Source organism: Myotis nattereri (genome assembly GCF_964212035.1).
Source record: "Myotis nattereri genome assembly, chromosome: 12".
Classification (NCBI taxonomy): domain Eukaryota; kingdom Metazoa; phylum Chordata; class Mammalia; order Chiroptera; family Vespertilionidae; genus Myotis; species Myotis nattereri.
In genome coordinates, this window is record NC_138087.1 from 64,535,169 (window position 1) to 64,589,469 (window position 54,301).

At 43.5% G+C, this 54,301-nt stretch overlaps 1 protein-coding gene across 1 annotated transcript; it reads right to left on the reverse strand.

The window, feature by feature from the left end:
- Nucleotides 1-22,132: 22,132 nt before the first annotated feature.
- TXNDC8 (thioredoxin domain containing 8) lies at nucleotides 22,133-34,889 on the reverse strand (the record flags this gene model as incomplete). The annotated part of the gene is made up of 4 exons (XM_081103148.1): nucleotides 22,133-22,232; nucleotides 23,156-23,221; nucleotides 32,813-32,878; nucleotides 34,833-34,889. The coding sequence occupies 4 exons, from the start codon at nucleotides 34,887-34,889 to the stop codon at nucleotides 22,170-22,172; spliced, it is 252 nt and encodes an 83-aa protein (XP_080959274.1). The 3' UTR covers nucleotides 22,133-22,169.
- Between the last annotated feature and the right edge of the window lie 19,412 nt (nucleotides 34,890-54,301).

The window sequence follows — 54,301 nt, forward strand, 5'->3', positions numbered from 1 at the left end:
GCATGGGTGATGAATGAGCTTGCTCCAGGTTTCTGAGGCTCCAAGGGGGAGGGGGGGTGGGGAAGGGGCTAGAAAACTAGGTTTGTTGACTTTGTCCAGGTCTGAATTTGAAGAAAATGCAGCTCTAGGGCTTCTGAAGCAAGGTTTTCTCAGATCATAGGCTTCTCCAAGTGTGGCCCTTGGCACAGGCCTCATTTGGCATAGCTGGGGGTCCTTGAGGACACTGCGGATTCCCCGGGCCACACCCAGACAGATATATGGAATCACAGTCTTTGGAGGTAGACCCCCGGCATCTGCGTTTTAAAGAAGCATCCAGGTAACGAGGCACACTGTGTTGGGACTGTTAAGCTCGAAGACTGTCTAGCTAGAGAGTTGAGGTGAGGACAAAAAAGAAACCATGGTACATGATATAAAATTGGGAGCTCAAAATACTATGACAAAGAGGCAGTCAAAGGAAAAGAAACAAATACACATGTATAATAAGTGTCAGGCCTAGAGCTGGGTGTATTACATCATTCCTCTCAACATCTGCTAGGAGATAGATACTATTCTTCCTGTTTTACAGGAGGGAAATCAAGGCTCAGGAGGCTACCTGGTCACACCAATTGGGCACTGACTCTTAGACTCTGTTCAAGACAAGGAGAAAGTGCTGGCACAGTTTTCAAGACAGCTCATCCACACATGGTAACCACCTTTCACTTCCTAATTTCAAAATTTCCTACAAAACTACAATTTCAAAAACAGTACAGTATAGTTCAATGGGATGGCATTGAGAGTCCAGAAATAAACCCATAAATCTATGGCCAACTGATTTTCAAAAGGGTGCAAGCCAATTCCATAGGGAAAGGATGGTATCTTCAACCAATGGTGCTGGGACAACTGGATATCCTATCTAATAAAAGAGAAACAAGGTAATTAGCCATACATCCACTACCCTTCCCATTGGCTAATCAGGGTGATATGCAAATTAACTGCCAGCCAAGATGGCGGCCGGCAGCCAGGCAGCTTGAAGTGAATATGAGGCTTGCTTGCTTCAGTGACGGAGGACTCCAACGTTCCCCGCCTGCCGCTGCCAGCCTCTGAGCTTGCAGTTTGAAACATTGTAACAAATATAGAAGCTAAACAAAACCCCAGAAACCTGCTTTCAGCCAGCTGGGATCTCAGAGCTGGAGTTGAAACAGTGTTTCAATTATAGAACCCAAACAAACCAGATACCTGCTTTCAGCAGCAGAGGCCTAAGAGCTGGAGCCAAGCCTCAGAGCTAAAGCTGGCCCAGAATAAAAAAGAAAAAAAGGAGCGGTTGGGAGCTTCAGTCACCTGCCAGCCTGAAAACAGCCCTCAGCCCCTCACCCAGACTGGCCAGGCACCCCAGTGAGGACCCCCACCCTGAAGGGTGTGTGACCAGCTGCAAACAGCCATCATCCCCTCATCCAGGCTGGCCAGGCACCCCAGTGGGGACCCCCACCCTGATCCAGGACACCCTTCAGGGCAAACCAGCCAGCCCCCACCCGTGTACCAGGCTTCTATCCAATATAGTAAAAGGGTAATATGCCTCCCAGCACTGGGATCAGCGGAGCCGTGAGGCCTCCTGGCACTGGGATCAGCGTGACAGGGGGCAGCGCCCAAACCCCCTGATCGCCCTGCGGCTCTGTGTTGACAGGCTGCAGTGCCCCAACCTCCTGATCGGCACTGCTCTGTGTGTGACAGGGTGCAGTGCCCCAACTCCCCCCCCCCTCCCCCCACGGGCCCTGCTCTGTGTGTGACGGGGTAGAGCCATAACCTCCCCATTGGCCCTGCCTTGAGTGTGACAGGGTGCGGTGCCCCAACTCCCCTATTGGCCCTACTCTGTGCATGACAGGGGGGAGCTCCCCAACCTCCTGATTGACCCTGCTCTGTGCGTGACAGGGTACGGAGCCCCAACCCCCCTGATGGGCCCTGCTTTGTGCGTGACAGGGGGCAGCGCCCCAACCCCCTGATTGGCCCTGCTCTGTGCATGACAGGGGGCGGTGCCCCAACCCCCCAATCGGCCCTACCCTGAGTGTGACTGAGGGTGGCATCACAACCTCCCGATCCGCCCTCCTCTGTGCATGACAGGGGGCAGCGCCCCAACTCCCCAATCAGCCCTGCTCTGAGCCCCACCAGGGGCTGCACCTAGGGATTGGGCCTGCCCTCTGCCACCCGGGACCAGGCCTAAGCCAGCAGGTCTTTATTTCCCGAGGGGTCCCAGACTGTGAGAGGGCACAGGCCGGGCTGAGGGACCCCCCTCCCCCCCGAGTGCACAAATTTTCGTGCACCGGGCCTCTAGTTCACTTATAAAAGAAGGAGGTTGGATCCTTACCTCACACCATTTATAGAAATGAACTTGAAATAGATTAAAGACCTAAATCCAAGAGCTTAAATGTTAAAACTCTTAGAAGGAAACACAATGTCAATTTCTGTGAATTGAATTAGGCAATGATTTCTTAAGATACACCAAAGGAACAACAACCAAATAAAAAACACAAATATTGGACATCTTCAAAAGTAAAAAGTTTTGTGCTTCAAAGGATGCTATGAAGAAAGTGAAAAGACAACCCATAGAGTAGGAGGAAATACTTGGAAATCATATATTTGACAAGGAACTTGTATCTAGAATATATAAAGAACTCTTATAACTCAACAGTAATAAGACAACTCATTAAAAAATGGGCAAAGCATTTCAATGGGCAAAGGATTTCAATAGACATTTCTCCAAAGAAGATATACAAATGGCCAATAAGTACATGGAAAATATGTTCAACATTATTAATCATTAGGGAAATATAAATCGAAACTTCAATGAGATTATCTGCTCCTTACCTACATGGGTATTGGTGTGCCAAACCATTCATTGGCACTCTATTAACAACTCAGGTAGTAGCAGTGGAAGTAGAAATGAAGAAATTCCAGGTGCTCTATTGAAGTAAAGATATGCACAATTATTCTTACAGACAGGTAACCTATAAGGAAGGAGACTGATCCCATAAAAGTTGGACGTGATTGGATCCTTAGGACATAAGAGTTCAGTTGAAATACATGGCTGTCCATGATCTAATCCTAGAACTATTTAGAAGTCACTTGACTACAGATAAGTAATTAAATGGTCAAGAAGTACATTCGACACTATTCCTGATGTTGGCATTGAGGGTGCGGTCAAGGTAAAGCAAGCCCAGCTGGATTTTTATGTTACAGTGGCCTTTACCTTTTGTTTATCATTGCAACCTGGCACATTTTCCTTCCAGGGAAACAGGGTTAGTCCTTGAATTAGAGTCTTTATCAGCAAAGATAGAATTAAAGAGGTAACATTTTAAAAACTTATCATTGTAAGTAACTTTTACGAAATGTGAGGTCATTTGTTTGCTGATAAACTATCTTTACTTCAATAAAGCACCTGGAACGTCTACATTTCTACTTCCATAGCTACTACCCTGGTTCAGACCACTTCATCTCTTTTTTAAAAAATATATTTTAATTGATTTCAGAGAGGAAGGGAGAGGGAGAGATAGATAGAAACATCAATGATGAGAGAGAATCATGCCCTCCTGCATGCCCTCCACTGGGGATTGAGCCCACAACCAGGGCACGTGCTCTTGGCTGGAATCGAACCTGGGAGCCTTCAGTCTGCAGGCCGACCCTGTATCCACTGAGCCAAACCGGCTAGGGCGACCACTTCATCTCTTATCTGCACCACTGTCATATTCTCAGAATTCATCTCCCTTCTACCATGGTTGGATTTTTCACATACCAACATGTAAACCTGAGCATGTCACTCCTCTACTTCTTTAGTGACCCTTTCACTGCTCCATGAATACAAATGCAAATACTGATCATGGCCACAAGATCACGTGTACTCTGGTCCTCACCTGCTCTACAACCTCATCTCATGCCACTTTTGCTATCATTCACCATCCCTCCAGGCACACCACAGTTCCCTCTGCTCCTCTCTCTAAGCATCTTAAGTTAGGGGCTTTAGAGGAGGTAATTAGTCACACTTCAGTCCCCTTTCATGAGTATGGAATCAACTGGGAAAAAGATACAGGGGTCAAACCACAAAGATCAAAATATCAGCATTATTCCTAAAAACACTAGGTTGAAAAACAGACTTAGAGGTGTAGCTATAATCAGATCTTCTTAGGAACCAAAATTTCCTTGTAGAACTACAAGGACTAGGGCAGAAGGATTTCATCTCTATTTCAGGCCCCTTTCTGGTTTATTCCTTGGTGATTGCAGAAACTAGTAAGTACTTCATCTAATAATAAATAGCATGCTTTATGGTACCAGTTACCATGTTAACACAATTCCGAAATAATTGTAGAAATACTGAACTTTTTCTCCCCTTCGATTTATCACTTTTGCAATTTACAGGAAACTTATCGTATGTGACTAACACTTAGTCATTTTCTCAGGAAACACATTTTGAAAATAATTGTTTTTTTTTTTTCTGGAGAAATCTGATAACTGAAAAATGTATATAACCTGCCATCCCCTCCCCAACAAACCAAACAAATAGTTTCATTCCATTTAATCCTGAGTTGGAGCTGAGTTCTGTTTCATAGGTCTCAAACAGATAATTATATTTAACTTTTCACCATTCTCACCTGAAAACAGCCATGAGCTCTTAATGGAAACTATGGTTTGACCATCAAACACTTAAATATGAAGCAAAACAAATTAACTGCAAGGTAGCTGAATTGAAGTGCAATTTGTCCTTGGCCAGTGTGGGTCAGTTGGTTAGGCATCGCCCCATGCATCACAAGATTGCTGGTTTGCTTCCCAGTCAAGGCACATGGCCGGGTTGTGTGCGCCATCCCTGGTTGGGGGTGTGCAGGAGGCAGCCAGTCCAGGTTTCGCTCTCACATTGATGTTTCTCTCTCTCCTTCTCTCTCTCTCTCTCTCTCTCTCTCTCTCTCTCTCTCTCTCTCTCATAAATAAATAAATAAATAAATAAATAAATAAATAAATAAATAAATAAAAAAAATGCAATTTGTCTTGTAAACTCTCTGATTTGGGAAGAAATTCTGCCCTCTTCAGGCCAAACAGAAACAAACAAAAAAAAAGTGTGGTTCCAGAGTTGCTCCTTTTGGTAAAGCTTCCCAGGATACTTGCAAATGGAATGACAGTGTAGCACATGCTTTTTGTTATCAGTTCCTTCCATATTGCGATCCCTACGACGACCATGCAGTTCTCTAGGCAAGTAGGGACATTTCTTTGATGGGAAGAGACAGAGACACCCAAGTGCGGTGATTTGCCTGGAGCTGCTTGGTATGTAGCAGGAAACCCCGGGTAAGACTCTGCCTAATGGGGATCTAGAGGTCAAAGGCGTTGGTCCTAGCTAGGCTCAGCTGTCACCATTCTTGATTCTGGACAGTCTCACACTTGCAGGGGAAGGAGGAAGACAAACGGTAACAGTTAGAATTCAGTTGTTCCAAGTGACAGGAACCAAACGGATCCAGAAAAGGGAAGGTGGCAATTCCAGGGGGAGGTCAGGCATGGATGGATGAAGGAGGGCAGGTGTGGCTTGTCTTTTGGTTCTCCGTCCTCTGAGCCGCACTATTCTCAGGCAGGCCTTTTCGCTGTGGTAAGGGCTTGGTTGCTGCAGTTTTAAACCTTCCCATCATTTCAAATCCAGTGAAAAAGAGCAAAAATGTTTTTCCCCAGGAGTCCCAGCCTGGGTTCTATTGTGTCTCATTGGCTCTTATTGAGTGGACTAGTCACCATGTCCACGTATTGGACCAGGCCTAGGCCCCATGCTCTACCACTTTGATTAGGCCGGGACAACGAGAAGTAGGATCCTGGAGGAGCCTTTAGGGACCTCCCCCCTCCCCCAACACACACACACCTTGGCTTCTTTAGTAGGATGACAGGCGTTGCTTTACTCTCCCCTCTTAAATTTCACACAGTGTAGGAGCAATACTTTTCTGTGTGGAAATCAGTGTATGTGAGAAAAGAGGAATGGATACCATGTCAGAAAAAAAAAAAATCCACTACCTGTATGTTTTAGTAGCCTGTTCATGCTTGAAAATGTCAATTGTTAAGAGAACTTTCCTTCAGATTTGGCTTCCAGAGCCGTGCCAGCCATTCCAGCTGTGAGGGAATGAGCTGGAAAAGGCTGCAGAGGCTGTGTCCCGCTCATAAACTCCAGGCTCAACCTCAGCAAACCACCTTCATCATCACTCAATGAGCCAGTTAGCCCAAGAGACCCACTAATTCCCTGGCATGTGTGCAGGTTAGCCAGAGTGGCTCAGTGGTTGAGCTTTGACCTATGAACCAGGAGGTCACAGTTGGATTCCCCACTCAGGTTCTATTGTGTCTCGTGCCTGGGTTGTGGACTCGATCCCCAGTGTGGGGCATGCAGGAGGCAGCTGATCAATGATTCTCTCTCATCATTGATGTTTCTATCTCTCCCTCTCCTGTCCTCTCTGAAATCAATGGAAAAATGAAAAAAAAAAAAAAAAGAATTTCATGATCTAGATTCTAGAACCAAAATGCTTCTTTCACAATCCAAAGCAGAAACAGTGCCGTGTTTCTAGTCTATAACCATTAGCTTAATTAGATCGCTTCATTAGACTACCCAATGACAAATGGCAAATTAGCATCAATTAATTATTTCCCTTTGAATAATAATTTCCTTTGAATGCCAAAGGGAATTCAAATCATGAAGATATATTATTCTGGGAAAATGAGGTGAATAGGAGTACAGCATAATTTAGGAGCCCAAAAGTATTTATGATGTTTTTCACGCTATAGGTTTTCATTATAGTCATATTATCAAACTTTATAATAGTGAGATTATTATATATGAGAAGAATTTCGTTTTATCAGTGAGAATAGGCCAAAGGAAAGGAAAATTCTTAGGAAGGAAAATGTTTTGGCTATGCCAGAATTTTATAACCCTTAATTTTTAAGTCATCTAACATTCCAGAATTGTTTCCACGTTACACTTAAGTTAGTTAAAGCAGGCGGCATTGTGGTGAAATTCCTTAAGCCATAAACAAAGCAGGAGCTTGCAAAGAACCCTGTTCTTCTAAGGCCCAGCTAGACAGGCGTGAGCAGAGGAGGAATGAGAGGCCAGGTATGGAATGTGACCAGGTAGAAAGCCTCCGGTGCCCAGCAACAGACACAACTGGGAAATCAGGACTTGCCCCGAGGGTGGCTTTTCCTCCTAGTTTATCTTGTCCTGTGGTTTAGATTCCCTGAATTTTCACGCGATGGTCTTGTGGCTTAGACCCTCCCCTGACCTTTCCTCCCCCAGCATGCTGCTGGTCTGTGGTAGACACCCCCTTAGAGGAGGAACAAGGGGGCCAGAGAACAGCCTCACAGGAGTCCCGTACAAGCCTTTGCATGGCCACTCCCTTAAGCATTAAGCCCTCAAGACAATGAGGTCTGACCTGCATCAAATAATCTTAGGAACACAGGCTCTGATCTATTGACCGCAGAGATGGAGTTTGGGTCAAAATAGAGATAACATCTAGGCCCCAGTTGTGTTTCAGCTCCAGGCCCAGAAAAGCAGCAAGGCCAGGTGGGGAGACCCCATGGCTGACATCAGGACCAGATGCAATGACTAATGACTGGCTGCCCCGGCACCAACCAGTTAGTAGAGACCACGACCCCCTCCCCCCCCACCCCTTCGAAAGGAAGCAGCTGGAAAGCTGATAAAGTTACTATTGAGGCCCTTCTGTAGCGCCTCCTGTAAGAGCCCTGCCTTTAGAGAGTGCAGAAGTGGTCCTCAGGGAGGAGGACCCAGGTGCCCTTTCTCTCTCTTGGGTACATCAGTGCCTTTCCCCCTCTCCTGCCTTCCCCCCAGGTGTGTTCTCTCTGCCTCTTTCTCCCCTAAGCTCCAAGGGCCTACACAACCCAGATGACTTACGTCTATCTACCTCTGTGACTTTCTAAATAAACTTTCTCCTTCAATTTAAATTCCTTGGCTCTGAATTCTTTCTTTGCTGAACTCAAGTACTGAGGTTGCTGAACTGAGGTCCAGTACCATTCTGGTGCATTTCACTGACAGCACCATGCTACTTCTGCTTTAAAAAGGTGCCTTTCCTCCTGCCCTGGCTGGGTGGCTCAGCTGGTTGGAGTGTTGTCCCCCACACCAAAAGGCTGCCGGTTTGATTCCTAGTCAGGGGACATACCTAGGTTGCAGGTTCGATCCCCAGTCAGGGCACATACGGGAGGCAATCAATTAATGTTTCTCTCTCTCTCTCTCCCTTCCTTTCTCTAAAAATCAAAAACATATCTTTGGGTGAAGATTTTTAAAAAGTGCCTTTCCCTCTTTGTGTTTCATGCTGATATCAGTGCTAACGGAGAGGTTCAAACTTTTGTAGTGATGTTGAGATTTACATGATTAGGGTTCATAGTTGCAACAGCCAGAGCTTACACTGTATGATTTATTCTCACAGAATTCCTGGTAATGATGTAGAACTAGGCTTGGAAACCGAGCAGGAGCCAGGAAGGGTGGTAGCAGGATGGACCACAACCATAAACACGCCTCAAGCTCAGTCTAGTGAGGACCCTTTTGCCATTGCAACTGAGCATTCTGCTGCCACTGGAAGCTGGTTGCCGTTGGATGAGGATTGTCGGATAAAATACTTAATTGATTAATAAACAATGTATAATTTTTTAGTGCAATATGTCCCATGCAATCAATGTTTGGGACATATATTAAAAAAATACTAAACAATTACTTGTTTTTTTAATATGAAATTTGAACTTACCACAATTGGGTCTTTTGTATTTTCATTTGCAATCCTACATTGAATGTACCATTGCCACTGCCATTGCTATCCCTGGAAACAAGCCACCACAGCCACCCACGTGGATTTTCCAGGAGGTTCCTGGCTTTTTGCATCGTGGGTTCTCAAAGGAACCTGACTGAGACAGTACGTGTGACCCGTGGAGTTCCTGTTACACGCCCCTGCTCCAGCGGCAACAGAGGCCAGAAGGCTGATGGTGTCTCTGTTGTCTATGTTATCAATGGAAGGTGGTCTCTGTCTTCTATGTCTTAAATTTCTCAGACATAGGGATGGGGCAGTAGTGTGTTTCAGTGATTGAAGGGGAAAAAAGCTAACTACCCTGACTAACTACCCTAAGCTGACTACCCTGTTTTCTCTTTAACACATGCTTCTTCCTATTGGCTAGGGGTCAGGCACGGTAATATAATTCTCTTTGCCAGTGACTGGTTCAAGAACCCAGGTCTCAGCCAGTTCGCACATGGCATCTCCGTGGCCACAAGGGGTTGTTTCAGGATTGGGCACGTGACTTAATCTGGGCCAAGGGGATGAGGGGAAAGTTCGCTAGAGGAGTCTAGAGGAACTTACCTTATCCTGAGGTCTGTAGTAAAAAAGGATCTCACCTTCCTCCAGATGCTGTTTTGTGCAGTCGTGAGGCTGAATATTCTGCAGCCTCTGGCTTCCAGCCTGAGATGAAGAACAGAGGGAGAAAATGAGGTCAGAAAGAGTTGAGGTAACTGCAGAGAAGTAGAGCTGGAACCACTGGATTAAGGCCTCAGTGCCTCGCACATCTGGATGCCCAGGTACCTGCATCCGTTTGTGGTTCGGCAACAGGGTTGGGTGTTCTTATACTTGGAGCCAAAACAACCCAATTGAAAACAGAATTCATGAATGTGGAGCCACCCTTGTAAGCTTACTGTTTGTGCAGTTCTGAAAGTTCAGCATAATGTGTTCTGATCGAACTAGAAATTATGGCTGTTATGAAATTTGTGAGGCGAAGATTAGCATTTAAATGAAAGCAACACAAGTAACTGGCGATTCGCTTCACTGGGCCAGGGAAGAAGCAGTTCACCATTATTGCCAGATTGCTGTTCTTTCTGCATGAGTGCTGGGGTGAGCCAGCCTCTCAGAGAACCCTCTGAGGAGAGAAACGTATGTAAATTCCTGGAAAGGCCTACGGCACAAACATAAATAGGATTTTAGAAACTACCTTCCCTCCTTCATTCTTCATTGTGGGAGGGGGGATAGCTACGGCGTTGACCTGCCTAGCAACCCTCCTCCTTCTTTGGTTAGTAACACCCTGCTTGTCCTTTGGAGAATTCTCTCTCCTCCATTCCCTGTAATCCTGTCGGACTAGCCATCTAGCCACCACAGCTGCTCCTTATCCCTAAGCCCAACAGTAGGCATGTGACTTCAGGCTAAATTCAGAAGAACTCAGCGCTCCAGGGCAATGAAGCAAGAGGGAAACAGGGGGCCTGGTTTTGCCTTTTTGAGGCTTGATTCTGCGCCCACCCCTGCCCCTAGTCCAGTGATGGCGAACCTATGACACGTGTGTCAGAGGTGACACGTGAACTCATTTTTTTGGTTGATTTTTCTTTGTTAAATGGCATTTAAATATATAAAATAAACATCAAAAATATAAGTCTTTGTTTTACTATGGTTGCAAATATCAAAACATTTCTATATGTGACATGGCACCAGAATTAAGTTAGGGTTTTTCAAAATGCTGGCATGCCGAGCTCAAAAGGTTCGCCATCACTGCCCTAGTGGCTTTGGGCGAATTTCTCTTGCATGTTGCCAAAAACCTTAGCTGATACTCTCGACCTAACAATCCTCAAACACAACCTAGCCTCTATTCAGGAGTTGCATTTTCGATTTTTAGTAGGCATGTGTGACTATAAGCCTGATATAAACCTGTTTGTAACATCTATCGTGTGCCTAAATTATTGCATAATCAATAACTAACAAAACCTTTACAGGGAACTAAAGTATGGAAAATTAGAGTGTGTTTTTAAGGTTAAGAACCCACTTGTATAGCACTTACTGTGTCTTAGACATTGTTTCTTTGTTTAATCATTATAATCCAGTAATTATAATCATCATTAAATACCATCATTATAATCATCATCAAATACCATCATTATCCTCATTTACAGATTTTGAAACTGGAGCACAGAAAGGTTAAGTAACATTCTCAAGGTCACACAGCTAGACAATGGTGAACTTGCGATTCAAACCATGGCAGTCTGACTCCAGTCCATGCTCTTCTCTGCTGTGTAAAATCTGGCATCATTAGAATGCTGAGACTTAAACAACAAAATTGACTTCCCGTGAATAAGATCAGTTGTAACAGGTCTTAGTGATAGGAGGCCTCCTAGCCCAGAAGCAAGAAAGATCAACAGAGGTGGCTGAAGCTCCTGGATTTCAACTTTCAACTTTGAGCCAAACGCAAACTGCTTAGGCTTTCCAAGCACAAAAACCCTCATCTAATTAGTTAGCAAACACGAACTAAGTCCAAACACCTGCTACTGTTTTTCTTTCACTGTTGCCAGGTGCTCCATGAGCAGCCTTGGATCAATAAGTAATTACAATGGAAGCTAAATGATAAAATTAATTATATGCCTTTCACGTATTGATTTCCATTAAAACACCCCATCAGACTGCGGTATTTTAAAGGCAAAGGGAAGAGCAGGGGACCAAAGCCTTTCTTTCAGTTGACTCAGCGACGAGTCCTATCCCCTCCACAGGGAGAATGCTCCCATCTCACCATCAGAAACGCTGGTCAATATCCCTGGAGGGACCCACTCATCCATTCGCTGAAGTGTACGGAGTCCCTGCCAAGCGCCAAGCACTGCCCTGGCCACTGGGGTTATGGCGGAGAACAGGCAGACGACAATCCTCGCCCTCACGGAGCTGGCGTTCTAGTGGGAGCTGTGGTTCCACAGCCACATAATAACTGAGAAAGCCTGCCTTCCTCCCGATTGTTTCCATGACTCTGATGAATGGAAGAACGAGTTCACCTGGGGGCTGTGCTGAGCTGTGCATCTGTGCAGCGCCAGCTGGCCGGGTCCTGCCGGAGGTGCCCCAGGCAAGGACCCTGAGGCTAAAGACTGCCGGGCAGAGGCAACCACGTCTGCTGGGAGATCGTGAGAATGCATGGTGTGCCCAGGGTTTTCCACGAATAAACCAACGCACTTGTTTATTCTAACACACACATATTCTAACGCGCTTAATTCTCACGACCGCCTGACTTCTGAAGGCAGGAGCACTGCATGCCCGAGCCTGCTGCCTTGGACTCGTCTTTCTTCTTTCATCCCCCTTCCCAAAGGGGTACCTTCCCTTCACCCCACACCCTGGATGGGAGCCCCTTGCCTGAGGACTAGAAACAGACTCGGCCAAGCATCCACGGATTCTTCTCAAAATACCAAACAGCCTGTGATTTCAGAGGAGTTAATTTCAGGAGGAAAATGGCTCCGGCTTGTGAAAAACAACTTACATGGATCCCATTGGTAAGACCAGAACTTGGGAAACTGTGAGGCGTACAAGCACCGTCGTCTGATGATGTGGCCGTTATCACCTCGGGGACAAGCCCGCAGCCCCGTGCATGCATCCCTCCGGCGAAGCGCCTCTGACCGCCGCGGGAGGCTGCCGTCTAGATGCCCCGCAGCTGTGACAGGGGGGAACCAGCACCCAGAAACAGCTGCTCCTCGGAAGGTGAAGGGAGAAAGCAGCCATCGAGGTGATGTTGCTGAATCTCCAGCTGCAGGTGCGGATCCGGGTTTGTCAAACTGTACCACACACATCGTGACGGGAACTGTCAGTGGAGATAAGACTGAAAACGGCAGACCTAAGCCAAAGCCAGGGGCTGGAGGATTTGGGAAAGTCGTTTCTTGACCAGAGAACCACCTGCTGCAGAGGCTGGTGCTCCGGGGGCTGAAGACCATCTGACAGCGGGGGTGAGAGCCTATTCCATGCCCTGGTGCAGAAACATACAGACACGAAGCTCTTTTAAGGGCCCTTCCTGATTTTGTTTTTGTTTTTATTGTTTAAAGTATTACATATGCCTTCCTGAAAATGTGAGGCCAAAGGCCAGAGGTCCTCTGTCTCACAAACAAGACCTGCAGGCCGCCTTCACTAAACTTCGTATTCAGCTCAGTTTAATGTAGATGTGAAATAGGTTGTTTCTTAAAATAAAAGCAACACATAATGCAATCAATTAGGCAATGAAATTTGCCAATGCACCTGTTTTGACTCAAGTCCTGTGGAGCTGAGGGGTGTCTCAGACGCCATTGCTTCTCTTAAGCGCTGTCTGCAGGGTGGCGGTAGTGACGGGGGCACTGCCTACCATGTCACACTTAGGCGGGGTATTGAAAACACCAGCACGTTGCAGCATTTCCGTTGAATTTCAAGCATTGCTGACCCTGCATGTGTCCAGTTATTTGTTCTTCCTAATGTCTTCCTGGTTCTGGTCTGAAACCTTCTGTTGGCACCTGCCAGTGAGGTCATCTTGCAGAGTGGATGCCAGTGGCGTGGAAGACAGCCCCCCAGGCTGGGCTGGGAGCAGCTGAGGCATCTGCCACTGAGTGCTTCTCTCAGAAATGCTGCCTGGCTAATCCTAATGATGGGACGGAGGCCAGTTTTGTACAAAAAAAAAAAAAAAGCCTTCGTGATAAGAAAACACTGTGTTCTAGTTCGCTGGTAGGCTTGTTTTTCCTTAATGGCACATGGTGTGTCTTATAATCGAGGGCATCTTGGAGTCAGTAAAACAGAATTGTTATGCTCATTTCACAGATGAGAAAGCAGAGACACAATAATGTGGATAAACTTGCTCCAAATCCCAGAGCTAGTAAGTGGCAGAGCCAGAATTTCATCCTGGCTGACTTAGAGTCTAAATACTCAGTTAACCATTGCACAATACTATTCCTCAGCATTCATGCAGCCGCTTGAGGAAGGTGATTGTAGCCTGACTTACTCAATTGGTCAACCAACTGATTCATCGGGTGCCTGCTACGTGCCAGGTAGTGTCATATATTGGAGATAGGTCCAGTGGTGAGCAAAAGCCTGGAGCTATGCTCAAGGAGCGTATAGCTTACTAAGGGAATAGGTCTTAATTACACAACAACAGGAATAATGTACAGTTGCAACTGTGCAGTAACAGGAAGGAGAACTGTTAAAATGTAAAATGTAAAATGGGGGCCCTTTTTATGATCTGGGAAATCAGAGAAGGCTTCCTGGAAGAAGAGTCCTTTGAGTTCAAGGTAAAGCGGCAAAGAAGGTGGAAGGAGGAGCATCCAAGAAAGAGGAAACAGCATGTAAAAAAAGGCCTGGTGGTAGGAAAGAGGTTAGCGCTTTCCCAAACTGGAAAGAAGCCAGAGTGGCGAGAGAGAGAGAGAGAGAGAGAGAGAGAGAGAGAGAGAGAGAGAGAGTGTGTTGGGGGATTAGCCGAGAGAAACCATAAAATAAGTGGAGTCTATCTTCTCTGTCCCCTGTCCCACCTTTCTAGAATCTTGCCCCCCTCTTAGCCTCCTTTTCTCCATCCACTTCACCACCACCCTTCCTCTACCTGATCTCTAACTTTGAATGGTTCTCAGGATGTTTCTTTCTTTCTCCCCCCTCCCTTTCCTAGGAATGTACCTTAAAAAAAAGAGTATTGGGAATTTGATGTGTTACCATCTGGTACAACTTGCATTTTAATAAAGACCAGTTGGGAGAGGATAGACACTGTTTACCATAGGAAATGAGTAACTATCGGTGTAATTTAAGGAGCCTGCAATGCACAAGTTTCTCATAAAACTATAAACTCAGGTGACTCGATAAGGAAACAGCAGAGGAAAGTCAGGAAGATCTAATCCTCACCTTGGCATACAGGCTGTTCCTTGTAGCTAGTTCTGCTTCTCCTTTCCTCCTGTATCTTGGCTTTCTCTGTACAAAAGAGTGACTGGGCGGATGGCATTCCCAGGCCCAATGAAAGGAATAGACAAAGATGGAATAATTTCAGTGTATTAATTTCCCCCATTGCAGTGCTAACAACAGTAACAATAATGGCACGACCAACAATGACTGAGTGTTTTCTATCCTTTCCACCCCCAAGCTTTGTAAAAGAAGTTATCAGGAAACTTTCTGGTTAACATAAGCTAGACCTCAATCATTGGATTCTTTTTACCTGGACTATCTTGAATACACATTTGAGCTGACTTAGAAATGAATGCTAAAATTCTAAGAAAAAATAATTTGATTAATGTATTTCATAGACTTAGACTTGGCAATGAGGAAACTGGCTCAATTAAAAGAGATGCAGAGCCCTAGTCGGTTTGGCTCAGTGGATAGAGTGTCAGACCTCAGACTGAACGGTCCTGTGTTCGATTCTTGTCAAGGACAGGTACCTTGGTTGTAGGTTCCACAGCCCTGGTTGGGGTGCGTGCAGGGAGGCAACCAATCGATGTGTCTCTCTCACATCGATGTTTCTGCCTCTTCCTCTCCCACTCTCTCTAAAAATCAATGGAAAAATATCCTTGAGTGAGGATTAACACACACACACACACACACAACAAATAAACAAAAAAAGAGAATAAATCTCATTTAAAGAAAACCAGAGAGATGCAGAGATAAAATAGATGGGATCCCGAGGGTACAGAGCTGAAAGGGAGCTTAAAGACCATGGATTCCAACTTTCTCATTGTACAGGGAAAAAATTACATCCCAGGTAAAGTAAATTGTCCAAAGACATAGAATCCAAGAAAAAGATTTGGGAGGTTGAGGGTGACGTGTTTACAATGAAGAATTTGCTAGATTTAAGTCACATACTAATATGAAATTGCAAGTTTAATGATAGCTATTGTTAAACTAGGAAAGACGAAGGTTGGAGAATGGTGTGTATATGGTTGGTGTTCCTCTGCTGAGAGCAGGTGACCCCTCACCCTGAGCTCTTCCCTTGAGCAGCTGGTGAGAAGGGCAACCCCCAGCTCACTGAGGTGTGTTCCCCGTGGTGTGTGCTGTGATTAGACACACATGTGATAGAACATCCTGATGGGAAATGTGGGACGAATGGTTTTTTCCATCAAAATGGTTCTTTACTATTTTAAGAAAGAAGAAACTATGTCTTGATTTCTCTGGTGTTTCTTAGTGCCCAAACGTAGTCTATCAATTATTTGTGAAAGACAGTGTGCAATCTACCAGTCGCTTACAAAGGTTAATTTCTGGTCTTACCCTACTCTACTGTGGTTAAATATTGTCAGCTTCATGAAAGGCAATAAAACACTGAACATTTTCAAGACTTCAGTCTCTTTGGATGTCTAGCTGATGAATACACTTTACTGCACATTATACGAGAGGCTATTGGAGGCTACAAACGATGTAAAAATAAATAAATAATGATGAATAAATGAATGAATGAAATAGTTCATAGGCTCAAAGAGATTATAATCTGGCTGGAATAGTAGAAATGAAAACATAATCATTATTGTCACTATCATTGTTTCTACCCTTGGTCACTGGCTATGAACAGGTACCATACAAAACATGTCATGTGCATTATTCCATTTAATACTCACATCGGCCTTTCGGAGTAGCCATGAGAACCTGGCTCACAGATGAGAAGATGGAGCCCCAGCGAGGGCTCCCTCCTGGCAGACGCTGAGTCATAACCACACACCCAGGTCTCTCTGACTTTTGAGCCTGTGATTCTTCCATCGCGCACACTCCCCTCACAGGAACGCTGTGAAGCAAAACACGATGATTAATTGCGTACCTGACTCATCGGGACAGAACTGGCCCCAACATGGCGTAGATCTGTTCTTGGCTGCTGCTGCTATTTATTCTGCCTGCCTCTGGGTTCAGTGTAGCAAGTTCTCACCCTCATGTGTGATTCATGTCGGAGCTGATCGTAAAGTATATGGAAGCCATGCGGTGTGTGACTTGTTATGTGTGCTAAAGACAAGATGGAGAATAATGTAGACACCTTTGCTCCTTCCTAGAGATCTAGTTTAGGAATTATAAATGTATTACATTTGAGCACATTATCTTTCCCCCTTCCAAACCTGCATTTCTAGATAGAAATAGAAATGTATTCCTGATATTAGTTGAAATCTCAGGGTTTCCTGGGCGAGTTGGACAGCAGTCATTCAATAGTTACCAAGACTCTACTCAGTGCCTGGTAGTGTCCTCAGTACTGCATACACACGGATGCAGAGCCACAGCTTTTATAAGTAGGACGCCGAGTCTCATTGGAGACAGACATAGGATCGCCAAACTTAGCACATAAAACATAAATATTGAATGAAGCATTCGCTAAAAATTACCCTTTGTCTGGAATTCAAATTTAACTAGGTGCCATGTACTTTATCTAACCCAGGGCAGACGTAAACATCCACTGTACCCCGCAAAAGATGGTGACTCCAATGGTTGGGCCCACACAGCACCCTAGACCTACCTGAGGAGGAATGCTTCCCCTGTCTGCCATAGCCGAGGTAGGCTTCACATGGCTGGTTGGGCTGACTTGAAGGAATGATGCCTTTGCTGGGTGATCCTGAATAAGACTTGACAGGCAGAGCTGGGGGGAGGAAATTCCAGATACAGGGGTGAGTTTGAGATATGGCTGGGGTGCACAGGCGGTGGGAGAAAGGCATAAATGCTATTCGGGTCAGACCATAAAGGGCTTTGGCAGAAAGGTGAGTGAGTCACGGCTTCATTCTGCCATCAACAGGAAACCATCCAATCTATACTTTTTCTTCTTATTTTTCCATGTTATTAGACTTTGGCTTAGTAGTGCTTCACAAAATGTGGGCCATGGACCAATGTTACGGTGAAAGGTAATTTCAGGGAATAATTCTGATGATTGGGGGTTGCATGGGGAATGCACCATTAAACAACTTTGACTCATGTAGGGAGAAGGTTAATTCTCCCCCCCCCCCCGCCCCCACCCCCAATTATAAACTCAATTTTATTTCTTATGTGCACACTTTAAAAAAATTAAGACTTTTAAAGAGCAGTTTTAGATTTAGAAAACATTGAGCAGAGATACAGAGAGTTCTCATATACCCCCTCCTGATTCCTTTTTAATTTTCTTTCAATACTGGTTACTCAAGAAGAAAGTCTTAATTTGATGCTATTCTAACTTTAAAATTTCTATACTAGTAGTAGTTCATTTTGTTGGAGGTGGGGAGAGGGAGGGAGGGAATGAGGGGAGAGAGATAGAAATAGATAGAGATAGAGATAGAGATAGAGATAGAGATAGAGATAGAGATAGAGATAGAGATAGAGATATAGAGATAGAGAGAGATTATTAGGGGGCGAGAGGGGAGAAGAGGGGGAGGGAAGGACAGAGGAGAGAGAACCCTGCCTCTGAGTCTTGGACCGGCCACATACCAAGTTGGGCTTCAAAACAAAAATCATTTTGATTTCAATGCATTTTGTTTATTTCAAGTTTTGTTCTGAGAACAAAACTCATCTTCCCTTTAACTTGTGGTGATAAAAAGATTTGTTGCCAAAAGATTTGTTCATATTCAAAAGGTGAATAGAGTAAGTCCATGATAGCAGAAGTGACGTGGCCCTGAGGCCCTGGCTGAGGTTGCTTTCTCACCTGGTGGCAAGTTCCGTCCTGGCCTTTTCCGTGTTGAAGAGTTTCTGGAGAACAGCCCATCTCTTTTGGGAGAATGAATAAGGGTCACCTACCTGGGCAGCAGTGCCTTTTTGGAAATCCGGTATGTTGCTTAAACTCTTCCTTCACGGCTTTTCTTTGACCTCTTATTCTCATCGTTACATATTCCTTTTTTTAAAACACTTTTTTAAAACACATTTTAACATTTTTATTGATTGCAGAGAGGAAGGGAAAGGGAGAGATAGAAACATCAATGATGAGATAATCATTTGATCGGTTGCCTCCTGCACGACCCCTCCCCTCCCCCCCCACCGGCCCACCTCCAGCGTCCATCATTCCTCTGATTTCCTCTAGCACACCTGGGGTCACATTTGGCCCCAGTCATTTTCTAGCTGTGTGACCTTGGGCAAGGCACTTCATCTCTCTGAACTTGCTTGTAAAATGAGAACAGTATGACCACGGAGTTGCTTGAGGATTAAGTGCTATAGAGTGTGGGATTCTTGAGCCTCAGTATTTATCAAGACCTGCATTGGTACGTTACTGTGGGCTACACTCCAGATCTTATTTGCATTTCACCACTCTTTCCACTCATGTACTTTTTCTGCTCCAGGCTCCAGGTCAGGGCACCACACTGCAGTTAGTGGTCATGTCTCCTTGGTCTCCTCTGGTCTGTGCACGGGCTGGATACCAGGGGGTTAGAGGTGAGTGAGAACATGCTCCCATCCTCTGGGAGTGACCCAGTCTAAACATCCTGGAGGTAAAGATAAGCAAGTCAAGGTTAAACAGAGATTAACCTCACCCCTGCCCACCCTCTAGGAGCACCACTCACTCTCTCACCTGTTTTTCTATATCACTTTGCATTTGCATAAAAATTGGTTATTGCCTCTCTCACTGAAATTCCTTCAGCTTCATTCGCAGATGGCTTTCCCCTGCTGAAGTAGTATTTGTACTCTACCCGTCTCTAGGATAGACCTGGTGCTAGCATAAAAAACCCTTCAATGAATGATTGGGGGATGAATGAGTGAAGAAACAATTATAACTGAGAGCAAGAAAGGCTCTGAGGAAATCAATGTAAAATGTGTGCTGGGTGGTGACAGTTAGGAGTGGGAGGGAGGAAGTAGAAAAGCTGGGTGAGGAAGAGGTCCTGGAACTGAGAGTGGAGAAGGCCTCAACTTGGCCTATCTCCTAATTTTGCCAGAACTATCTTTGATTGTGCCCCATAGAAAATGGGTGTGTGTGGGGGGGGGGGGGGGAAGAGGATTTTGAATTTAGACTGTAATTTGTGACTCCAGGAGAGTAAAATGTGGACAATAAGCCAGAACTTTCTAAGCTTGTTAAAGATGCGTTCATTGCAGATGAAAGAACTAGGTGAAGTATTTTGTTATGGTTAAATAGCGTTATTATCGTCACAGGAAGGAAACGATACAGTGAGTCTGAATGTATTTTTTTTTTTTTTTATTCTTTAATGCAGACTTTGAGAGATGAGAGAACTGTGCTTGGGAGCCAGGAGGCCGGGTGGACGTGTTCCGTTGCACCAGGAAGGAGGAAGGGGCGCTCAGGAAGGACTGTGGACTGGAAGCCGACTGCATTTTGGCTGCTGAGCTGCAGTAGTCCTGTGGAGGCCGAAACGGGCTCCAAGGAACGGCAGCCTTTCTTTGTGGGCCTTGGAGACGGATGGGCCTGGGTGGGAATCCTGACTGTCCGCCTCCTTGGTGGTCTTGGACAGCTCAAACGCCGAGTCTGTTTCCTGTGCACACTGACAATGCTAAGAACCTATTAGGGATGTGGTGAGTGTAGGAGGGGATGCAAATAGCATATGGCACGAAGAATGGGGTAAATTGTAGTTATGGTTTAGAGTCCTGGAAGTGCAAATTGAGACGTTTTGCTCTAAACCTCTCCAATGGGCTCTTATGTGAGATGAGGGCACCAGGTAAGATGACTGAAAATTTTTGACACTATATTTTGTTAAGTAGTGAGAGTGACTGCTAAAATTTAAGATAAAGATGGCATTGTTATAAGCCCAGCTGTATTATCTTTCTTCAATCCTTGGTCTCAGTTTTGAAGCCAGACAGCTTGGGGTCTAATATAGATTCACCTGGGAAAACCTGGGCAAGTCATTTAACTATGCTGTGTCTGTCCTCGCCTGTGTAAGAAAACAGGGGTAAAAGTAGCACCTCATGTATATGTAGCGATGTCCTGGAGCCAAATCTTAACCAGCACATAAGAGCCTTTTACGTACATCTTTTCCATACTCTGCAAGTTCAGGTTAGTAGCTTGAAATCTACCAAGTATTTACACTATAGTAATTGGCAATCACTACAAACCAGGACTACCCTCCCCCCCCCTTTCCCCCCCCCTCCCCCCCCCACACACAGCCAGTTGTTAAGTATTTACCAGTACACAGCTACTTACAGGATTGTTGCAGTGGTCAAATGAAGGATAAATGCAAAGGGCTTAGGGTATTGCCTAGCACTTAAGTACATAAATATTTATATACATAAGCATAGCTGGATATATGTCCTCTTGTCCAATACTTTTTGCTTTAAATTGTTACTTTGTTTTAAAATTTTATGTTTAGTATGGGACACAATATTTTGAGTCTTTCGAACCTCTTGCCTGTCTGGGATCCTTGCCATCCTCACCCCTATCCTTATAGCATGAGCAAAACTGTTTTATCCTGTGATCCTACCCACTGGCTAGAGTCTTCTTGAGGCGCAGTCTGGCTGGTCTCTTGAATGGAGGGATAACTTGGGGGTTATTCTCAGGGGATACTTTCCCACATGAGGACTGGGAAGTAAAGAACACCTATCCAAAACGACAGGAATGGTGATTCAGATGAGAAGAGAAAGAAGAGGACAGACACACTCAGAACCATCCTGGGCCCCCCACATCCCTTCTCTCCTCATTTCTATTCTCATAAAAGGCTGGATATATCTCTGTCTTTGGATTCTATCAACCAAGTTTTATTTTAAGGGACCATAACAGTGCTTGGCACAGAGTAAGTGCTCAATAAATATTTGTTGCATGGTAAATCAGTGCTGCTTTTTGCTTAAGCTAGCATGGGTTGGTTTCCGCTACTCTACACTCCAAAGAATTCTAACAAGGCACATGGATCCTAGGCGTCGTCAAAATCTCAGTCATTGATGGCTTGGGAGAGCTGGCTCCACGACTTACAGGCCCTGGTGTTCATCTGATGGCAGCCCCAGGGTGGGCGCAGTTAATAGGAGAAGCAGCCAACTTCTCTGAGCTCTAACTGTCTGAGCGATCTCAGTTTGAAAAATATGTATAGCTAGGAAAATTACTTTCTGGCTTTTGTTTTTGAGAGATTTAAAAAAAAATTATAGAATAATTTTAGAAAGGCAATGAGGGAGAGAAAAATGACACAATTCTAGCTAATACACTGGAAAAGAATTTTGTACCGCGAACAATGGCTTCATTGGGAGAAGCGCTATATATTTGGAGTGCCCCAGGGCAATGAGGCATTTATTGGTTTCTAGATCACCGAGAAGAATTCCATCTTGGTGATCTCTGGAAACCGTCCCAATGACCTGATATTATGATATTATATTGTGAAGGTCATAACAATATTGCCTAAGGGATGTGCTCAGAATAAGTGGAAAGGACATCTTAGAGAATGGGAATGACCGCAATCTCTGAGAGCTCTGGGCTATTAAGCGATTTCTCCGCGAGTTGCAAGAAGAAATTCAACCTGCAGCGCATTAGGGGAGAGCACAGTAGAACATTACAGTATTTGCTGGAAATGAAAACACGAACACTTGGCTGTGGGCTTTAAAATGCTGCCAGTGTATTTTGTCTTGGCGATCAGGTTACATTAGTTCTTGAATCTTCGCTTCTAATTTGCTAGCATCAGCTCCACAAAATTCAAAAATCTGTTCACAAATACACAAAGGTGAAATGTTCATCGGTTCAAGTAGTGCAAAGACGTTGAAGCTTTGAGGAGTTCTGTTCCTGCTTGTAAAAATTATCCTCTACTCATTTTTATCATCTACACAATAAATAGAAACACGCATTAAACACATTAAATTCATGATGCTTTAGTTGTTTGGCACCTTTTCAAAATCGTTTTACGGTAGTGTTTTGCCAGATTTTCAGAATTCTCCATGATATTCCTCTACACTAAGGTCTAAACCATAGAATGTTGTTGGCAGTGAGGAAACCCAGTCACCGAAATGTCTGAGCTGTAACCCATTGGTATGGAGGGCTTGTTAACTCACATAGAGGATTTTCTGAAGTCAAAGGACTTGGACTTCCCATCCACTGACGTTTGCCCAGGTAATGGTATTGCAATCATTGCTTCTAAGGAGCACGTTTTCTTCCCAAATGCTCGGGTCTCTGAATCAGGGTGCATTTCACAGCGGATGGGATGTTTTATTTGCAAGACTTTTCAGTAGCATATAAAGTAAGGGTGTACCTGTCCATGAGCATCTTATATATGATGAAATAGGAAAGCGAAAGATCTTTCTATTCATGGCTATTTCAGTACCAATCGTCTGAGGTAGTTGGAGAGAAGGAACAGTGTGGGTAAACTGAGGCTGGAACTTGCGTTTCCAGTGAGAGAGACTTTAGCAACCAAAAAAAATCAACAAAGGTGTTTGGACTTTGGGGTAGGGGCTGGAAAAGGTTAGAACTGACTTCAAAGCCTAGTGTGCGGCAGAGAAGAAACCATCCCCACATCGAATGATTCCGCTTCCCCAGCGTGAGTCTGGGGGCTGCCTGTGGGCACCATGGCTCATGCTATTCCTTAAAAGTAAACCCCTGTCTTGTCACTCTGTCTGGATCCCATTTCACTTACCGGCTTTCTCTCGACTCCACTTCTATAGCAGCAAATTGCTCTTTTGATTCTCGTGAATAGGGTTACCTAAGTGTGGGTGCAGAATTTCACGATTTATCTGGGTTGTCTGGTTTGTAGCCATCTCCTCTAAAAAAGTTCTCTTAGCCTTGGCCACCTGGGGAGGAGGGTGTCAGGAAGGGTCTGTACGAGTCTCTCTTTCCTAAGAGTCAGGTGGCAGCTGGGTGGTGGCTCTAGGAATGAAGAGAGTCCCATCGTCCTCGGAGGCAGAGCAGGTGTCCTGGCAAGAACATAGGCAGGGCGTGGCCACCTGAATGACCGACCTCGTCAGGGAGCAGGAAAAAGATACTACGCTGAGCCAAGTGACCAGCGCGCTAAGTGCATTGCCAGGAAGCCAGCGGCCCGTGAGGCAAGATGTTGCGAGAGAGGGGAAGGCTTTTCACATGTCTTTTCACTTGGAGGCAAGAGGACATCCTGGACGGCTCAGCTGGGGCTTAAAAGAGCGTCATCCGCTGCCTCTCAGCGACGCTGGGGCGGAATGCAGGGTGTGAGAGGTTTCGGGGTTCCACCACGGTCTCATTCCATCTTTCCCCAGGGGAGCTGGAAGCAGACATCCTGGGTCTGCAGCCCTCCTGTCGTGGCTTCTGCCGTAGATTCCTGTCCCTACCCCTTCTGCTGCAGGAGTAGTTTGACTCCAGTGAAGGCTATGTAACAGCTGAGCAGAAGAGAGACACAGGCAAGGAAGGGAGGGGACCTTCCCAAGGTGTGTCTGTTGCCCATGACCACCTCCATGTAATGCTAGACAGCCCCCCGGGCCTCCCGCAGTCCAAAAGAAGCTAGTTTTGGTGTCTTTATGGAAATATCTTCAGTGGATCTGATTATGCCTGCTTATCTTAGGACCTCGCCTACCGCCAAAGGGCATCATGAAGACCAAGAGAGTTTAGGGTGGATAAAGAAGGCTTCTTTTCTTAGAGGAGACTGCCCTCCTGCAGGGATGGCACCAGCTCAGGAGGAGGGGGAGGGGGGTGATAAGAATCCCTGAAGGGAAGTTCCAGGGAGGGGTGTTTTCCATGACCATGGAGTTATGACAGGCCTGCGCTGTGACACCAGGACAGCCACCAAGGGCAGCCACAAGTGCAATAAGAGCCGTGGTCACTGTGGAATTTGACCCCTTTCTTCTAGATACACTGAACCTAGTACAGGCACCATCACCCCGCCACGCCCTCCCCCCCCCCCAAATGTTACCTGAGCCCAGAAACCAAGGTCACGTTTAAAAAATTCATATCCACTCAGACAACTACACAAATTGTCAGCATACAGCTTGGAGAATTATTACAGAAGAGAATGCATCTGCACAACCAGGTCCAGATGGAGACACAGAGCTTTACCAGCCCAGACACTTCCCTCTTAGGTCCCTTCATCCCCCTTGAAACTCATAAAACACAATTCCAGTCATGCTATCCTTCTTTGTAAAATTCTTCAGTGTTTCTCTATCATCATCAAATCCCAGCTTCTTACCACGGATTCCTTGATTTTATCATGTCTACATTGAATGCTGCTCCCTACCATCAGCTCTGAACTCTGGCAACACTTCCTAGATGAATTCATTTAACAAATACTTAATCGGTTGCAACTGCTAGCCAGACAAAACAGACAAAATTCCCTCATGGAGCTCATATTCTAGGGATAATTTAGTAATTCTTTACCATCATTATACTATCATCAAACAATTCCCGACACATACTCATGCTATTTCATAACTGTTTCTTCCTGTTTTTCTCACTTGCTAATCTTTTTTAAAAAATATGTTTTTTATTGATTTTTTAGAGAGAGAGGAAGGGAGTGGGATACAGAGAGAGAAACATTGATCGGCTGCCTCCTGTACGCCCCCCTTCTGGGGATCAAGTCCCCAACACCGGCCTGTGCCCTGACTGGGAATCTACTGGGTGACCTCTTGGTTCATGGGTCAATGCTCAACCACTGAGCCACACCAGCCGGACTCATTTGCTAATCTTAACCATCCTTCAAGATTTAACTCATGAAGCCTGCCCTGAAGTCTTTCTCTGTGAGCTCAGAGTACCCTGCATTCCACTGGTGAAAAAATGATTTTGTTATCTTCCTTCCCCATGAGTCCAAGGATGGGAACTGTGCCTTATTTTTTCCTCCATAGGTTCAGTATCTAGCCCAGACCCTTACACCTCGGCACTCTGTGAACGGTTTTAGGCCTGAAGCGAGTGGAGCAAAGCTGATTTCTGGGCACTAAAGTACAGGTCTGAGACTCTGGGCAGTGCTAAGTTTCAGGCACTAGAAGGCTCACACTTCTCACACTGTGACCTAGTTGATTCTTCCTCGGCCCAGTATGCCAAAGGCAAATGTTGCATTTGTGGCTCTTTGTCTAGCACGGACTTTGCATACAGGAGCTTAATGAATGCAGTTCATGAAGGAGGAGCAGATTACTGAGAAGAGCTTATTTCATAGGTAGCTCTATTTTTTTTTTTTAAAGAGATAATATATACATGGCAACTAGCATATTCTTTCTGCCCAAATGTTTTCTCATTTTAACCTGACTATTTGGCTGTGTCTCTCAGAGGCACCCTCCACTCTGAAGCACTAGGGAGCACGTTTGCTTCTCTCTTCTCCATGCCTACGTTTTCCTTGTGCTGCTGGCACCCTCATGGTGACTGCTAACCACGTTTATAAGCTCAGTTCGCAGAGACCATTGGGACATGGGGTGGCTGTCCATGCACAACAGAAACACCTATGTGCAGTTAAAAAAAAACTTTCACTTGGTCATTTTCAAATATACATAAAAATAGACTAATGAAACAAACTCCCCGACCAGAGGCAGGTTTTTGTTTTTCCCCCCCAAAACATCAAATCTTCTACAAAACAGCTATTACTGTTACTAGGAGAATGCAAAGAGGCTAGAGTCAGTGGTCCCTTCCTAACAGATGGACAAATGAAGGAGTCTGACTACTGATGCCCTCATAGAATAATTATAATAAAATGCCATGGCCCATTGATATGCAGCGTGGTTGAGTGAATACTCAAGTTATATCTGGACTAGTTGTATGACAATTCGAGTATTTTTCAGCCATCTGTACTGAGTTCAAAACAATGACGACAACAACAGAATCCTCAAAGCAACAGCAACAATAACAACACAAACAAAAAAGCCCAACCAACCGGCCCACACAAGACATTGTGCGGGGAGAGCTGTAGAAATGTTTGTATGTACTATACAAGTTTGTAAGCTGTAATGACACGATGCGCTTTTTTTTAAACAAATGGTTTATGTACTAAGGCAGCAAGTCTTATTAACAAGCTGGGAAGGATATGTCTAACCGGAGAACTTTTAAGAGGCCCTTCACCTTGTATTGCAAGGTGGACAGTACTAATTACTGTTTGTTCCTACCTTGGCCATTTCTCTGACTCCACCCAGACCCCTTCCTCCCCTAGGTGTTTGTACACTTCCCCTTTGACTTTCACAACAGCCAGCCAGACCTTGCACATGGAAGCAGCTTAGTTAAGGTTTTTGGAGTTGAGCAAAAGCAAACCAAGAAGCCAGGGCCTCCTTGGAACAGTCTGTTTCAAACAGCTGGAATTTCTATGGATGTGAATTTAAGAGCAGAGCATGTAAAAGTGATCTATTATCTTTTTTTCTTCTAATCTACACTGTACCTTTTCTCAATAGTGAGATTTTAGTTAAATATGAACTTATTTCATTTTGTTGTAGCTAATCTCGAAACTCCGCCTATAAATATCTCTTAGAGCCTTGGTGGCATAAATAACGACTGAAGTGCTTTTCTCCTTCTATGTCAGAGATGGACAAACTTTTTTGGTAAAGGGGCTGATAATACCTCTTTTAGGCTTTGCAGGCCATAAATAGTCTCTGTCGAAACTATTCAAATCTGCTATGTGGTTCGAAAGTAGCCACAGACAATGTTTAAACAAATGGGCATGGTTGTGTTCCTGTAACATGTTATTTACAAAAACTGGTGGAGGGTTAGAGTTGGCTTTCGGGCCATAGCTGGCCCACCCATATTCTCCCCCATCAGCGGAAGCTGTTGAGGACACACAGGAAGCTCCCTTGAAACTCATAAAACACAGTACAGTGTGGCTCAGTACAGTGACTCAGTGCAGTGTGGCTTTCTCTTAAAGGGGAAGGGGGACATGAGTCTAAGGTGGGAATTCATTTCAAGCCACACTAGAATAGGAAAAGCAAATTTTGGACTCTGGCCGGAGGAGATGCCATGCTGCCCATCGCTGGAAGTATGGGGTGGGACGTAAGCAGGGTTTGGGAGCCATTTCCTTCAACGGCATATACTCCGTTTTCATGTTTCCACTGGAAAATCTGCACAACTCTGAAGTGCTGGGAAAATGTGCTTGTTTTTCCCTTTCCTGACTTTCCTCCAAATTGTATATCCCCTTCCTGAGTTCTCCCCAAGTTCAAGGCGAGCTTATCGATTAAACCCTGACAAAGGAAGGAGCTTGTGTCTAACTCCTTCCTTTTGGGGGTGTTCTGCCTAAGGGCTAGGGCTGCTCTCCCCCCACTGTTCTTCTGGAAAGCACATCTAAAGGGGGTCTAAGGTCTGTTTTCCACAGATAGGTCTGGAAGGCTAACGCCCTCGGGCCTCACTTTTGAGGATCAATAGTTGTGAAAAGCAGCAATATCTTCTTCCCCTGGCGGGTAAGTTTCTCTTCTGCTCCCCCAATTCTCCCACAGGTGGCTCACCTCAAGGTCTAGTTTTCAAGGGCTAGTAGGAAATCTGTTGATTTGGGTCCAAGCCATGCCCTTCAATTAGTGCAGTTTGGCACTATTGCTACTTATAACAGAGGTGATATTTGACGTTCCACATGACTCCGTGAAAGAAAAGAGTTAATGCAGCAGATCTGGGGGCTTAATCCTTGCATGTCTCCGAGAGAACAGTGATAGGACTCTCACCCCTCCTCTCCCTCCAACTGGCCCTCTGAGTGTTCCTTGTGTTAGTGATTGATGACTTTATTATAAACTAGAGGCCTGATGCACCAAGCTTTGTGCAAGAATGGGCCTTCCTTCCCCTGGCTGCCGGTACCGCCTTCGCTCCAGCCGGAGCCACCTTTCTGCCTTCGCTCTGGCCCGGAGCCGCCTTTCTGCCTTCCCACACTGCCCAGAGGCCCGGAGTGGCTGTGGTGGTGTGGGCTGCCTGTGTTGTCACCATGGTGATGATGCAAGCTTCCCGCCCCACCCCTGGCTACTAGGCGTCTGCATATGCAAGTTAACCCGCCATCTTTGTTGGGTTAATTTGCATACTCCCTCCAGATTGGCTGGTGGGCGTCACAAAAGTATGGTCAATTTGCATCTTTCTCTTTTATTAGTGTAGATACCTGGAGCGAAGGACTGGGACATGCTAGCTTATCAAGTTGCTTTGTGTAAACATCAATATTGATGATGTGTGCCTGGTTTTGTTTTTGGGGTCCCAAGTTTCCACTGTCATGGCTAGTTGTGTAGCAATGGTTGCTTAGCATGATATATCCATGTGACTAGTCCCCACATAAAGTCCTCAGACCCTGAGATTCCAAAGGGCACCCCTAAAGTAGCAACATTCCGCACATGTCCCTAAAGTCCATTGCTGGAGAGATTACCCCTGTATATGCCCTTGGACAAGAAAGAACATCAGAAGTCTGTGCTGAATCTTTCTGGACTCCACCAATGCATGTCTTTTTCATGCTGCTTTTTCTCTGTATTCTTTGCTGTGATAAATCTCAGCTATGAGTACAACCTGCTATTGAGTCTTGTAAGTCTTTCTGGAGAATCACCCAGTGGAATACTCCCATTTTTCAACAATTTAAAATTCAGAGAAGAATGGGACTGAGACTAGGGTATAAAATTCAAGGGGTGCCAGAAACTCAGGATTCAAGGGAAGGAATAGTTTAACACATCTATAATAATAAAAGCATAATATGCTAATTAGACAAGACATCCTTCCGGACAAAGCCAGGGCTGCGAGGGAAGCCTGGGTCCCGGGTGCCAGAGGGAAGCTGGTGCCAGCAGCTGGGGGAAGGAAGGCCTACTCTTGCACAAATTTTGTGCACCGAGCCTCTAGTATTTTAATAATATTAAAAGTTAATGCAAAAATCTATGATAAACAATACATCAAAAATTCAAATGAAGACAGGATTCTCCCCTACACTTGCAATATCCTGCCTCACTGGCCTCAGCCTAATAATCCCTGCCCTGGAGAAAAGAGGTACAAAGTCATTACTGCCTTTCAGTTGCTAAAGCAGAGAGCAGCACCTTTGGCAATGGCACCAAAGGTTGCTAAACGGTGAAGAATGGTTGCTGCACTTCTGTGACTTTCCCTCCGTCTCACTCAGTTCTTGCCTCCTCCAGCCAATTAACCTTTGCCCGTGGATCAGCTGCTTATGGGGCTGATATGCAACCCCTTTTAGGGATCTGCACCCTTCGGGACCTTGAAGACCACGTGAGAGTTCTCTTTTCCCTTCTCATGCAGAACCCGTCCGTGTCTAAAACAATCCTTAACAACTTGGATGCCATTGGGTTGGTAACTCCGCAATGCTAAGAACACTTAGCTTATTATAGGTATTCAAAGAGCTTTAGAGATTTCTCATAACAGTTATTTCCAAATTTCTATTTATTTCTATATTTTTCAGGAAGACAGGTGCACAGGGAGATCCTGGGGATCTACTAGCAGCTATGTTTTGTACCAAGTCCAGTGCTGGGGCACCTTCTGTACATTTTCATGACAATCATTCAAAGACACATGATACAGTCCTATTTTCCAGAGCAGGACACTGAACCTCAAGGTGGTTAAAGCATCATCCCAAGGTCACACACTAATAAGAGGCAGATCTGGGGGTCTAACCTACAGCTGTCTGACTCCAGAGATGGCAGAAATGAGTATCTGCAGATACTCTTTTTAGAGGGCGGGTCAAGCTCAACTTTCTATGAACTTGAACAGTAAGAGCAGCATTTGGGAGGTGATTTTCCAGGGACCACCATACTCCTCACTTCCTACTGCCTCCCCTATGGTCCCTGCCTGACGCTTGAGGACACCGAGTGTGTGACCCCTGCTTCCAATGCTGTCCTCTTTTTAGCACACAGTGTTGCTGCCTCCTTGGAATTCTTTTCACCTCTCTCCCTGCTTCAAGGAGGGTATTTGCTAGAAGTGACTTCCACCACCTCGCAAGGGCCCTGTGCTTCAGAAGCATAAAGGCAAACATTTCCTCCCACTTACTACAGAGCTCAATTCTTCTGAATTATTCTTTTGCGAATAATTCATTTACTAGCATCTACCTCTCCATATCTCATCATTCTCAAGAGAGGACTGAAGTGCATTTCGTTCTATCAAAGAATGAGAGGAGGAACCGACCCCAGACAGTGGCCCATATTCACGCAGTTGGCCAAGACTTGCTAAGACTTTGTTATTCTACCTTCCCCTACTCCGTGGACATTCACCAACTTTGGTCTGGACCCGAAGCCATTAACCAAGGGGGTCTATTGATCAGCTTCAGAGGCTCATCGAATACCCTAGAATTCTATGCACATTCTAGTTTATGTGCATTTTGCTAGAGAGAGTTTATAGGCTTTTAAAGAGGGTTTATAAACCGAATTTATGAACTACTTATAATAAAATACAGTATAAAGTTCCGGTTACAAACACCAGCCAAGGTTTTGGATGCCCCACCTGGAGGACACCACAGGAACGGACTTCTTTAAAACCACAGTTACTCTTACTGGACCACCAAGGAGCACACCAGGCGGGAACACACCCCCCCCCGCCCCCCCCGGTTTATTACCTGCGGGCGGCCTTGGCTGTCCTGTGCCCTAACACTGAGAGACAATGACAGCTGTTGTTTATGGGGCATCCCCGCCAGGCATTTGTTCAACCTCTGGATGGAAACTTCCAGCACCAAGAAATGCCCATTGTACACCATGGCCCTAGGTCATTGTTACATAGCTGAATTTGCTTTAGCTTTCTAACGTTTTATTTTGTTTATATTCTATATACCTTGAAGGTATTTGAAATGAGCTAGAATCAAGAGCAAGACAGAAGAACGAAACCTTGAAAGGATGATGCTGTGTAGAGAATGCCAGAAAACTGGCTAAGGGAGGCCATGGTATTTGAGTATCGGAGGTAATGCGGAGGGCCTTGGCAGCAATGGAAAAACAGAAACCCAAGGGATTCCCTAAGTCTTCTGATGGAATGCAAGGGAGCAGATTACATTTTTTAAGGGAGGCAGATATTCTCCAAAGTCTGTGATCTCAGAGGAATTGCCATAAGGCTGTTGGTACAATCTACATCAAAAATACAAGGGCGAATGGACAGTGGCTCTTTGCCAGTGAATGGAGGCCTGGAGCAGAATAGAAAGAATTCAGTCAAGATGTGGTGGATGAATGGATTGAGGAAGTAGAAAGCACCCTCATTTTTGAGATAAAAGAGGGGAAGACACAAATAATATGAGATGTAGGCGGGGGTGGTTACGAATGCATATATCAAATAGCTTCAATTTTCAAGTGAAAGCTCAAGAGAGGGAATAGGCAGTCTTATTTTTTTTGGAAATATTATTTAAATCTACTGGACTGATTATGTACAGTAAATACATACAAACAAATAGAAGCTGAGTATAAAATTCTACAGCTAGTTTAGCATATCAAGTGCTTTTATTCTTCATATTGCATTTATAATCTTTATAAAGTTTAAGCATGATTTTTTACTGTACATATATTCTTCATAACACTTTTTAATTGATACCATTTCATAGAGTAGATATATCATAAATTACTTAGCCATTCTACTAAAAAAAGGCATTTAGCTTCCTTCCATATTTTATTAGCAACAATGTTACAATTACTATACACACAGCTGTTTATCTTTCCTTGCAGTATATCTGAAGCAAAAGTTCCCAACAATGGAATGATGGTGTGAAAGGCAATTAAATGTTTGCTTCTCCGAACAGTGTTGCATAAGGTATGCACAATTATCAGTGCTCTCTGCCATATGTTTCTATTGAAAATTACCAGGGTTATCACACACCAAGTATTTCAGACATTTCATTCAATTAATATCTTCATGAGATAATGGACCGAGCGCTTAAAGTGTGTCAGGATGGGTCTAAAAACTTTACTCATGTTAATGCATTCAATTCTCATAACCACTCCATGAGGGGGAAAACTTAGGATGGTTCATGTTTTTACAGCCAGGGAAACGAAGATACAAAGAGGTTGTTAAGTGAGCTGCTAGAAAGTAGCAGCTCTGGTGTTTGGACCATGGAAATCTGAATCCAGAACCTGCCTGGTCCACCAATGGACTTTATAGCCTTGTGATTATTTTTGCTTAACATTTCCCCAACTGTTGGTAAAAACTTGTATACATTTGCATGACAATTTCATCATGTCTTTTTTTGTGAGATTCCTTTTGAAGGGTTCTGCCTCATATAGAGACAATAGTGGGTATTTCTTATGAATTTGGACATGTCAGAGGGTCTGAATAGGGAGATCTACTATAATTCATGCATTTTTTAACTCATTGCCAATATGTTCAGACACTGAACTTATACATTGCTAAGTGTTAAAAATAAATGCAGCTGTTTCATCCATTTTAGACTCTGATAGTTCTATAACCTCTTGCAACTTTGTCCGTTACCATGGAAACATACCTTTTTGGTTTGCTTGAACAACTGAAATGTGGGTATTACTCTGACGTTACAAGTTTGGGCCAAGTCCTGGGAAAGAAAAGAAGGGCACGGAGTCACAACTGTGGTGTCCTCTGTCTTTCCCAAGCATGGAACTTGGTGACTTCTCAGGAGACCGGTCTGAAAGCTCAGGGACAGCCGACATTTATAGATTCTCCTACCAACAACTTTTCTAACATATCACAGCTTCCAGGAACGTTACAATAGAAAATGACTGTGCCCAGCATTCCTGAGCTTTCTCACCCAGAGGGCTAGAGAGGTGAGAGATGGAAGCCAAGACAGAATGGATTGAATGACCAAATGAGCTCTGTTCCGAGAGTATACAGAAGACTGCAGAGAGTCCCAGTGGAACCCAGGGTAGAGGGAGAATATTGCAAACACAAAAACTAAAAGGAAGAAAGGAAGAGTAAAGGCATCTGTAACTCACACTTGAGACATGTGGTGATGTGATGGTCTACCATTTTAAGTATGACTTACATGTTTCCTTTACTTTTTTTAAACCTTCACTGACCATCTATGTGAAACTTCTGGAGCAAAAACCCAAGACAAATGCAAAAATTTCAGTTGTGTTAAACTATTATAATCTGCTTTCAATGCCAGTTTTTATTTATCTTGTTTAGAGTTGAAAGAAAATTGGCCACCCACAGGATCAACAGAATTTGGCTTTTCTCTATAAAATTCTTAGCACTTCATGTCACTAAATCTCTCCACAGCCACCTACAACACACACACACACACACACACACACACACACACACATTAAATTATAATTTCCATGACAACAACTAATAAGTAAATTGCTATTTGGAATGAAAATTGTGCATTTTGATTAACCTTAGAAGACAAATAGCTACAATAAAAAAAAGGCAAGCAATAATGCATTAGTGAGGATGTGGAGAAATCAGAATGCTAAGATGGTGCTGGTGGGGCTGTAAAATGGTTTATCAATTCCTTAAAAAGTTCAACATAGAGTAACCATGCGACCCAGCAATTCCACTCCTAGATATTTACCCACAAGAATAGAATACATATTAAAGGGCAGAATGGGTGAATAACAGATTTTTCGTTATTCTGAAGCTCAAATTCAACCTAAGGTATGCATAGGTCACTAGTGACTGTTACTTTTCCTCATTATAAATGAACAAATGTTAGGAAGAATAATTCTGTAGGCACACTGTGTGCATTATTAAGAAGGCACATTTTGATTGAAGACCCATGGCTCATTATTTTGGAAGGGAGTGGGTTGAGAAAGGAAGGCTCTGAGGACATAAGGGAAGGATTTCCTGGAATTTCTTGGGATGTTTAAAAACACTCCCCACAAAAAAAAAGATACAAAAAGATAAAAGTAAAATATATTAAAATGTGTGTAATGCTGCCCAGCTGGCATGGCTCAGTGACTGAGCGTGGACCTATGAACCACGTGGTCAGGGCACATGCCCAGGTTGCAGGTCAATCCCCAGTAGGGGGCGTGCAGGAGGCAGCCAATCGATGATTCTCTCTCATTGATGTTTCTATTTCTCTCTCCCTTTCCTCTCCTCAACTGAAATCAATAAAAAAAAATAAAATAAATGAAATGTGTATAATGCATTGAGTTAGAAATTGATGAATAATAATCTATTACAGGGGCGAAATCACTTTTTGCCTTGAGCCCAACTCCAGCCACCCGGTGTTGCCTGCCTCCAGCCACTCCGCTGAGCAGGTTTCCAGCAGAGTCCAGAGAATGTTGGGACTCATTAGTGGCGTCTGCTATAGTATGAGAGGGGGGAGGGGCGGCAGGACAGCCACATTTTTGCTGGCTTTTTGTTTGTTTTTTAAGCTATACAAAACATACAAGAGCATTACGAGGGAGTTTTCAAGAGTTTTCAATAGTTTATCAGAAAGAATTGTGAAATTCTACTTGACTTTAAATTGACTATAATCACTGAACCAGTGCTCTTAAGGACATTACAATTGGACGTTATGCGAAAGGATTTCAGACTCTTACCCGAGAATCGTCGACATCCACATTCGCAAACACTACATTTTGGTAATGCATAGACATTGCCTTGAAAAGTAAAAGAATAAAAATTTCCTGTTAGCTTAGTGTTAATATTAAACTACACATTAGAGGTATCTTTTGGCAAAACCAAGAAATGAACAAAAAGGTTGTTTAAGACAGCTAAGCATCATTCTGGCCTTACACTGCTGCCTAGAATTTGAAGCACCAAAGTCAAAAGTCAGGTGATGCCAAAAGCAAAGGTCCATGGTAGAACCAGAGTCTAAAAAACCAAACTGAAGACCAGAATTTCAAAGTTGGAAAAGTTCACAAAGCAAATAAATAATGAAGTGTATGTGGTCGACCCAGATACCCTGTGGGATGGAGGGAGAGCTGGTAGCTTTTTCCTAGGGGTGTGGGGGTGGGGATGGGAGAGATTCTATCTTCTGTGATCTGAAAACTACAGATCTCTGAACCAAATACTCAGACTCTGCCTTTACTTTCTCTTCTTGCCAGGCTTTTTCTTTTTTCTTTCTTTCTTTGTAAATATATTTTTATTGATTTTGGAGAGGAAGGGAGAGATAGAAACATCAGTGATGAGAGAGAATCATTGATTGGCTGTCTCCTGCATGCCCCCCTACTGGGGTTCGAGCCTGCCACTGGGGCATGTGCCCTGACTGGGAATTGAACCGTGACCTCCTGGCTCATAGGCCGATGCTCAACCTCTGAGCCACATCAGCCGGGCCTGGAAGGTGAGAGGCAGGAAGAAACAATGCTCTTCTGCTTCTGTTGTGTTCTGGAAGCATTTTTGGCAGTGGCGGTAACAATGGCATCAGTGATGGGTCTGCGGGATAGTGGACGCAGCAGCAGCAGCAACAGCCTGTAAATGTCAACTCCGGTGTGGTTTCTCCAGCTGGCTGTGTTCATACACTAAGGACACCTAATTGCACATTGATTTGTTTGCTTTAATATCATATTTCAAGCATATTTAGTGACCTATTTCAGATGGGACTTGTCTCTGATGGTGGTGTAAGGTATGCTGAGCTTGGCCAAGTGGAGTCAGTCAGAGATGGGGCTGCCGCTGAGGGCTGTGCCCATGGGGAAGAAGGAAGAAGCATGGCGTGGGGTGAGTATTGGATTTGTGCACAGTTCTGTTGAAGGATTCTTTCCAATTTTTTATCCATGGATTTTGCCCAAAGTAGGAGTTCCTTCTTCTGAGGCTCATTAAAAGATGGTGAAATTGAGGGAAAACATTTAGATAATACACATAAAGGCCTTTGGAGTTTTAGAGTACATTTCAGATTTTTTTTAAAAAGAGAGAGATGTTGACTTAGATTGGCAGCATCTCCATACCTGGCGGGAAAATGGTGTCACCCAAGAATTCCAGGGCAATTGACTTGCACTTGTCAAGTTTGGTGATATATGGATGTTCCCTCATAGGAGTCATGGGAATGGGTTTGACCTATGTGGTCACCTAATTCCCAGGATCAATTCTATTTATGAAGTTTTCAGAGCCTCCCAAATCTGTCAGGAAATGTACAAGGACTGGCAGCTATCATTTTTGTATCAAGTAGCAGCCAGAAGACATGGTACAGATATGGTCCCTTGCTAGGCTGGAGTTCCCTTATGGGCACTGTCTTCCTTCCTATCCCCACTCCATCCACCAAGGACCACTCCCGCCCTGCCTCCAACAACAACTCTTCCTTCTGCTCTGTTCTTCCTCATATAGAATCTGTTAGCTTTTGGTCTTAATTCTAAAATGTCTCCTGACTTTGATCTTCCCTGTTTTTCTCCAGAAACCACCAAATCTCCAAAATTTAGATTGTTGTTCACCTTGGGTTACCTGACTTCAGTCTTCCCAACTCATTCTTAAATAACACTGCCAAAAGTATTTTCTAAAACTCACATTTGATCATGGAAAACCCTTCTTAAAATTCTTATGACAGAGCAGCAACTTAGGTTATTACACAAGGTCCTTTTTTTGATCCGGCCCCAGCTTCCTTTCTGAAACTCACTTGATGCCACTTCCACTGTGCACACTGTAAGTTTGCCTCGCAGACTACTTGCCTTCCCATGATCACACAATGCAATTTCTCAACAAATTTGTAACCTTTCCTTCTCCAGAAGTGCTCTGAATTATATGCCCGATGATTCTCTCAGCCCAGGGTTAGCAAACTGTGCCCTGTAAACCAAAGCCAGCTCTCCTTCTGGTCTTATAAATACAATTTTATTGAAACACAGCCTATCCATTCATTTGTATATTGCCATTGGCTGCTTTTGTGCTACAACAGCAAAGCTGAGTAATTATGACAGAGACCATATGGCCTGAAAACCTGAAAATACTGATTTTCTAGAGTTTTACAGAAAGAATTTGCAATCCCTGCTCTTAGTCATCATATGGAACTGTGGAATTTACTGAAGACTTAAAGTTTTGTTTTTTTTTTCTTCTTTTTTTTTTATTGCTTAAAGTATTACAAAGGGTATTACATATGTGTCCATTTTATCCCCCCGCCCTAGACAGTCCCCTAGCCTCCCCTATCCCCCAGTGTCTTATGTCCATTGGTGAAGGCTTAAAGTTTTAAATCACTTTTTAAAAAGCACATTTTCTTATAATTCACCTTATTCTTGTTTCAATGCATCCTTTAGCAAAGATGCTATGGGTTGGAAACTTGTAGTTTTTGTGTGTCTAAAATGTCTTGAATCCTTCCTCCTCCTTGAGTAATGGTTTAGCTAGCTAACTTCCATTCCATCTTCCTTCAGAGCCTATAAAGGTAAAAGGTAAAGATTCCTTGGACTCTCTTGCAGCTAGCATTCTGGGAGCAAATTGGTTTTACCAATGAGATGTATGCAGGTGAGACTTGGAAGGCAGACGTGAGACAGAGGTACTTTCTGTTTGTTTTTGGATGTTCCTGCTAAAAAGCAAGACTATGGGTATGGGATGGTAGTTGTGCTGAAGGCAGCAGCAGTTGGCTGACTCAGGGATCCCGTGTCACACATCAGCTTCTGGATGTCCAGAGGCAGCTGTGGCAGCAGTAGCTTCCCGATTCTGGTTCTGGCTCCTTGATTGCAGCTCTGCTGTGTGGGAAGAGCTCAGGAGATTTATCACACCAGTGGCGGATGCAATGGCGTGAGCGCACTCCGCCTATACAAGCTTCCTTGGCACACCGGGAAGTGGCGGCGCCCGCCTGAGTAAGCCCCCTAGAGCCCCTACATAGTACCCTATCTTTCCTACCATTGGTTGCCCTAAGGATGGTGTAAACTTCTGATTGGTCTGGAATGTTCTATATGTCGCTGTACTTAAACAATAAACTCAGACTGCGTCTTGAACCTGTCTCCGGAGTCGGGCATGCTTCGTTAGGACTCCGTCGGCCTCACCCCCGCGGGACCCCCTGCCTCACTGCTGATGTTTTTTTGTTCTTTTCTTTTCTTCCTGCAGTGGTTCCCATCTTCCCTCACTTCTGATAATGGCAAAGTTCGGATCCTTGTGGGTGGGTCTGTGGTGTTGTGAAAGAGTTGCTCATGGAGTGCCAGTCCAGAGCCCATTCATCCAGTCTTCCAGCTATTTTATAAGCATGAAATTCCTTGTCTTTAAATCCCTTTCTGTCTAATTTGGTTTCTGTTTCCTGCTTTGATCTCTGACTGATAAAGTGAACTAGAGGAAATAAAGCCTTTTCTCCAACACCCTATGTGCTATGAGTTTAAAAAAAAATTATACCCCACTGAAACCGGTTTGGCTCAGTGGATAGAGCGTCGGCCTGTGGACTGAAGGGTCCCAGGTTCGATTCCGGTCAGGGGCATGTGCCTGGGTTGCGGGCATATCCCCAGTGGGAGATGTGCGGGAGGCGGCTGATCGATGTTTCTAACTCTCTATCTCTCTCCCTTCCTCTCTGTAAAAAATCAATAAAATATATTAAAAAAAAATTATACCCCATACATGAATATATTCTCTTGCAAAAGTTAAAACAGTACAAGAAAAACCAAAGCTTGAACTTCTCTCAAATACACACACACACACACACACACATGTATAGTTACACATGCATATATGTGTGTTTGTTTTACATAAATGGGACCATACCATATAAATCTTCCTATATTGTACTCTTTTTATTTAATACTATGCTGTCTTCTAAACGTATGAGTCTACTTGATTCTTTTCAACATCTGAATAATATTTCACAGTGTGGATGAACCAAACTGTATTTAAAAACTATGTTTGCATTAATTGGATCTCAAGAGAAAACAGATGACACATTCAAATTAGGATAATTCATGGAGTTTATCTCCACAGGGCTAACAATAATTAACAATAAAGTTAAGTAGGAGTGGCTGTGGGAGCCCGTTATAGCAGCAAAGCTGTTACTCCTCTTAGGGCCCTAAGGTATGAAGGGAGAGTTACCAATCCTTAGATTTCATTGTACTTTATGAAAATGCTTCTGGTTGACTGTTGGAATTTGATCAGCCTTTACTCAGTAGCATGAGAGTATAATTAGACTCTTGAAGCTGAACTTTGGGGATTCTCCAAAAATTTGAGAGTCATAATAGAGGGGCATGTCACATATTAAAATGTTCCATCTGGATGTTTCATGAATTTTAGGCATATGGATGTTCATATGTCATGTAGCAGAGTTCTCTATTTGGATCTAAGTATTATAAATTAAATGTCAAAGGTTGTGGCTGTGGATAGAATTAATTCAGGTGAATTCAAGGGTTTAAGTCAGAAAAGTAGAAATGTTAGAAACCTCCTTGGATATAAACCAGAGTATTTTCACTTATGTAGCGTAATCAAAACTTTATATTTGAAGGAATAGATTTCACCAACTTGACTGTAAATGTAAAACTTCTGCACTTAAGGAGAAATGCAGAATGGTATACTGAAAATAAGTAATAAAATGGTGAAAACTTTTAAATGAAGCAATAGGAAAATTAAATAGATAAAATGTTGTATAAACATTAAATTATAATCTAAAGACTACAAAAACCTGAACCAGTGTGCATGTGGAAAAAAGATCTGAATATATATAAAAGGCTAATATGCTAAGTGTCCATCCAACTGGTCGCTATGACATGCACCAACCACTGTGGGGCAGATGCCCAACGCAGGAGCTGCTGTGATGCACACTGGCCATTTACAGAGAAACAGCACTGTGGATCTGGTGCCCACAAAGCAACACTCGGCTTCCCCCAAGTGGGAAACAGGCCCCACCACCTCCCAGAACGACACCCCACCAAATTGCAGCCAACACTGCCAAGGCCCCATGGCGCAAAATGCGGCCCACAGCCCAGCCTGTCCTGGAAACAGTAGCTGCAAGTGCCGGGTAATGACATCATGTAGCAATGCCTGGCTTCCTCTCCCTAGCGACTAGCCTCCTTGCAGTTTCTTCAGCCCAGGAACTTGACTTGCTTTATAGCCAGGTAGAAACATTTTACACTTTAACCAAATGTCTGTGAAGTGTTTTCATGTGCCTCATCTCATTTGATCCTCACAGAAGTCCTGGAATAAGTAGATAGGAGACTCGGTGGAATCCTATTTTCTATTCATTAGCCAGTGAATGGAGATTTAGAAAGTTTAGAGACTTGACCCAACTGAAAAGAAGAAATGGTGGACCTTGAAAATGACTTCAGGTTTTCTCACTGAGCAGAATATAGTCAAACACTGCTGCAGTTAAATATTTTACCCTTTGTTCTCCCTGTGTGATCTATAATAATAATCTGCTTTGTGTTGATATTTACTGCTGTGTTGCTGACAATGACTTGAAAAAGAAGTTGGGGTGCTTCACTGGGCTGGAAAAAGTTTAGCTAAATTAGAAAGCATGTCTAATTAAGCAAGTTTATTCTCTCTATATAAAAGACTAAGTTGACGCGCACATGCATGATACATATAAAGCTTTTGCTGGCCCCAATTGCACACGTATGTTTCCATCTATCATTATCAATTGTGAATTTGGCTGACACTTCTAGTATAGAGAAGTGATATTAACACATTGAAGAACCAGTAGTTTTATTGCTAGCTTTACCCAGTGGCTAGATAAGTTTCTATTGAACGAGTACAAAAAATGTTTTACATAAATGTTAAAGGCATGCTTTAAAATTAAATACTCATTGCATTTTGAAGTTGTTTATTACATGTTCTTACAAGCTAATATCTTTTTAAAGTACCATACTTTGTAAAACACTGTGTAATACGAAAACACGAGAATTCTTGTGATTCATCTGCAATGTGTTAAATATTTCTTCTAATTAATTTCCTTTCTATGTGCACCAATTTGTGCACCGGGCCTCTCGTGTGTGTGTATGTGTGTGTGTATTTTACTAAGTAGAATATTTTATTAGAGTATTTTATAAGGTAGATCAAAGATACAAAAGGAATATGATGTAAAGGATATATGTTTTGATAATAGGGTTGAAGGATTGGGGGTAGTTTATTCTTTTATGTTATAATTTTAAAAAGTATCATGCTTATCTGGAATCTAATCCAATACTGAGAAGTCCTAAACTCAGGAACTTTGGTAAAATGCCATTATTATGAATAATCCATTCACTTGTACAATTGTCTCCTTTTGCACATACGATGTTCCTTGGAGAATTATCCATAGTCTTAATCTTCTGGGGTGCGTACTATAAGTTCATTAGCCAAACATAAGATTTTCTGGGAACAATATTTGGGGATTTTGAATTTGTGCATATTAAATTCCTTCTAAAACTGTAAAATAGAGACTGATGATACTTACATGAACAATAGGACAAATCTTTTTGCAAGGGCCACACCATTTTGCTGAAAATTCAATCACCACAAGTTTGCAGCCGGCAGATTTCAAAAGTGTTTTGAATTCATTCTGAGACCAGAACATAAATGAGGAAATGTGCATAATCACTGAGACTCATAACGTTTTACAAAGTATAACATGACAGGCTAGTTCTTAAAAACCTTAACCAAGTTCCCCACATCATTGTTCTCTAGGTGGCCCAACCTTTCCTAACTATCCCAGAGGTCATATATATTTATCTTTTAAGTACTAGTACATATAGTGATGTACCCTTCCCCCCTCCCCCCCCAAATTAGGATTGTTGTTGGTAATGGTTGTTTACCTCTGGGGAGAATCTGAGATGGGCCAGCGAGAGATGAGGAGTGAAGGGTGAGGTTGCATGGTTCAAGGGGAACATCTATATTTGATTTTTTTACTTTCAATTCTTACCAGAGGATTTTTTCCCCCATTGATTTTTAGAGAAAGTGGAAGGGAGGAGGAGGAGGAGAGAAACATCAATGTGAGAGAGACACACTGATTGATTGCCTCCTCATGAGCTTGACCAGGGCTGAGGATGCAGCCTGCAACCGAGGTATGTGCCCTTGACTGAAATGGAACCCAGGACACTTCAGTTTGCAGGCTGGTGCTCTATCCACTGAGCCATATTTGATTTTTTAAACAAGGACCTAAACATGCATTAATAGTGAAATTTAAAAGAAAAACTGATCTAACAACTTGAACCGCTTATTTTGTTTGGGGGGAGTGATCATTGTTTTTTGTTTGTTTGTTTTGTTCACTTGTATTAGCTTTTCTTTTTTTTTTTAATCTTTAAATTCTTTATTAGTTAAGGTATCACAAATGTGTCCTCATCCCCCCCATTAACCCTCATTCTCCCCGCCCCCCGCCCCCGCAACTCATGCTCTCATCCCCCTGTTGTCCATGTCCACTGGTTTAGCCTATATGCATGCATACAAGTCCTTTGGCTGATCTCCTCCCCCTACCCCCACCCTTCCCTACCTTCCCTTTGGGGATTAATAGTCTGATTGCTCTCTCTCTGTCTTTGGATCTGTCCCCGTTCATCAGACCATGTTGTTCTCTATATTTCACAAATGAGTGAGATCATGTAAATAAAAAGGTTTTGCACAGCAAAGGAAACCATCAACAAAACAACAAGAAGACCCACTGCATGGGAGAACATATTTGCCAATGATATCACCAATAAGGGTTTAATCTCCAACATTTACAAGGAACTCATGAAACTTAATAATAGGAAGATAAACAATCCAATCAACAAATGTCCCCTGACTGGGAATCAAACTATGACCTCTTGGTTCATAGATCAATGCTCAACCACTGAGCCACGCTGGCCGGGCAAATGTGTGCTGTTTTAAAACATTTGCTTACATCAAAGTTCCATGGCAATGCTTCCTTTCAGCCTGGTCAAATTTTTATAACCTTCTGCACAGCTGCATTTGGGGAAAATGTCAAAAGTCTAAATCTGAGGGAGCTGGTGAACCAGGCTCTATGCCCTCCCCCTTCTGTCTAGCTCTTGACCCCCCGCCCCCACAATGAAATCTGGATTCTAATGCCCACTTCACCCTTGAAAGATGTAGGACCTTAGATTCTCTTTTAGAGGCAATTTCTTTTCTTTATAAATAAAGAATTCTCCCTAACCTGCGTTTAGATTTGTTGCGATAACCAACATTGGGCAATGGATACGAAGTGGCCTTCTAAAATACCACCTAAGGAATTGTTGATACTATTGGCCATCATTTTTCCTATCCCACTCCATAGGAATGTCTCTCCTGTTCTCTTTCCCAGAATAAGAGAAGTACGTGAGCTCTTTTTCTTCTAGAGAATTTTCCAGGGACAGCTAAAGTAGAATCTGTGGGATCAGAATGGGATATGTTAGGAGCTGGCCTGGATCCAGCCAGAGTCACAGCAAGAAATGAGCAGTAGGGAGGAACAAGTCCTTTTGGATCGATTTGTCCCTTGGTTATTCTTTAGGTCATGCCACCTTCAAGAAACAGCATAAAGAGCAAGCATTTCAAAATCTCCCCTTGCCACAAAGCAACAAAGGTACTGGGTGGAGGAAATAATTCGTTTGTAAAAAATATGTTTTTATTGATTTAAGAGAGGGAGGGAGAGGGAAAGAGAGATAGAAACATTAATGATGAGAGAAACTTATTGATCGGCTGCCTCCTGTATGCCCCACACTGGGGATTGAGCCTGCAACCTGGGCATGTGCCCTGACTGGGAATCGAACCATGACCTCCTGGTTTATAGGTTGATGCTCAACCACTGAGCCATGCCAGCTGGGCAGAAATAATTATTAAAGTTGATAAAAATCTGTTTCAAGATGGTCTCTATTGAAATATTCAATGAAGCCAAATAAGTACTTGCCTCGTCTTTAATACACTGCATCGTGAGTTACACCAGTTGGTTCAGTTGGCTCACTGTAGCTGTGTCTTAGCATTATAGGACCGTACTTGGAACACAGGGGTAACTTCTCTATGACATCATTGAACATGACATCTCAGAACTAGAACTTTGGCAGACTTGGAACTAATGTCGTTTTTATGCCACGACTATTAGTCGACCCGTGGTCAGCCAAGAATCAGCCAACTGCAGACTCAGTATGTCTATTTTTGGCCTCTTGAAACCCATTTCCATGCACCCCTCTCTCCCCAGGCCTGCACCCACCAAATGAGAAATAAGCAAGGTATTAGTAGATGGGTGAACGTTACTATCAGGATTTTGAAGAGATTATTTTGCAGTTGAGGTAAACATTAAAGTCTTAATCCTATGATAAATTTCCTGTAAATTTGGTTTTATGAGTCATAGATTCCCTAAACTTTGTTATTTTGCTCTAATTATTTAAGAGGCAAAGAAGTTTCACTTTGGTGCACTGGATTAGGGGCTGGCACACTTTTTCTGGAAATAAAAGTATTTCTGGAAAGGCTCAGGCCAGAAAAAGTATGCCAGCCCCTAATCCAGTGCACCAAAGTGAAACTTCTTTGCCTCTTAAATAATTAGAGCAAAATAACAAAGTTTAGGGAATCTATGACTCATAAAACCAAATTTACAGGAAATTTATCATAGGATTAAGACTAGACTTCACATCTTCTCATGCAGTGTTTGTTGCAAATTCCTTTTTAAAAAAAAATATGTATTTTTATTGGTTTCAGAGGGGAAGGGAGAGGGAGAGAGAGATAGAAACATCAGTGATGAGAGAGAATCATTGATGGGCTGCCTCCTGCACACTCCACAGTGGGGATCAAGCCCACAACCCAGGCATATGCTCTGACTGGGAATTGAACCATGATCTCCTGGTTCATAGGTCGGTGCTCAACCACTGAGCAACACCACCTGGGCTTTGTTGCATATTCTTAGCTTACAAAAGCAGCAGCAGTTTGCTGAACCCTGCACATGATGATTTGTTATTTTCAGAATTTAGTGTCAGAAAACCTCCCAAATATGACCATGGCCAATGTTCCCCAAACCTTCTTTGGAGCAACAAGAATAACAACAAAGTGAGAAATAGCAGATTTCTATCTGAAGCAAGATCCTTCTTTGTGGTTTCCCGTACCACCAGTCAGGTCTCCCAGGAAGGGTTCCCCGCCTTTCCTCTTTGTATGCATTAGATAAAAGATAAAGCATGACTATTTCTTGTATAGCCATAGACCAGGTTGGCTTTGTAGTGAACATCTACACCCTGCACCCATTTCTTCCACTTTCCACCAAAAGTATACTAACTTTTCAATGGGCAAATTTATGCTCCCTCCATTTTATGGCAGCAGCTATGCAGTGGTATGGGATTAACATAGGCCAAAACTCACACTCGGACCCTGATTACCTTAACCCAACCAGCAAGCCTATCTTCAGGCCAGAAAGCAGTTCCTAGCCCTTATGACAGGGTTCCTAAAATTTTCTCTTTCTCCACCTGGATACCAATAAGATGATGCTGGTGGGCAGCTATTATAAAACATGCGGGAACCCGATCTTTGTTTAAGGCCAACATTTTATAAAGCACTGAGCAGACCTAAAGGGAATCTGTATTGTTGGAATATCTTGATCCACTATCAGATATAATATAGAAATTTCTCCACTTGGGTCTACTTGAAAGGACTATGACTTAACATCATTGGTGTTTAAAAATGTTTCACATAAAGTTCTCACATAGTAGAGCAATATCTAACTTTGGGATTCAGGAAGTTAATTTCTGGACTCCAATATGTCCAGGCTCAAAATATTCACGAATGCTCTGAAATACCCACTTACCAACTGGCATTCCAGTAATTGAAACTTGCTTCCAAGCCTCCTCCACTGCCTAACATTTATCAAGGCAGAACATGGAAGAAAAATGAGCCTTGGACTCAACGAATGTTATTTTCCCAAGTCATGGTATTTGAAAGGCGCTAAACTTGGGTAAAATAACCCAGTTTCAAATCTGTGTGAGATCTTGAGCAAATTATTACTTATATAAGCTTCTACCTCCTAGTCTGTGAAATGGGATCATGCTCACCTCAGAGGGATATGGCGAGAACGAACAGATGTGAAGTCTAGTCAAGTGGGTACAGTTTCCTGCCCACGCCAGCAAAGGCAAGCGTGCATCCCATGCTGACTTCCCAAGTTGCTATTTCAGGAAGGGCTCTCTTCTCTCTTAGAAAATAGAAAGCAAACAGCAATTCACCGGGCTCCCTTCTGTGCTGGCTGAACTCTAGAAAGGAAGAGCAGGTTGCCACTGAAATGTCCACAGGCCTTTGGGACCACGCTATGCTGGCCATACCACAGTGTTGGCCGACGTTTATAAAGGGCAATATTTTAGGAATAAACTAAGCCTCCTACTCATCTTGAAACAAGTTATAAGGGCTGGCCACACTGGGCCTCAAGTCCCGTGTTGCATGGCAACTGCAAGGTGGAGAGAGAGTGGCTGCCCCTCAGAGGGGGCATGATCCGTCCTGTTGACCCCCAACACCACTGTCCCCTTCTTACTTCCGGAACTCAAGGTGGAGTGGCAAGATGCCACTTTTCTGTTGTGGGTGTGCAGCTATTTTACTTTTGCTATAATAACAAGTAGTTGAAGTACTTCTCATGCGTTTGTCCACTATCTGCTCTGTTCTTTTCTCTTTGCCTCTGTGGTGCTGTTCTCATTCATATGACTTGGCTTCCAGCGGCTTCTGAGTTTGAGACCCCTGCTTTTGTTGCTTCTACCATCACAGCCAGGAATCTTACTGATGGTTACATGTGGAAGATTTATCATGCCCTTCCCCCTTTCTTCCCTCTCCTTTTCACCCAAGAAGGGAAGGTGGATGTTCACACGTACTGAACGTCTTCCAAGCCCTCAGGTAACAACCACTGTTAAGAAGTAGGGGCTTGTTTCTAGGCATCACTTCCATTTCCGTCAACTTACAAGGACCCAGTTCGTGAAGGCGATTGTCCACTCTACCGATGAGTCGATGGAGGTGAAACAAGTTTGTATAACTTACCCTCTAGAATTCACTTAGATCCAAGTCTGGGTCACCTGTCACATAGGGAGGAACACAGGGCCAGCTAAAACATGCGGGTCTGTTAGAAGAGCCTTCAAGCCCAGGATGAATTGGATTCAGAGTGACTTGCTTTTGCTTCTGCACCAAGAAGACACTGACCATGACTACCCTCCCTTTCATTTAAAAAAAAAAATAGCTCTTCTTGAACTTCACTGCATTTGGAAAGAACACAGTACAGAATTGACTCTCAGACACAGCTACTGTCTGACAGACAGACAAACACCTGCCCCGTCCCTGGGTGCCTGGAGGGGGAGCAAGGCTGGGCAGTACTTCACTTTTCTGCGCTGGTTGACTTTTCCACAGATCTCGCTGCTAAGCAGCTTGCCCAAGGGCAGGGACAGAACAAGCTGATGCCTCCCGGAAGCCTGTCTGTTCCTAAGCAGGTGAGGCACTATGAAAACCCGGAAAATGACCACATTCACAGAAATGAACAGCTTTTCATATTTTACAGAGCGCAGGGCAAATCTCTAGCCCTGGAAGAAAGCCCCTGGTCACATATTTTTCAGAAAAAAAAAAAAATCCAGGGTTTCCCTTGGCACTTGCCTGCCTTCTTTATTCCCTGACATGCACCCACATGTACTTTCCTAGACTCGTTTCTGACCTCACCGTGGGACTCATTCGCTCCAAGACAATCTGGGTGGAGTCTCTTTTTGAGAAGTCAGGCTGGTTGAGTGGTTGTTTTTGTTTTTGTTTTTGTTTTTTTAAATTCCAGGGTGGAATCCTAAATGGGTTGGGAATCTTAAATCTTGAAAAAAAAATAACAAGAAAAAACAGAGTGGGAGGGAAAGAAACAAAGGGAGAAAGGAAGAGAAAGGATGAAAAGAAAGCCCGTCAGAGGAAAAGGGAGAAGGAAAGCCCAAAAGATGGCAAAGTGAAAATTTTTTACAAAACTATAAAATAAGTCACCCATCTACTTAATTGTAAACCACCTCAGAACTTAGAGACACACAGAGATATTAAGTACCACAGAAGTAGATAGGGAATTACTTAATACAAGACTCAGGTGACTATTAGTCTTAGCCTAAGGAATAATGTCAGTTTATTCTTTCTTACCAAACTCCCTGGTCATATGTTGTTTTGTGTATATAGGTTTAGGCTTTAGTTTCATGGTGAGATGGAGGTGGTCAAGGATATATATGAAAGAAAGATGAGAGGGGCTTTTAAAAAGTGCTTTGTGTGATGGAAGAGAATTGTGTCCATTACTAGTCTTAATACTCGGTATGCTCTGAAGTACCATTTGGGAATTATTGAAAAGGGAAGAAAGGAAGGAAAGAAGGAAGGAAGGAAGGAAGGAAGGAAGGAAGGAAGGAAGGAAGGAAGGAAGGGAGGGAGGGAGAGAGGGAGGGAGGGAGGGAGAGAGGGAGGGAGGGAGGGAGGAAAGAAAGGCACAGAAAACCGTGTGGTGGTTACCAGGAGAAATGGGGATGGGGGCAGGTAGAAGAGAGTGAAGGGGATCAAATATATGGTGATAGAAGGAGACTTGACTTTGGGTGGTGAGCACACACCGCAATATACAGATGATAGAACTGTAGACCTGAAATCTGTATGATTTTATTTACCAATGTCCTCCAATACATTTAATAAAATTTAAAATAAAGAAAGAAGCTACAGCAACAACAGCAACAACAGAACAATAAATGAAAGGAGGGGGATGAGAAGGAAATTGTACACAGGAGGGTAATGGATTTATAAGTAGGACTTTCATTATGTGGACGAGAAGGGGGCACTCTCTTTAGTTCTCTAAGACCTTACTATCTAAGGTCACATGGACTTGGGCATCACCTGGGAGCTTGATAGAAATGCAGAACTTCAGGCTCCACCCCAGATCCAGTGAGTATGAATCTGTATTCCAGGATTCCCAGGTGATTCTTAGATTTGACAAGCACTGCCTTACACATACCAGGGCGCTGTCTGTGGAACAGAGGGCCTGGGACATGATGTATCAGCGTTACCTGGGAGTTGGGAGACGTGCAAATTCTCAGGCCCCACCCTGGACTTACTGAATCAGAATGTCTAAGGGTGAAGCCCAGATGTATATGTCTTAACAAGCCCTCCAAGTGATTGAGCTGCATTGTGCTCAAGTTTGAGAATCACTCGGGCTAAAAGCTGTCTGGAGGAAAAATAATGTTAAAAGAGAGTGAGGAGAAGAGAGAAGGGAAGATTGAGATTGGGTTTTTCTCCACTCTGTCAGGGAACTTCTATGTGGGGACATTATGAGGTCGGGCAAGGAAGTCTTCCACTGTTACAGAGAGCAAAGGGACCAGACAACTAGACTAAGAGGCATCCTCACCTTCTACCACCATGTCCGTTACCTTTTGATTTTATCACCTTTATTTGAGACAAAATTACTAAATCCCCCCCCCCCCATCATGTATGCTTTTGCTCAAGAGGGAGTGTAGTCAACATGTTCAATGGCATGGGGAGGGCAATACATCCCCAAGTCAATGTCATATCATTTTACTCTAAAGAATGGATGATAAATAAATCCAGCCAGGGAAGATCCTCAAATGGAGAGGAATTTAAGTGGCCAAAGATGAGCAATCTAGTGCCTGGTTGCATGAAGATGCCAAGGATGTAGCGTGGGACATGCTTTTACCCTTTCCACATACCCTCCATTCTTTGATGTGGACAACTATTCTTTCTTGATGTTAACTAAAGTCATATACAAGTGGACTTTCGAGCTCCATTTTCCACCACATTGCTGCACCCATGAAGCCACCACTCTCGTGATGTTCAGTACGTTCTCATATTACTTTATGGCAATCCAGAAAGATTACAAAAATGACTATAGCTGTCTAGTGTTGCACTTTATCTGCTCTTCTTGAGACTGTAGTTGGAGAGGCTCTACACTGAGGAAAGAGGAAGGGCTGGGGGAAGTGGCCAACCTTCTCTTCGTTACTCTATTCCTAACAGCGTCACTCTGGGTATGTCTCTCCACCCTGAGCTTTATGTTTAAAATCTGAATATCAAGAGAGCCACTGGCCCGCCAAACTCTTCTTTTTCCTAAGGTCCTTTTCCATTCTGGTGGCATCAAATTGCGGAGAGCTGTCAAGAGGACTGGCTAGTTGCGATTGTTACTACAGAAGCTGATTTGGGTAAAGGCACACTTCCTGGAGAGAGAAATATGAAGCGGAAGGTCAGAACACCAGGAAAAAGAGAAAAATGATTATATCAACAACCCAGAGACAAAATCAGCGTTTAGGGGTGCAGTCCAGATATGCTGCCAAAAAGACAGGCCCTGCAGTGCATGTTTCTGTGAATCACCAGGGAACTTGATGAGCAGGCTGATAATGGGTGGAGAAGGCAGTATAGGTGTGTGGATGGGAATAACTGTTTTAAGAGGCATCTTAAGGAGAAAAAAACTAGATTTTGCCAACTCTGTTTTCCCATGGTCTCCACTCACTGATTCAGAAAACCAAACAGTTGGGAGGAGGGTTGGGATCTAGAGGGGCACTCCACAGTGACTCATACAAACCAGAACAACGATGCTTAGAAAGAGCTCCACTCAAATCAAAGTTTAGGGTTTGAAATAACTCATGTTTTTTTTTTTCTTTATCTTGATGTTCTTTTAAATTAGAAACACCAGGGTTTAGAACACAGAGATTCAAGAAGGCTTTTCACAGATCTAGGAAAAACCTCTAGAATGCACCTAAGCTTATAAATTTTCATATGTTAAATACTGTATGGATACAATTCCAGACACTGAAGATTTCATTTGATCATTTCTTATAAAATCTGAGATACTATGACAGTAAGATATATCATTAAACTGACAATTCTACATGCCATGACACTGTAGAATGTACTCCCATTTCAGAGATGTTAAAATAGAAAAAAATATGTTTTGGATGAATGACACATACTGAAGATACTAACTCTGTTGAATATTATGGTTTATGTTTAAGTCTAACTTTAACTGCTACCTAGATACTATTATATCTCAGGATATGGTCAGGCAACTCTAGCTAAGACCTCAAGGCAGGACCTGTCTCTGTGATCTGGTCTAGCTGAATTTCTCAGCTGGCTGAGCTTCAGGTCTAGTTGAACTTCTGGTCAACTATCATATCCCTCCTAAACCACACCCAAGAACTTCCCCAAGGTAAAGCAAACTAGAAGTTCTGCTTCAGACTATGTTTATTTAATGTGCATTATATTTTAATACAGTCTCTATAATTTGAAGATATAATCTGAAGTCCTTAGGATTTGAAGACCAAGACAACCAGGAGTGAAGTGCACACAGTACAAACAAGAATGGGACACTGAACTCTACAGATTTCTACAGTTCCTTGTCCCCTCTCTTATAGTTAAAAATTTATAAAGTGTCTCAAATAGTTCTACCTGGTTTCTCTCCTAATTTTACCTCCTGACATATAGCACACTTTCATTTACAAACTCGACTCCTTCTCTATATACTGCCAAACTTGATGCCTTTCCCCCTCCTACCCAGTAGACTTCTGTTTCCTGTTCTGATTTCCCCCTGCTGGTAGTTGCCTCTCCACTGCAGTTCTGAGTTTGGCCCATAGCAGATGGTTATCATTCACCTCTGTCCCTCCCCCTTGAAGACAAGGTTATATCTTATTTATCAAGATGTCTTTGGTGATACTTGGCATATAGTAGGTGCTCAAATAATACTAAGGAAAGAATGAAATAAAAGATTGGTGGGGGGAAAAGAGCTTTCATACAACATACCAAAAGAGCATGCAGGGGAGTCCCCGGGTACAGGGCACATGCCGTTCCATTCTGTATTTTTGGGTCTACTTACGGTTCAAGTGTAGCAAGCTGGACATGGCTTCACACACTGTGGATGGATCATGAGAATTCTCGCTTCATATTACACAGTGTTTTACAAAGTATCATACTTTAAAAAGATACTAGCTTGTAAGAACATGTAATAAATAACTTCAAAAATGCAATGGGTATTTAAGTTTACTAGTAAAGCATGCCTTTAACATTTATGTAAAATATTTTTTGTACTCGTTCAATAGAAACATCTGGCCACTGGGTAAAGCTGGCAATAAAACTACTGGTCCACAATGTGTTAAGGCCAAGGTGATAAACTATTTTGAAAGAGATAAAAAGGTATGTGTATGAGTGTGTGTGTGTGTGTGTGTGTGTGTGTGTGTGTGTGTGTGTGTTGAGAGCTGCTGGATATATCTAACCTATTGCTTCTCCTTCTGAACCTCAATACACCACACTCACACACAGAGTATATTCATCATGTAGTTGAATATCTATATTGGTTTGCCTGTTCTACTCATCGGCATTGCTGGACTAGAAGGAATCTTGGAATGAGAAAGGGCAGAGATCACTTACCCTGTGTTTTATACAAGCTGGTCTTTGGGTGGAGACGAGAAGGTGGGTTTAGAATAAAGTCAGCATCATCTGAGAGCTCAAGAACACATGGCAGAAAGAAAAGTGTGGGGAGGGTATCACGATGGTGGGGTTAGGTGAGAACTGGGGTAGAGGAAAGTGACATGGGAAAAGGAAAAGGCTTGTATAAAGACTTCAAGACGAGAGTGTGGATATTCAGAGAACTTAAAGGCATTCAGCATGAGGTCCCCTCAATGCTGCAATTATGACTTATGGAACATTTGGGCTGTCCTTAAAACGTAGCCTGAAGTTATTTGGTGGGACTCTTGTAAAAAACAAAGCTGCCTTGTGATTAGAAACATTTTCTCTTGCAAACATCAGAAACATAGCCTGTAATAATAAACTACCACAGTTATAAAGCTTGCCTGGGGTTGAAAATGCCGCCACATTCTCGCTAGGGTTTGAGCTCTAGAAAGTGTGCTGTGGCTGACAATAAGACTGGAACCTTAGCCTTGGACTTCAGGTGTCAGGAAAGTAATTTCTGGATCTTGTAGGTATTGTTTCTTTGTACCTCAGGGTTTTTTGTTGTTGTTTTTTGTTTTTGTTAATTCTCACCTGAGGATATTTTCCCATTGACTTTTAAAGAGAGTTGAAGGGAAAGGGAGAGACAGAGAGAAACACTGATGTGAGAGAGACACATTGATTGGTTGCCACCTGCCTTCACCGCAACCAGGGCCAGAAACCTGCAACCAAGGTACGTGCCCTTGACCGGAATCGAACCTGGGATCCTTTAGTCCGCAGGCCGACACTATCCACTGGGCCAAACCCGCTAGGGCTGTATGTTGGTTTTCTTAAATGTAAACTGGGAGCTCTGTAGAGTTAGTGGTGACGGGTTGGGGAAGGGATGAGCAGAGAGAGGAACATCAACATTTGTTTAGCTATTTCTACATGTTAGGCATCCACATAACTTCCAATTCTCACAACTTTATGAGACAATGTAGGAGAAAGTACATTTTAAATTACAGGGACAGAATACAAATTGTAAGGTGCACAAAAAAGAGTTTGGAACTATTTCCCCTTTGACTATATAGTTTATAGATTCTCAATAAAAGATCCATAGTCTTTGAAAGAATATGGTATAACATAGAAATGCACACAAGTAGTTTTTGCTACTTTTTCATGGTTTTCACTGTAATCCATTTGTTCAGGTTTTTCTAGTTTGCCAAGTTTGCTCTTTATTCCACTTGCTGATCAGATACACTTTTAGCTTCCGGGAGCATAAACTAGCCTGAGCACTTGGCTGGAAGAGTGAAGGGTCCAGTGGACACAGTGAAAGGAGGCATCTTCATGATTCAGAAGGGCGAGGATGGGTGGGTAACAGACAGGTCAGGACTTGGGAGGGTGGAGCGAACACTAGAAATGGTTTCTATGAGGAGTGGTTGTGATCAGCATTTCCTCTGAAGAGAAGGGGACAGCAGTGTCGTACAGACACCCAAACAGCCTAGATATATGTGAGTCTCTTTAGAGTAACTTGGCTCCTTTCACAAAACTTAACACCCAGGAATCTCCTGCCGAGGATCCCTTGTCAGGCAAGTCCTTGTTGGGAACTGAACCTGGGACCCTTCAGTTCTCGGGCTGATGCTCTATCCACTGAGCCAAACTGGCTGGGGCTAAGGTAGAACAGTTTAGAATTCTTTACTGTCCGACTTTTCATGTATGTCTATATTTTCACCAATAATAATGCCACGATGAACTTTATTATGCCTAAAACTTGCTTTATGTTAGCTCAACATATATAAAATATTTTTCAGATACATACTGTTAAAGTGCTTTCTAAAATTATTATACCAACTTACACTCTCACTGACAAAGT